The sequence below is a fragment of the Heteronotia binoei genome, chromosome 2, assembly GCF_032191835.1.
Source record: "Heteronotia binoei isolate CCM8104 ecotype False Entrance Well chromosome 2, APGP_CSIRO_Hbin_v1, whole genome shotgun sequence".
Taxonomy (NCBI): Eukaryota; Metazoa; Chordata; class Lepidosauria; order Squamata; family Gekkonidae; genus Heteronotia; species Heteronotia binoei.
The window spans coordinates 177,944,054-178,014,868 of record NC_083224.1 but is presented as its reverse complement, the minus strand read 5'-3'; the positions used below and the strand labels follow the sequence as shown (position 1 = coordinate 178,014,868).

Genomic DNA, 70,815 nt, shown 5'->3' with positions numbered 1-70,815 from the left:
AAATAAAATTATTATTATTATTATTATTATTATTATTATTATTATTATTATTATTAATATGCAAAAGAGTTCCTGCTGGGCTTTCTCAACAAAGTCCTGTGTGAAACAATGGTGACATCAGGAGTGTGGCCTGATATGCAAATAAGTTCCTGCTGGGCTTTCTCTACAAAAAAAGCCCTGCTTGCATGAATATATCATGTAAGAAGAAGAAGTCTGCAGATTTATACCCCGCCCTTCTCACTGAATCAGAGACTCAGAGCGGCTTACAATCTCCTATATCTTCTCCCCCCACAACAGACACCCTGTGATGTGGGTGGGGCTGAGAGGGCTCTCACAACAGCTGCCCTTTCAAGGACAACTATGAAAGCTATGGCTAACCCAAGGCCATTCCAGCAGCTGTAAGTGGAGCAGTGGGGAATCAAACCCGGTTCTCCCAGATAAGAGTCCTCATACTTAACCACTGCACCAAAGAGATGTGCTTCTGTTCTCTTGTTAACATTGGAGTCAGACCATCTTTGTAATTCACTTCAAGAGCATTTTCCCCTTAACTGGGAAATGCGGACAATACTGTGTAAAGCTTCCGTGCTTCCAAAGAAAATGATTCTTTTTGTACATTTAACCCAATGAAAACTGCCGCGATTATTTCTTATGAGTAAAACAGGGATTAAAATGTATTTGCATCTTCCTGTCTATTATAAATCAACATAAATTAATCGCGTTTTCATGTCCATTATAAATCAACACAAATCAGCTGCATCGCCCTGTCCAATATAAACCAACATAAATTAGTTATTCACCATAAATTAATATTAATCTATTACATAAGGGATTTTGAAGAGCAACGTTTGGACAGATCTCTTGCTGAACTTTCAGGGAAGGTGATCCAAGTACATTACGGAGTGCACTGCACAGGCTGGGTCTAAGCGTCCTCACCCTGTGCAATATGCAGGGCTTTTTGTGTAGCAGGAATCCTTTGAATAATAATAATAATAATAATAATAATAATAATAATAATAATAATAATAATAATAATAATAATAATAATAATAATAATAATAATAATAATAATAATATTTAATTTGTATCCTGCCGAAGCACACCCCTGATGTTGCCAGTTCTCCTGGAGCTAACAGTAGGCCCTGTACTAAGAGCCCTGTAAGCACTTGGATGATTGGCTACATCAGAGGTGTGTGGCCTGATGTGCAAAGGAGTTCCTGCTACAAAAAAAAAGCCCTGGTAATATGTAATGGACTGTGGGTTTCCCTGATGGGTCAAAGAGTGCCCTTCTCCGTGAACAGTTTAAGGTTGGGAAAACAGCATGGAGAGGCTGAAGCTCCTTTTCACAAACGTTGGAGTCTTGATCCAAGTTGGGTGCAGGGCACACAGGAACTGAGAACCTGCAACTCATGCCTGACTGTTACACATCACACAAGGTGGGAATCCTCCACCCAACCAGAATCAACAGGGTTGAGATTAAATCAAAAGAGTTTTCGACTAAACATTAGGAAGAACTTCCTGACAGAGAGGTTCCTCAGTGGAACAGGATTCCTCGGGAGGTGGTGAGCTCTCCTCCTTTGGAGGTTTTTAAGCAGAAGCGAGATGGCCATCTGACAGCAATGAAGATCCTATGAATTAGGCAGATCATGAAAGGGAGGGCAGGAAGGGTTGCGTCAGTGCTTAGTGGGAATGGGTAATTGCATGTATAAATGAATAAAATAAATGAATGAATAAAATAAAATAAAATAAAATAAAATGGACACTTCTGGATCAAAACATCTGGAGTGCCTGGGGTTTTTGGTTCTTTGATTGACTTCTAGATAGCTCATATTAAATGGCTCATCTTCACACAGGTTCATAGAATCATAAAGTTGGAAAAGACCTCCAGGATGATCTAGTCCAGGGGTGGCCAAACTGTGGCTTGGAAGCCACATATGGCTCTTTCACACATATTGTGTGACTCGCAAAAGCCCCCATCACCCCATCAGCCGACCTGGAGAAGCATTTGTCTTTTAAAATTACTTATCTAAGTCAAGCCAGCTGGCAGCTTGGAAAATGCATTTAAAGTTAAAGTTGCTTTCTTTCCACCTCTACCTCTCCTATTTTCCTTCCTTCCCTCCCTCCCTTGTGGCTCTCAAACATCTGATGTTCATGTCTTATGGCTCTCAAGCATCTGACATCTATTCTATGTGGCTCTTATGTTAAGCAAGTTTGGTCAGCCCTGCTCAGTGCAGGAAATTCATAACTACCTCCCCCACCCACCCACACCCCAGTGTCCCCACTCCATGCCCAGAAGATGGCGAAAAACCCCTCCAGGATCTCTGGCCAAACTGGCCTGGAGAAAATTGCTGTCTGACCCCAAAGTAGCAATCAGCATTTCCCTTGGTGTGTAAGAAAGGGCCATGAGAACTAAGCACTGATGCAACCCCTCCTGCCCTCCCCCTCATTATCTGCCTAAATTCACAGAATCAGCATTGAGATGGACATCTAGTCTCTGCTTGAAAACCTCCAAAGAAGGAGTGCCTGCCACCTCATGAGGAAGCCTATTCCACTGAGGAGCCACTTCGTCAGGAAATTCTTCCTAATGTTTAGCTGAAAACTCTTTTGATTTCATTTCAACCTGTTGATTCTGGTCTGATTGTGTGGATGCTCCAGGGGTGGGGGGGGGGGGGACTCCAGTTTGAGAGCCACAGCAGGGCAACCTGCACACACAGACATATGGAATCTGCCTCAGCTGCACCGGATACTTGACAGCCAGCCCTTTCAATAGCCCAACATGTTCTTCTCTGCAATGGGCCTTTGGAAATGTAGCAACCCAAACCAAAGTCACTGCTGCCCAGTGGCTACAGCCTCTTGGAAAACATTCAACACACCAGGGGACTATCACAAGGATTCCCTTGCTGATCACTTCATTTTTCAAGGTGAGCATTTTGCATTTGCCATGGATCAGAGCTGCATGATGGTGGAAGGAGAGGAAACAGACGCAGTAGGGTCACGTCCCTGCTGAGAGAGACCACAGTAGGAAAGAAGCAGGAGAGTTCATTGTGCAGAGACGATCCATTCTGAAAAAGGAACCTCCTGCATGACTTAGATGCTGTAGAAGAGGTACCGAAGCTTCGCTGATTTTACCGGTGTGCAGTGACCTTTGTTTGTGCAACAGTGTGGTACATACCAGTTGTTCCCTTGATAAGGGCAGGGAGGGACTTAGCTTGCAGTGAACTGAGGGGGTCAGAAAATCCCTTTTAAAAGCCAGAGGAGCCAAGGAGGAGAGTTCCTTCTGCCCCTCGCTCGATTCCCAAGCCGACCTGCGATAATGTTCCGGCTTTTCAGCCAGGCAAAGCGTTGCTTGCAAGTGAAACGGGGACTGCAGAGGTCACTTTGCTCCGTCCGCTTTCCTGCAGCCCTGCAGCAAAACAGGTAGGTCCTGGGGCTGGGGGCAACTCTGGGCAATGCAGACAACTGCAAGCGGTATCCTGAGCACATTTCCGCTCAGGACTGTTGTATGGCCATCTCCTTGGCAAGTTTGACTTGAGCATACTGCTTGAACGATGATGCATTTTGGAGTCTGGGTTAATTTAGCCGAGGTCAACAGGGTCATGTTTTCTCTAGAAACTTGGAAATGCAAAAGCTGCCATTTCCAAACCCTTTCTTTCTTTCTTTCTTTCTTTCTTTCTTTCTTTCTTTCTTTCTTTCTTTCTTTCTTTCTTTCTTTCTTTCTTTCTTTCTTTCTTTCTTTCTTTCTTTCTCTCTCTTTCTCTCTTTCTTTCTCTCTCTCTTTCTTTCTCTCTTTCTTTCTCTCTTTCTTTCTCTCTTTCTTTCTTTCTTTCTCTCTTTCTCTCTCTCTCGCCTGCCTGCCTTTCCTTCTTTCCGCTGCTGCTTTTCTTTGTTTGCTATACCTTCCAAGTCTACTACCAATTCTTGTTGCTTTCTTCAGAGTTTCTCCAGTGTGGCAAACTTGGTGCCTGCCAGGTGAGCCAGAGGGCCATATCAACACAAGGACATTGGCCCTTGAAGGCCAATTCCACCCCCTCCCCTGGCTACTCCCAGTGATGAACACCAAATCCCTGGACAGCTTTGATCACTACTAGGAAGCATTTGATTCCAAAGCTGAGCAACAGAAATATTGACAACATTTACGCCTGGCTCTTAAGATGTGTGAGAAAGATGTGTACAGGTCTCTTTCGATCAATTCTTCATAGCTAGATAAGCCCCTAAAGCTTTGCTAAAAGTTTTGTCCGACACATGCAATGAATTGATTAGAATTTCTTTCATTGAGTGACAGATCTGTGATAGGTTTAGTCCATTCCTGTAAATGTATTTGAATCGACTGATTAAATAGTCAATTAACGGTGCAATCCCAAGCCAAGTCACACCTATTAAAGTCCATTTCAGTGAACAAGCTTAGAAAGATGTAACTATTTAGGACTGCCCTACCCTAAGAGTCTTACATTGTTCTCTTCCCCTCCAGAACAAAGTTAAAGTCCAGTAACATCTTTAAGACCAACAACGTTTTATTCAGAATGTAAGCTTTTGTGGTCATGCGCACTTTGTCAGACAATGAAATGGGGTACCAGTCTGGTTTAGATACCATTTGTTGTGCTGGAAAACTGGCTATACTTTCCATTTGTTAATTGTACTGTTTTGCCATTGGATTCTAAGTTTGTCCAATTTTGCATGCTTAACCACTACCCAAAAGCTATATTAGGGCTGCCAAATCCCCAGGCCGGACAGGGATTCTCCCACCCAGGAGGTTCCCAACCCGCCAGCCCACATTGGGCTGGTGGGGGGAACCTCCCCTGACATCACTGGTGCGATGACATCACTTGCAGGTGACATCATTATGCCACTGACATTGCACGCTTTAGGCATTTCCAGGAAAACTCCATGGTTTTCCCAGACGCTCTAGCAATTTGGGAGGGAAAACTCTATAGTACAATAGGTAGCATAGGGTTTTGCCCTCCCAGATTTTTCCATACATTAACTCATTTTCCATATATAACTCTTTATACTGGTGTTCCTTTGTGAAAGAAAGGCCGTTTTCCCACTGACCTTACTCCGGAGCGACATCCCTCTTCACCGCGCAGTGTTTGCGCGGATTTCCCACCAACTGCTGTGCACAACTAGGAAGTGCCGTAGCTTTTGCGTCGCAGGTGTAAACCGCTAAAAACCAGTTTACATCTGCGACACAAAAGCCGCGGCACTTCCTGGTTGTGCGCAGCAGTTGGTGGGAAATCCGCGCAGATGCTGCGCGGTGAAGAGGGACGTCGCTCCGGAGTAAGGTCAGTGGGAAAACAGCCAAAGACACTAGGGAAGGGCTGTGGCTCAGTGGTAGAGCCTTTGTTTAGCACACAGAAGGTCCCAAGCTCAATCCCCAGCATCTCCAGTTAAGGATCAGGTATTATGTGATGTGATGTGAAAGACCTCTGCCTAAGACCCCAGAGAACTGTTCCCAGTCTCAGTAGACAATACAGACTTTTTTGTGTGTGGGGGGGGGATATTTTTTATGAACATATAAAGCTGCCTTATGCTGAATCAGACCCTCGGTCCATCAAAGTCAGTATTGTCTACTCAGACTGGCAGCAGTTCTCCAGGGTCTCAAGCTGAGGTTTTTGACGCCTATTTGCCTGGACCCTTTTTTGTTGAAGATGCCGGGGATTGAACCTGGGACCATCTGCTTGCCAAGCAGATGCTCTACCACTGAGCCACCATCCCTCCCTGTATTTGTGTGTGCGTGTGTGTATGCATGCTTCTGGCAACCCCTACTGCATTTAATGTTAAAGTTGCTTTCCTTCCACCTCTCTCTCCCCCCATCTATTTTCCTTCCTTCTCTCAAACATCTGACATTCATGTCTTGTGGCTCTCAAACATCTGATGTTTATTCTATGTGGCTCTAACATTAAGCAAGTTTGGCCACCCCTGCTGTAGTGGCAGCTGTCGCTGAAATGCTATTTTAATCTTTACAGCCAATCAGGTCTCAAATGGGCAATCAGAAGTCCTACTGGACAGGAGCCCACCCGGCCCCACCCACTTTCTGAAAACACTTGGCATCGGGAAAGGTGTGGGTGAACACCATGGTGCCCTAGGACACCATGTTGGGGATCCCTGGCGTAACCAATTCGGGACATCCTAATGAAGTGTAACTACCGGCCGAGAAACACAAGAGTTTGAAAACTCTGCAGTGGTTAACAATATGAGTCAAGTTTGGAAGAAATGCCCTTTGGCCCCAATCCGCCATCCTATCCGGTAGTGTTGACCTTGCATTGGCCTAACCAAAGGCCTCTACATTAAACATTAACCTCCATAGCCAGTCTTAGAGAGAGGATAGTCATGGTTTTAGGATTAGGCTGTAGAGTGGAAAGGACGTCAGTGAGGAAACGAGATAGCCATCCAGGCAGCTGGATCGATGATCGATCACAGATCAATCAGGGTGCCAAAAAGCTATTGCCTTGAGGGCATGAGAGAGATAGGTGGGCATTCAGACAGACAAACATGCAGAGACAGAGCTGGATTTTGATCTCGTTCAGACCTGAGCATTGTCATTCAGCAGCCTCAGGGAAGTCACTCTCTCTGTCCCATCTGTAAATGGGAATAAATGAGCTACACACAAGAGCTGCTGTCGTGAAAGTATTGGGGTCCTACACTTTCTTCCCCCTTGCCCTGCAGTCTTCCATGGTGCAGCAGCTCCCTCCAGCACTAGCAAATCAAAGCATTTTAATGCTGAAGGTCAGGATGGTTTGCTGGGAGGACAGATACCATCCAGGACTTGATGCTAGATGGACTGGCAGTCCTGTCAGAGAGAGTTTTGTGTAGTGGTTAAAAGTGGCAGACTCTAATCTGGAGAACCGGGTTTGATTCCCCACTCCTCCACATGCAGCCAGCTGGGTGACCTTGGACCAATCACCATTCTCTCAGAGCTGTTCTCTCAAGAGAAGTTCTCTGAAAAGCCCTCCCAGCCTCACCTACCTCACAGAATGTCTGATGTGGGGAGGGGAAGGGAAGGTGATTATAAGCCATTCTAAGATTCCTTATGAAGTGTGGGGTATAAATCTATCCATCCTCCTCCTCCTTCTTCTTCTGGAAAAAGTGCTGTCCTTGGATCAAATTGGCCATGGGATAGAAACTGTCTTGGTAATCCTTGATCTATTCTAGAGCAGCGTGTCTCATTTTTCCTGGATTTGTCTGTAGCATTTGGTACCATCAGCTGTGGGATCTTTTTTGGGCAGAAATGGGTCTGTAGGGCAAAATTCTGCATTGGTTTCAGGGCTTTGTGTGTGTGTGTTTGAGTGGGCAGGTTGCAGAAAACACGTATTCCTAGGGGATTTCTGTTCTACCCCATGACCCTTGACTTATAGTACTTGGCCTCAGTATTCTTTGACAGCTCCATGAAGCCACTGGGAAAGATCATCCATCCCTGATTTTTCCCATCAAAATGCAAGAAGGCAGTGGAAATCATCAACCCTGATGCACCGGGTAGTGGTAAATAAATTTAATGGAGAGCCAGTTTGGTGTAGCGGTTAAGAGTGCGGACTCTTATCTGGGAGAACTGGGTTTGATTCCCCACTCCTCCACTTGCACCTGCTGGAATGGCCTTGGGTCAGCCATAGCTCTGGCAGAGGTTGTCCTTGAAAGGGCAGCTGCTGTGAGAGCCCTCTCCAGCCCCACCCACCTCACAGGGTGTCCGTTGTGGGAGAGGAAGGTAGAGGAGATTGTGAGCCGCTCTGAGACTCTTCGGAGTGGAGGGCGGGATATAAATCCAATATCTTCATCTTCTTCTTTACCCAGGAATGAAAGAAGTGCCATGGATTGGGAGTAATGCAGATTCAGGAATTGGGATGCAACTTGCTCTTAATTGGGGGGTAGGGGTTACAGTTCTCCTGATGGGGTTGCCGACCTCCAGGGGGTTACAAATCGAGAGAAAAACGTGTTCTTAAAGTAATAGCAACAATATTAAGGAACTCTCAGAAAAATTCACAAGATATGCACTATACTCTCAAAGTAAATTGACTTGAATGCTTAATAACATTCTAATGAAAGGCACTAAAGTATTAAAGCATTACGTATGTAGACAAGTTTAACATTGTTACGACAAACACCTCAATAGGGAATATACCAATAAGAGTCAGTCACATGGGAGTCCAAAAAGAATGTACTACTCAAATGTAGCGAAGTTGACATGCAGACCTTTCCATACAGAAACGAAATAAATGTCCAGAAAATTTATTCAAAATAATTCTTGCTGAGGTGATTCAAATGTGGATTCAGACGTGAAAGAGAAGTACAATTGATAACACGTATCCTAGGTAAAATTTACATGTTTCAAACCAGCTTCCTCTGATCAATATACTTCAGTAATCTGGAACTTCAGTAATCTGGAACTGACAGAGATCAGCTCCCCTGGAGAAAACGGCCACTTTGGAAGGGGGATTCTAGGGTATTATACCTCACTTAAGTCCCTCCCCTTCCCAACCCCCAGACTCCACCTCCAAAATCTCCAGGAATTTCCCAACTGGGACCTGGCAATCTCACTCCTGAACAAAGAAGCTCACAGTCCAAGGGAACTTTTGAACACACAATTGATTACCAAACTACAAAGATCAGTTTCCTTTAGGGCTGCCAATCCCCAGGTGGTGGCAGGGGATCCCCCGGTTTGGAGACCTTCCCCCCACTTCAGGGTCATCAGAAAGTGGGGGGGAGGGAAATGTCTGCTGGACATTCCATTATTCCCAATGGAGACAGATTCCCATAGGGTATAACGGAAAATTGATCAGCGGGTATCTGGGGCTCTGGGGGGCCTGTCTTTGAGATAGAGGCACCCATTGCAGCATAGCATCTGGTGCCTCTCCTCAAAACACCTTCCAAGTTTCAAAAGGATTGGACCAGGGGGCCCAATTCTTTGAGCCCCCAAAGAAGGTACCCCTATCCTCTATTATTTCCAATGGAGAAAGGGCATTTAAAAGGTGTGCTGTCCTTTTAAATGTGATGGCCAGAACTCCCTTTGGAGTTCAATTGTGCTTGCCACAACCATGCTTCTGGCTCCACCCCCAAATCTCCTGGTTCCACACCCAATGTCCCCAGATATTTCTTGAATTGGACTTGGCACCCCTAGTTTCCTTGCAGAAAATGGGTGCTTTGGAAGGTGGACTCTGTGGCATTTTGCCCATTGAGGCCCCTCCCCTCCCCACTCCAAACCTAACCCAACCTGGAGCTGGCAACCCTAGGGGAAAGTCAGGCCCAAGTTTCCACTCTGCCAGCTGGGCGACCATGGGCCATTCACACACTCTCAGCCTAACCTACCTGTTGTGAGAATAAAACAGGGGAGAGGAGAATGACATAAGCTGCTTTAAGGGGGAAGGCAGCCTAAAAATGAAGGAAAACTTTTAATAAAATTTAAAACGAAACAAAGAACAAGACCTACCAGAGTTCATCAGGGCAGCTTGCCTCCAGCTGCAGAGATCCAAAAGTAAAGAGCCAGTCTGGTGTAGTGGTTAAGTGTGTGGACTCTTCTCTGAGAGAAATGGGTTCGATTCCCCATTCCTCCACACACACCTGCTGGAATGGCCTTGGGTCATCCATAGCTCTTGTAGGAGTTGTCCTTGAAAGGGCACCTTCTGTAAGAGCTCTCTCAGCCTCACCTACCTCACAGGGTGTCTGTTGCGGGGGGGATGGGGGTAAAGGAGATTGTGACCGCTCTGAGATTCAGAGTATAGGGTGGGATATAAATCCAATATCATCTTCTTCTAGAGCCTGGCCTGGAGCTGCTCCAGATTCTGGCTTCCTAGGAAAATAAAAAAAAACATGGAGTAGACTTCTGAATATTGCAACCCTCTTCCTCAGGTGAAGAATCTTTCTTCTCTACTTCCTTTGCAGATTCTCGACAACTTCTAACCCGGCTCCAGCCCAGGGCGTCTCCTTATGGCCCAAGGACGTGGGTATCCTTGCTCTCGAGGTGTATTTCCCTTCCCAGTATGTGGACCAGGTCGAGCTGGAGAAATACGATGGCGTCGAGGCGGGGAAATACACCATCGGCCTAGGCCAGAAGCAGATGGGGTTCTGCGCCGCCCACGAGGACATCAACTCCCTGTGCCTGACCGTGGTGCACCGTCTGGTGGAGCGAAGCCGCATTTCCTGGGACTCCATTGGCCGGCTGGAGGTGGGCACCGAGACCATCATTGACAAATCCAAAGCAGTCAAGACTGTCCTGATGCAGCTGTTTGAGGAGTCTGGGAACACAGACGTTGAGGGCATCGACACCACCAATGCCTGCTACGGAGGAACGGCTTCCCTCTTCAATGCAGCAGACTGGGTGGAATCCAGCTCCTGGGATGGTAAGGGATTCTGACCTGGGCCTGGCTTGACTGTTCAGGTGGATTTTGCCATTTCACACAGTAAAATCCAGTTGCAAAGTGCATCGAAAGTGGATTGAAAGTGCATTCCTTAGTGTGTGTGAAAGACAGTTTCTGGCTTGAGAGCTAGTTTGGTGTAGTGGTTAAGAATGCAGACTCTTATCTGGGACAACTGGGTTTGATTCCCCGCTCCTCCACATGCATCTGCTGATGTGACTTTAAGTTAGTCACAAGTTCTCTCAGAGCTGTTCTGCTAAGGAGCAGTTTCTGTCGGAGCTCTCTCAGCCTCACCTACCTCACAGGGTGTCTGTTGTGGGGGAGAAGGGAAAGGAGACTGTAAGCTGCTGAGACTCCTTCAGGTAATGAAGGGTGGGGTATAAATCCAATCTCCTTCTCTTATTCTTCTTGTGTCTCCAATAGGTACAGTTGCCAACCTCCAGGTGGGACCTGGAGATCTCTTGCTTTTATAACTGATTTCCTTACTACCAAGATCAGTCCTCCAAGAGGAGGGGTAAGAAACGTTGGCTCTCCATATGTTTTTTTTTTGCCTACAATTCCCATCAGCCCCAGCCATTGGCCATTGGCCATGCTGGCTGGGGCTGATGGGAGTTGTAGGCAAAAATCATCTGGAGAGCCAACGTTCCCTACCCCTGCCCTAGAGAAAAACACTGCTTTGGAGGATGAACTTTATGGCATCCTACTGTGCGGAAGTCCTTCCACTCCCCAAACCAACCCTCCCCAGGTTCCATCCCCCAAATCTCCTGGTATTTCTTTACCCAGATCTGGCTACCCTATCAACAGAATTGCCAACTTAGGGTTGGGAAGTTCCTTGAGATTTGGGGGGAGTGGTGCCAGTGGAGGGCGGGGTTTAGGAAGGAGGGGGACCTCAGTGGGGTATAATGCCAGAGTCCTCCCTTCAAAGCAGCCATTTTCTCCAGGGCGACTGATCTCTTTTGTCTGGAAATCAGTTGTAGTCCTGGGAGATCTCCAGCCCCCACCTAGAGGTTGGAAGAATCAAGGAGAGGGGTCACCTTGAGCTATTTTTTGAGTGCAGTGCCTGGCTAATATCTATCTGGAGACTTTTCTGTCCTGTTGGGAATTGTTAACATTTTCCGCAGTGCTTAGGAACGCACATAAGAATTTCATGTAATTGACACGGAACTTTCATGTCTTTATCAACACGTTCATTAAGAACAATCAAAGCAGGACCGGTCAAGTCGATTTCCTGCACATTTGGACTCCTTCTTACAAGAACTGATAATTTTGTATATTACTGATCACTGTTATTGTTATATTAAAAAGGTAAAGGTAGCCCCCTGTGCAAGCACCAGTTTTTGACTCTGGGATGACGTTGCTTTCACAACGTTTTCACGGCAGACTTTTTACGGGGTGGTTTGCCATTGCCTTCCCCAGTCCTCTACACCAGGGGTGGCCAACGGTAGCTCTCCAGATGTTTTTTGCCTACAACTCCCATCAGCCCCAGCCAGCATGGCCAATGGCTGGGGCTGATGGGACTTGTAGGCAAAAACGTCTGGAGAGCTGCCGTTGGCCACCCCTGCTTTACACTTTCCCCCCAGCAAGCTGGGTACTCATTTTAGCAACCTCGGAAGGATAGAAGGCTGAGTCAACCGTGAGCCGGCTACCTGAACCACTGGGATCGAACTCAGGTGGTGAGCAGAGGGCTCCGACTGCAGTACTACAGCTTTACCACTCTGCGCCACGGGGCAGTGTAGTTATTTGGTCACTATAACCTAGTGGTTGTTTTTCATATTCCCCACCTAGAGGTTGGCAACCGTAGAACCATAGAGTTGGAAGGAGCCTCCAAAGTCATCAAGTCCAACCCTCTACTCAATGCAGGAAATTCACAACTACCTACCCCCCACTCACCCATAGCCCCAGTGACCCCTGCTCCTGGAGAAAATTGCTTCCTGACCCCAAAGTAGTGATTGGGATTTCCCTGGACCTGTAAGAAAGGGCCACGAGAACTAAGCATTGATGCAACCCTTCCCGCCCTCCTTCTCCTGATCTAACTCACAGAATCAATATTGGCTGTCAGATGCCCATCTAGCCTTTGTTTGAAAGCCACCAAAGAAGGAGAAGCCACAGGGCACTGCAATTCACATAAACTCAGATATGTCCCCCGAAAGCTGCGTTGGAGGGTGGCTCTACAGCATCCTACCATGCAGAAGTCCTTCCACTCACCAAACCCCAGGCTCCCCAGGCTCCATTGCCCAAGTCTCCAGCCAAACCACCTAAGGAACTGCTCGGGGTGGCATAGTAAAAAAAAGACCTCCCCTCTTTATATCAGGGAATGGCTCAGTCCCAGCAGAGCCGGCCCTGCCACTAGACAAACTAGGTGATTGCTTAGGGCGCTGGCCTTCTGGGGGTGTTATCAGTGGGGGGGCACCACAAGTCAGCTTTGCTTAGGGTGTCAGAAAGTTTAGTGCCAGCCCAGATCCAGGTTTGAATTTCTACTCTGCCTTGGAAGCTTGCTGGTTGACCTTGAGCTAGTCCCCTACTCTCAATCTAACCTACCTTGCAGGGTTGTGGGAAAGGGAAAAAGTTTTCAGGGGTTTGGGCCCCCCCTTGTGGAGAAAAGTGAGGTAAAAATGACAATAAGGAGCTTCACTGTTCAAAGCAAATTGTAGTTTCCTGTTGGCTGCTTTCTTCTATATCTCGCTCTGATGGGGAAAAGATTAGCTCTGGTCTGAAGGGGAAGCCTCTTGGTTTGGAAACAGAGATGAAAGGAAGTCTGGGGAAACAAATGGCCTCTTTGGGGGGTTTTTAGAAAGTTCCACACATTTCAGTTTATTTATAAAAGATCAAAGCTGACATTTAAATTAAATAGGTTGCCTTTCCCCACTGTTTTTGATGCCGTATTAGCTTTGGTTTGCATTGCTTTCCAGTTCAATTAACAGAGAGCTATTGCATTGTTTTTTGCTCTCATTGAATTGCTTTTCATATTTTCATATCCACCTTGAGTTTCAGTGAGAAAGATGATGGTGGTGGTGGTGGAGGAGGAGGAAACTGGCAACAAACAGGACAGAAAATCAGGGTAGAAGCCTTCCCCCAACACACACACACTTTGGAGAAGGGTTCTAAGCTCACCCATTATATTTGAAAATCTTCCCATGGTCTGCGCCCAGGGACAATCTGCTGCTGAACTATCAAGTAAGCGCAGCTATTCCTTGGTGAGGGTCATGCTCTGTACATGCTCGGGAGATGACTTCTTCCAAGGTCTAGCCCAGGGGTAGCCAAACTGTGACTCGAAAGCCACACATGGCTCTTGCACACATATTGTGTGGCTCTCAAAGCCCCCACCACCCCATTGGCCAGCTTGGAGAAGGCATTTCTCTCTTTAAATTACTTCTCCAAGCCAGCTGACAGCTTGGAGAATGAATTTAAAGTTGCTTTCTTTCTACCCCCCTCCATTTGTTTTCCTTCCTTCCTTCCTTCCTTCCTTCCTTCCTTCCTTCCTTCCTTCCTGCAGCTCCAAAACATCTGATATTTATTCTATGTGGCTTTTTCATTAAGCAAGTTTGGACACCCCTGGTCTAGCTCTATTGTTGAAAACATATACCTTCCCTAAGCCCTGGCAACAAACCAAGCAATCAGCCTCAAGGCCAAACTGCAGCAGAGTAGCCACGTTAGCCTGTTGTAGCAAAACCAAAGAGGGATCTTTTGGTATCACCTGAAAGAATAATACATTTCTTTGAACATAAGTTTCATGGCTAGAGCCTACTTCATCAGATGCACAAAGTGGGTCAGGAAATATAACTATACACAAGGGGGAGATTATGGAGTTAAAGGGCCATGACATTCAAGAGGTAGAGTGTGTAACATTTCTACACAAAACTGAAAGGTTCAGGATAAGCACAGGGGCCATTCACCACAGACATAATGGGGTCAGGTTAAGCCCTGTTTAAGCCATTAGCATCTCTGGTTGAGCTATTTAGATGTTTATACTCTTTTTCTTATCAAGGAGGCTTACAGTATCTTTCTCAGACCACTGGTCTAATTCTGCAGGGCCGATCTTCTATGTTCTCATGTTCTGCGCATTAAGAAAATTTAGGACTTCTACATCAAGTGATTTTAAAAGGGTCTTTTTGAGATTCACAGGATCTGAATTTTTCATAACTGTTTTAAGCTTACTTTCTTCTTGCAAAAGAAACTTGGGATTCTCAGCTTGGGAGAAACCAAAATCTGAAACTTCTTACAAGGTGTTTCTGATGGGTTATACATTGTTGGAGCAGCTCAGTGTTTTGAAAAAGCACGTGAATGGCATGTAAAGGTTCAAGGAAGTATTCCTGGGAGGCTTGCTCTGGAGGGAATTTCATTTTATTCAATGCGACATACTCGGAGACAGGGCCAAGGCCAGCATGTGGGAGTAGACAAACTAGGTGACTGTCTAGGGTGCCAGCTCGCAGCTAGGGTAAGGGCAGGCGCCCCATCCCCACTCGCACCGTCCCTGAGCCTTTCTCGGCTCTGAGGGATTGGGGAATGGGGCTTCCCCTGCCCAGTGTGCTCCAAACTCAGAGCGTGCTGGGCAGGGGACACGCCGAGTGTTCTTTCTCGGCTTTAAGGGATCGAAGGAGCTCCCCCGATTCCTCAGGGCCAAGAAAGAATGGGGCTTCTCCTGCCCAGTGCGCTCCAAACTTGGAGCACGCTGGGCAGGGGATGTGCCGAGCACTCAGCACAATGATGTCACCTCTGGGTGATGTCATCACACCGCTCACACACAATAAGTTTTCTCCAGGGGGTGGGGGGCAGGCACACGTTGGGGTTCTGACTTGGGCGCCATAACGCCACATGCTGGGGCTGGGCAGGGCTTTTTTTGTAGCAGGAGCTCCTTTGCATATTAGGCCACACACCCCTGATGTAGCCAATCCTCCAAGAGAATACAAGGCTCTTTATTGTAAGCTCCAAGAGGATTGGCTACAGCAGGGGTGTGTGGCCTAATATGCAAAGGAGCTCCTGCTACAAAAAAAGTCCTGCTCCCAGGAAAGTGTTCTTAGAGTTACATTCATAGTCTATTTTATCAGTGCTTTGCATAGCAACATAGCATAAGCAACAGTCTGTGTTGCCTGACATTTGTTCCAATAGGGTTGCCAACCTCCAGGTGGCACTTGGAAAGCTCCCATGACTACAATTGCTCTCCAAATGACATAGGCCAGTTTTCCTGGGGAAAATGGCTGTTTTGGAAGGTTGTACCGGGGTGGCCAAATTGTGACTCTTTCACGCATTTGTGGCTCTTGAAGTCCCCACCTCCCCATTGGCCAGCTTGGAGAAGGCATGTCTCTCTTTAAATCACTTCTCCAAGCCAAGACAGCTGGCAGCTTGGAGAATTCATTTAAAGTTAAAGCTGGCTTTCCACCTCTCCCTCCCCCATCTATTTGCCTTCCTTCCTTCCTTCCTTCCTTCCTTCCTTCCTTCCTTCCTTCCTTCCTTCCTTCCTTCCTCCCTCCCTCCCTCCCTCCCTCCCTCCCTCCCTCTCAGACATCTGACGTTTATTCTGTGTGACTCATATGTTAAGCAAGTTTGTCCACCTTGGGGTTATACCCTGCTGAGGTTCCCTCCCCTCTCAAAACCCCACCCTCCTCAGACTCTACCACTAAAATCTTCAAGTATTTTCCAACCCAGAGCTGTCAATTTTAGTTCTAGACAGTGCTCTTTCACATTGAGACCGCAGTCCTTTGGTACTCTGGAACTCTTACCTAACTCAATCAAGTTGTTTAGAACTGGGCTTTCCAACATGTTTTACAGCAAGAACTTGATGTATGTATACATTTATTTTATTGAAAACTTTCTCCCCGACAGTTGGGACCCAAGGAGGTTACCTGATTAAAAAACAACAACATATAAATCAAACGAAGTTTACAATACCAAATTTTTAGTAATCATACTCTGAACACCGCAACTGCTGTCAAAGCATTATTATTTGGAGATGACCGATGGATAGATGCATCGACAGACTGCTAAATAGATTAGATCCAACTCGCCTTTCTGCTGACAAAAACAGGAGGCACAAGTAACTTTTGACCACCAAAAAGCTTATGCTGGAGATCAGAGCCCCACATAGACAAATGCCATAGGGGCAGCACAGGAATGGTTCAAGATAGAGTGAAAAGGCTGGCCTGATCCAACCCATTACGCATACTGCCAAACATGCTGTTTCTTTTGGAATTCATGTTTTGAAATGCAGTTAATGAGACTACCTTATAACTCTGCAGCGGCAGCCCCAGCTTACCTCGGGACCTGGCCAAGGGTTTACTGAGAACAAGTGTTGGAACAGAAGATAAACTTTTGGACTTTGAGTCCAGGGAGGACTTCATGGCACAGCCTTTGACAAGTCCTCCCCTCCCCCCACCCCTCCACCTCTCTGACTCACAGCCTTTTAGGGGGAGAAAATAACAGCCTATTTCATGCCGTTTTTGTGGGTGACAGAGCAGGGGAGAGAGAGAGAGGAGGAGGATAACAGGGAGGTGGCTATGCAGGAAGGATGAGTATGATGTAGGGATGCCAGTCTCCAGGTGGGACCCGGGGATCCTGTGGAATTACAGCTGATCTCCAGACTACAGAGATCAGTTCCCTTGGAGAACATGGATGCTTTGAGGTGGACTCTGTGATACTGAACTCAGTGAGGTCCCTGTCCTCCCTAGGCTTCATCCCCAAATCTCCAGGAGCTTCACAACCTGGGTTTTGGCAACCCTATCCCCATCTCCTGCCAGTGGCCAAGGGGGACCTGATAACTCTTTGGTATAGTGCTTAGGGGGCAACAATGGAGACAGGTAGCAGTGCATAGATTGTAAGCTTCTTGAGGCAGGGTCCTGGTTTTTTTTTGCATTAACTTGTTTGCTTGCTTATTCAGATATGGATACTCTGCTTTTCTGCCCCAGTTGGGTTACATTATCCTCCCTCCACCATTTGATCCTCTGAAGTAGGTTAGGATATGAGTGACTGGCTCTAGATCACTCAGTGAGCTTCCATAGCAGAATAAGGGTTTGAACCCTGGGTCTCCCAGGCTGTAGTCTAAGACTCTAGCCGTTACACCCCACTGGTCCTCATTAAGGAGTTCAGCAAACACAATCAATATCTTGTAAGTGCCGTAATACACTTTACCATGGTGATGCTATGGAAAATCACACAACTCACTTTCACCGGATCATGCTTTCTAATTTCTGAGTAAATGCTCAAGTCTGGTACCTTTTACCAATAGAAATCTAGATGAAAACATCAAGCTGCCTTATACTGAATCAAGATAATCAGTCCACCCAAGTCAGCATGGTCTGGTCAGACTGGCAGGGTCTAAGGCAGAGCTCTTTTCTCAAAACCTAATGCCTGGTACTTTAACTGGAGATGCTGCAGATTGAATCTGGGATCTTCTGCATGCAAAGCTGATGGACTACCACTGAGACACGGCCCTTCCTTCCTTCCTTCCTTCCTTCCTTCCTTCCTTCCTTCCTTCCTTCCTTCCTTCCTTCCTTCCTTCCTTCCTTCCTCCCTCCCTCCCTCCCTCCCTCCCTCCCTCCCTCTCATGTTCAGGCTCTGAAAATGTTTTTTCCATTCTAGGACGCTATGCCCTGGTGGTCTGTGGGGACATCGCTGTCTACGCTACTGGGAATGCCCGGCCGACAGGTGGAGCAGGAGCCGTAGCTATGCTGGTTGGCCCAGATGCCCCTCTGACTTTGGAGAGAGGTTGGTATCCAGATTCTGACTGAACAGCAGATTCTTTGCATAGCCAACCATTTTGGACCCTTTTCTCGCTGACCTGAACATGATGTTCTTCTGTGTTGGCAGAAGAAGGTGGAAGGGCAGCAGGAGATGTTGCTGCTTTGCAAATGGGAATAAATTTGGGGGATGACCATGACATGTTGGAGCAATGCAAACACAGTTTATGGTTGCTAACTCCGGGTTATGAAATTCATGGAGATAGGGTTGCCAATCTCCAGTTGGGACAACAAAGAATCACGCAGACAGTGGGACTCCAGCTGAGGGCAGGGGATCCCGCAGTTTGGAGGCCATCCCTCCACTTCAGGATTATCAGAAAGCCGTGGAGGGAAATGTCTGCTGAGCATTTCATTATTCTCCATGGAGACTGGTTCCTAGGGTATAATGGAGAATCAATCCGTGGATATCTGGGGCGGTGAGGGGGGTTGTTTTTTTTAGTTAGAGGCCCCAAATTTTTATCTTAACATCTGGTACCTCTCCTCAAAAGACTTCCCATGTTTCAAAAAGATTGGACCAGGGGATCCAATTCTATGAGCCCCCAAATAAGGTGCCCCATCCTCCATTATTTCCAATGAAGGGATTTAAAAGGAGCATGGTTCCTTTAAATGTGATGGCTAAAATTCCCTTCGAGGTTCAATCGTGCTTGTCACAGCCTTGCTCCTGGCTCCACCCCCAAAGTCCCCAGACATTTATTGAATTGACAACCCTACATGGAAATGGGGGGGGGGTGGAGCCTGGGAAGGGTAGGGTTTGGGGAAGGGACCTCAGTGGGATATAATGTCATACACACTTCCCTCCAAAACAGCACTTTTATCCAGGGGAATTGGGGTATATAGTCTGGAAATCAGATGGAATTCTGGAGATTTCCAGGTCCCACCTGGAGATTGGCAGCCCTATGCAATAGACAGCTATGCACCAAAGTTGAGACAATCCTATGACATGATGGACAGTTATAGCATAGGAGAAGTAAATACATGAATGCTTTGAATATAATCTGGAGATTAGTTCATTTGCAAAAATCTAGAAGGCAGCCTCATCAAAAAGGGTATTCTTTCAGGCTTCATAAACCCTGCTGTATTCACAGCAGTCAAATTAAATGTGCATGGATTCATACATCCAAATTTGCTGAGCCAGGAGTTCTCAAGAGGCTTGCTGGTGGGAAAATAAGTTTCCATCACTGAAATGTATCCATCTCTCACAGGTTTCCAGGAATGTGGAAGGTCTTAACAAACTAGGAAGCTCAGTTTATTTCACACAGAGTGGCAGACTTGACATCTGGGACAATGGGCTCTTTCATGTCTGAAACATTAGTATGCTGACGTTGTTTTCAGAGTCCCTGCATTGGTTTCGTGCCCAGATCTGTTCTACATCACCAGTCCCCTTGAATTAAGAAGAATATTTGTTTTCATTTTGGATATTCACTCCATCAGTTACTGGGCTTAAAATTTGTTCTACTGCTTTAAACCAACATGGCTGCTCACCTGGAATTTAAAAAAATATATAAAACAATTAACTAAGCTCCATCAAGCCGTTATTTTCCCCAGTGCTTTAATTCTACACATCTTTTTTTTTTAATTTATGAAAGTATACTTTGTGTCTCTTAAGCCTGAAAACGTCACTGGTCAAAGTGTTATTTATTATGTTCCAAGGAGTTGTAGAATCTCAGATTTAGTAATACCGAAGAACAGACCTTGACTTCACTCCAAGGTAATCTTTTGTACTTTACCTCAGGCTGGACTTCCTTCCTATTTAAATAAGAAGCTGGCAGGGACTCTGCCAAAGTCTAAGAGGTACAGATAACCTCCGTTGAGTGTTTGTTGGTAGAAAGATGGGATGTTTGCAGATATCAGTGTTTTTAAGCCTGATTAATTCTGAAGGGACTGAACTGTTGATTTATGTGGCACACTAAGAGTCTAACTACACAGTATATCATTCCTGGGTCCATCCTTCAGACTACCTTGGGCCCTGTTAAGCAGATCTATGCTGGGAGTTCCCAAATGAAACCTTGATTCTAAGGTACCTGTGGGTCAATTTAAATCATGGGCGCAACGCAATGGAAGAGGGAGTTTAAGCCAACCTGAAACAGCTGCCGTGAACACTAATTTGCCTCATTGAAAAAACCTATATGGTTAGCCACCTTACCACACATTTGCACATAGCCCATTGGTATCCCTGTCGCCCAGCAGCACATATAGGCTCCATCACTGGGGCAAACAGCAGCTCCCTAGGATAATGTCAGGTTGGGAAGACATTGCAAGAGCAGGAAGCTCTCTCCATTTCCCCTTACACCATGGTCCCAGTTTGAATTGGTCCCCATGTTCCTGAGAAGTTTTGTTCAGAAAATTCTGTTGCACATCTACTTGACAAGGCCTAGGAATGGGCCCAGGGATAATGTATCATGTAGTTGGGCATTCTAGAGATTTAGTATAGACATGTGTTTCAACAAGGGTTGCCAGCCTCCAGGTGGTGGCTGGAGATCTCCTAGAATTACAACTGATCTCCAGGCAACGAAGTTCGGTTCCTGTGGAGAAAATGGCTGCTCTGGAGGGTGGACTGTATGACATTATAACCTGCTAAGATCTTGCACATCCTCAGATATTGGACGCATGCTCAAGTCTTCAGGAATTTCCCAAGCTGGGGATGGCAACCCTAACTGCTCCCACTGTCCTTTTCTGTAGTTTGGCAGAATACTGGTTCATCCTGGGTCTTATTCTCTCTCTCACTGTTGTAAGAAAATCCGTTGCTTCTTCCTTCCAAGGGCTCAGAGGAACCCACATGGAACATGTCTATGACTTCTACAAGCCAGACTTGGCTTCGGAATATCCCATGGTGGACGGGCAGCTCTCCATCCAGTGTTATTTCCGAGCTCTGGATCGATGCTACGCCACGTACCGCAAGAAGATTGAAAGCCAGTGGCAGAAAGGTCTGTACCAGAAGATCAGTGAACCTTAAAATAACCCCTTCAGGTATCTTTCCCCAGTTCCATCCTGGTGGGGATGAGTCTCTATATAAAAAAGGTTTCAGTACCAGGAGTCATGTAGCGCAAAGCTGAGGAGGTTCCACTGATGGTTGCTGACCTCTAGGTGGCGCCTGCAGATCTCCTGCTATAACACTGAACTAGAGACAATAGAGATCAGTTCCCCTGGAGAAAATATCAGCTTTGGTGGGGTAGACTCTATGACACTGTGTCCTGCTGAGGTCCCAACCCAGAGCTGGCAAGCTTAGTTGCACCTCATGGGGATGAGCTGCTATTTAGGAAAGGCCCACTTCCTTGGGAGAACAAGAAACTGCCCCAAGCCATTTAAACCAAACCGCTGAGCGGCAAGGAACTGTTTTTCAGATTTAAACTCCTGCTTTCTGCTCTTCACGAACCTCCATGAACTGTATTAAGATTCATGAAAGCTTGTGGCAGCTTTTCAGTTCACAAACATTGCTTCGTGAACCATGAACTGGCCAAAATTTACAACGAACTTTAGTTCATCAGCCAGTTCGTGCCCATCTCTGACAGTTACACATATGCCCTTTCTTCAAACTGTCAGGGAAGATATCTGACAAGTAGAATGCAGAATGTTCATATTTCAAGGGCAAAGAGGGATGGACGTCAACGCTACCATTGAAGCAGCGGAGAGCATGAGTCTCCGTGGCCTCAGGAGAAGAGGGCAGATACATGTTGGTCCCCTCATTTAGAAACAAAGCCACATCTCTGGAGCTAGAAGAGCGCTCTCTCTTTTCCTTCACTCCTTGGACTAGGGGAAGGCAGAAGCCTAGTAAGGAAACTGGAATTCTTAGCAGATGAGTTTAGGACAACCAAGGAAAGCTGCTGGTGGGCCACAAGGAGAGAAGCCCTGACAGAATGAGCATGTGGAAGGGGAATATTTTGATATAGAGAGAACTGTGGAGTAGGGATGCAGAGGGAAATATGTGAGTTGATCTGGGCACGGCTGGTTCTGCAACTAGGCAAACTAGGTGATTGCCTAGGGCGCCAACCTTCTAGGTGTGCTGAACTGGGCACTCCCCATCTTCTCAGTGGTGTTATCAGTGCAGGGGGGTGGTGCCAGAAGTTAGCCTTGCCTAGGATGCCAGACAGTCTGGGGCTGGCCCTGAACCTGGGGCCAGTTTAGGAGCAGTAAGAAGAAAATAGTAGCAGAGAGAAGGTTACAGGTTGTGAGGGGTAGGGGCCAAAGAACTCCCTCTTCTCAGCCCAGCACAGGTCACATGCATACTTAAGGAGCCATGGCTTAGTGGCAGGCCACAGGTTCAATCCCCAACTTCTCCAGCTATAAAGACCAAGTAGTAGGTGACATGAAAAACCTCTTTCTGAGACCCTGGAGAGTCGATGTCTGTCGGAGTAGGCAATATTGACTTGGATAGACCAATGGGCAACTTGAATAAGTGTCCCTGGCTCAGTGGTAGAGCATTTACTTTGCATGCTGAAGATCCCAGGTTCAATTCCCAGCATCTCCAGCTACAAAGACCAGGTAGCATATAACATTAAAGACCTGTGTCTGAGACCCTGGAGAGCTGATACCAGTTGCAGCAGGCAATATTAACTTGGGCAGAACAATGGACAGATGAAATAAGTGTCCAGTGTTCAGGGGTAGAGCATCTACTTTGCATGCAGAAGGTCCCAGGTACAGTCCTCAGCATCTCCAGATGAAAAGACATGGTAAGAGGAGATGTGAAAGACCTCAGCCTGAGGCCATGGGGAGCCACTGGCAGTCCAAGTGGACAATCCTGACCTTGATAGACCAAGGGTTAACTCAGTATGAGGAAGCTTTGTGCGTTCATTATTTCCAGGCCCATTATAGTCTGAGCTTTCTATATCTCCTACCGGGGTGGATTTCTAGCAGGAGCTCCTTTGCATATTAGGCCACACACCCCTGATGTAGCCAATCCTCCAAGAGCTTACAAAAAAGAGCCTTGTAAGCTCTTGGAGGATTGGCTACATCAGGGGTGTGTGGCCTAATATGCAAAGGAGCTCGTGCTAGAATTCCACTCCTGTCTCCTACCACTGTCATCACCCCCTGTCCTGTTCCTGGCTGTGGTTTCTGGGGAGCTTTCCACTTTCTAACTTATGCCTTTCTCCTCTGAGGCAGCTGGTATCAACAAACGCTGCACTCTTGAAGACTTCCAGTTCATGATCTTCCACACACCCTTCTGTAAGCTGGTGCAGAAGTCCCTGGCGCGGGTTGTGCTCAACGATTTCTTGGCATCCTCCAATCCCGACATGGAAAGTGAAATCTACAAAGGCCTGCAGGACTTCAGGTTAGTGAGGCCACAGGAGTCCCACTTCTAGCCGAGCAGGCAGAAGGAGTGGAGAAATGGAGAATTATCCAGGGCTTTTTTGGTAGCAGATATTAGGTCGCACCCTCCTAATGTAGCCAATCCTCCAAGAGCTTACAGGGCTCTTCTTACAGGGCCTACTGTAAACTCCAGGATGATTGACTACATCAGGGGTGTGCGGCCTAATATGCAAAGGAGTTCCTGCTACAAAAGAAGCCCTGGAACTCTAATTCAGCAGTTTCATGCTGGAGACCCCCTTTGAAATGTTCTGCAGGGTTGGGGAATGGTGCCATAGAGCAGTGGTCTCCAACCTTTTTGGCACCAGGGACCAGTTTTGTGGAAGACAATTTTTCCACGGACTGGGGGGTGGGGGGTGGGCGATGGTTTTGGGATGATACAATTGTGCACTTTATTTCTGTTCGTTTGGTGTAGTGGTTAAGTGTGCGGACTCTTATCTGGGAGAACCGGGTTTGATTCCCCACTCCTCCACTTGCAGCTGCTGGAATGGCCTTGGGTCAGCCATAGCTCTGGCAGAGATGTCCTTGAAAGGGCAGCTTCTGTGAGAGCTCTCAGCCCCACCCACCTCACAGGGTGTCTGTTGTTGAGGAGAGGGAAGGTAAAGCCGCACTGAGATTCAGAGTGGAGGGCAGGATATCAATCCAATGTCATTGTTGTCTTATTATTATTATTACATTGTAATATATAACGAAATAATTATACAACTCAAGGCTCAGTTGCTAACAAGCCACAGACTGGTACTGGTCCACGGCCTGGGGGTTGGGCCCCTACTATAGAGCATCTGGAGGGGTGCCCCCTAGGGTTCCTGAATGTGGCTATTTTTCAAGTCAAAAGTAGTACAATTCAACAAATGAACACAAACCACCAAACCAGCTCAAAGGAATCTCCATAGGCAACACTACCTGCAGTTCTGGCTTTTCTCTCCTTTTTAGGAATGTGAAATTAGAAGACACTTACTCCAGCAAGGAAGTAGACAAAGCTTTCCAGAAGGCCAGCCAAGAGCTGTTCAAGCAGAAGACCCAGCCTTCCCTCTTCCTCTCCGCTCGCAATGGCAACATGTACACACCGTCAGTGTACGGCTGCCTGGCATCTCTCCTGGCACAGTAAGTTGCACCCTTTCCTTCCTCCAGGGATACAAGCCATGGCTGCCTTGCTCTCTCCAGCAACAGATACTTCCCACTTGAGTGGGCCCACATCCATATGGGTGACAGTACAGATGCTGCAAAATGTGAATCTTTATAGCACAATAGCTCTTGTTTCATGAGAAGTCATGGCTCTCTGCACTGCAAAACTTCATCTGATGGCCAGGGCTTTTTTTGTAGCAGGAGCTTCTTCACATATTAGGCCACACACCCCTGATGTGGTCAATCCTTCTGGAGATTACAGTAGGCCCTGCACCAAGAGCCCTGTATGCTCTTGGAGGACTGGCTACATCAGGGGTGTGTGGCCTAATATGCAAAGGAGTTCCTGCTACAAAAAAAGCCCTGCCAATGGCCAGATGTTTACTCGCTGGAATGAAGGGGGCTCAGCCAGTGGGAGAAGATGTTCCTCTTCCAAGTATTCCATTGCTGATCTAAGAGTGGCCATCCTCAAGCACAGAAGCTTCAAGGGGAGGTTATAACCAATACTCCCTCTAAACTGTGGGGTTTGTGAGCACAAATTCTACTTTGTGAGCTACTGGCATTAAAGTTGTGAGCTACTGTATAAATTAGTTTGCTCTGGGGCCATTTTGCCTGAGCTTAGATGTGAGCCAGAGGCTAAAAAACTGTGAGCTAGCTCACACCAACTCAGCTTAGAGGGAACAGTGGTGATAACATGAGATTGCTGGACTTGAGTTCATTCACAGATTCAAAACCATGAACCCCTCCCTCCCAGGCTGAATAGGGACATACGATTCTTATCTCTCTATAGAGGCTAATTTTCTGCATTTCCTTGCTGCTCTGATCAAGCTAATTAACATGCATCTTATTTATTTATTTATTTATTTCTATTTGTATCCCGTCCTCCCTGGAAACAGGCTCAGGGCAGCTAATTATACTTCTGCATCCTGAGTTCCTTCTTTGTAACACCCCTCCCACCTTTTGCTTGGGGTATAAGGGCTCAGAGATCCCCATTCCAACCAGTATCTGATGAAGGGAGCTTTGATTCTCAGAAGCTTATACCCCAAAAGTCTTGTTGATCTGTATACTGCTCCTGAACTCAAATCTAGATGCCCAATAGTGGTGTTCTTCTTCCAGCCATAGGGCAAGAGGCAATGAGCCAATTATCACCACCTTGAGAACTCGATCCTCTGTTTGGCATCCACTGTTTCTTAAGGCATATACTCACTCATTTCCTTTCCAACATTGTTTCTCTTCCTAATTTCTTGTGAGGATCACAGGATGTCATCTGAGTGAACCTTCAGCTTCTTTCGGAAGTTGGTTGGCTTCTTTGTATAGATGTGATCTTACAGGAGCACCAGCGTTCAGCTTTACAGCAGTTTGTTTCTCATCTTATTTAGTTCCAGCAAATGTGGTTCTTAGTTCAGCAACTTTGGCTTAACGGGCTCATTTGAACTCTACAGGTATTCCGCCAAGCAGCTGGCTGGTTCCAGAATTGGAGTCTTCTCCTATGGTTCTGGCTTGGCAGCCAGCATGTTCTCCCTGAAGGTGTCTGAGAATTTTGCTCCAGGTAAGTTCCCTCTTGGAACAGAGCATCTCTTTCTCTTCTTCTCAAAGCTGTTCATCTCTTGGAGTACATGGAGAGTCCTTTGGGTGCTGAGAGGGTCAAAATGGGTGCATGTTGCCCTGGAATCTGGGTGCCAACCTCCAGTTGGGGCCTGGAGATAACAGCTGATCTCCAGATAACAGAGGTCGGATCCCCTGAAGGAAGTGGCTGCTTTGGAGGGTGGAATCTTTGGCATTGCACCCCACTGAAGTCCCTCCCTTCCCCAAACCCTGCCCCAGACAGCTGCTGTTTGTCTAGGGCTGCCTGGTCCTCCCAACCACCAGTGGTGATGGGGGTAGGGTTGCCAGATCCAGGTTGGGAAGTTCCTGGAGATTTTGGAGATGGACAGGGACCTCAGTGGGACCTCAATGCCACAGAGTCCACCCTCCAAAGCATCCATTTTCTCCAGGGGGACAGATCTCTGTAGTCTGGAAATGGGCTGTAATTCTGGGAGATCCCCGGGTCCCACATGAAGGCTGGCATCCCTGTTTTGCTCCACGGGAGTGAACGTGCAGTTATCACTCATGGGAATCCTAGCATTACATCAGAAAAATTAGACTACCTGGAAAGGAAGCCAAACTGCAGTTTTTTAATGTATGATTTTTCAGTGCTGTAACATTCCTTGCTTGTGAGATACATACGACCCTCTGTCTTGTAGGCTCCCCTCTGGAAAAGTTGGTCTCCAGCCTTTCTGATCTGGGGACTCGGCTAGAATCCCGAAAATGTATTCCACCGGAGAAATTTGCCGAGATGATGAAGATCAGAGAGGAAACACATCATTTGGGTGAGCACAAGATAACAGAGGACAGATTTAATTTTTTTTGCAGTGCACGCATAAGACAGATGTTTAAGACTCGGCATACCAAAAAATCCCAAGACCATCTTCCTCCCATCTATCCCAACGTCGCTGGGCTTTGTGAGAAGAAACTTGGTGGCTTTACTAGACAAAAAGATGGGATTTGGTTGGCTTTCCCAGCACCCAAAAACCTTCATTTCCCAGCCACCGGAGCATTGGGTTACCATGGGTATCTCTCCTAGGTGTTTGCAGAACTATCACTGTCTGATTTCGTACTAACCTTGTTCTGTGGCAGGCTTCCCTTTTTCTCTGGAGCAAGCTAGCAATTTCACACAAGCTGCTCCATGCCACCATTTTTCGTCTCAGCAACTCCCGATTTGATGTGCAGCAATGTAAACCTGTTTTTTCAGGCTTACGTTGCCACGCGTCGAATTGGGGGTTGCTGCGATGAAAAATGGCAGCACAGAACAGCTTGTGCAAAATCGCTAAGCTTGTTCCGGAGGAAAAGGGAAGCCTGTTGCGGAGCAAGGTTAGTGCAAAATCAGTCACTCTTTCCCATTAGCAAAAACAGTGGCCAAAGTGTACACAGAAAGGCATGAGGATAACTATCTTCCCAGTCCTCTCCTCTACACATACACCTCTTACTCTGTCTTTCTTCAGTGGACCACACTCCCCATGGATCAAGCAGTGACCTGTTTCCAGGATCCTGGTACTTGGAACGAGTGGATGAGAAGAACCGCAGGAAGTATGCTCGGAGACCACTGTAGGAGAGGAAGAAGCTGCCATCCTGGTAGGTTAGGATCCTGGGCAGAAGAAGCCATTATGGAAAAGAAATATGAAAGGGTGGGGAAGATAGAAGGCAGTATGAAAGGGATGAAATAGACAGAAGGCAGCATGAATTTTGACAAGGTGGCCATATGTCCTCCTGACATGTCTTTCTCTCAAGAGAACCCTTCTCCAGGGACATCAAAAGCAACCTCTCTCTGTTGCTTCCTTTCAGACTGAGAAAATTTGAACACAAGCTGTAAGAAGGTCAGGGAAACATCTTTCAACTTTTAACCTAAGCGGTCCCCTTTGTTTTTAGTGTTTCAGCATTTTGTTTTCCCTCCCTTTTTCCCCAAATAGTACCGTGGTGGCTTCCTTCCTCCCTCCCTCCCTCATTTAGAGATTTTAGAGTTTGGAGTAGTGGTTAAGTGTGCGGACTCTTATCTGGGAGAACCAGGTTTGATTCCCCACTCCTCCATTGGCAGCTGCTGGAATGGCCTTGGGTCAACCTCAGCCATAGCTCTCGCAGGCTCTGACCTTGAAAGGGCATCTGCTGTAAGAGCTCTCTCAGCCCCGCCTACCTCACAGGGTGTCTGTTGTGTGTGTGGGGGGGGGGAAGGTAAAGGAGATTGTGCCCTCTCTGAGGCTCTGAGATTCAGAGTATAGGGTGGGATATAAATCCAATACCTTCTTTATTATTTTATTTATTATTTATCTTGCGGGCAAAAGAAAAGGAACAAGGCCCAGTCAGAGTGGAGGAGCTCTTCATCTTCCCCTCTTATTTGAGCTGTTTTGTATTCCTTGATGGGTGTAACCCCCCCCCTTTTTTTTTTTAATGAACCTGCTCTCTGCCACTCTGGTCTATATTGCCTGAGCTTGGCTGCAGGAGGTGATGGTGCATCTCTTGGGTGAAAACATGACTAGAAGATCTCTCTTTGTGCTGCTGTCAGTGTGATCTCTCATCCATTTGTGGGACTGGCCATGATTTCCTAAACAGTGGGATTAAAAGGCTGATAGTGTCAGGCTCCTTTCTGTGGGCCAGGAAACAGGAGAAGGCGTGGCCATTGGGTGGGCCTTGATGAGCCCTTGGGCTCTTGTAAAATTTTAAGAAAGAGTAATGAACACCACCACAAAATGGCTGCCATGGGAGGTTACCCAGTGAAAGGTAGACAGGTCCCATGCCAAGCATCATCCTGTTTTGGAACAGCTATTTTCAAAAGGGTACTCTCTGCAGACACAAAGAGGAGACCTCCTGGATTCCTCTGAGGCACCTCCTGCTCCAATAATCTGGAGGAAAGCTGTTGACATTGGAGAAGATGAATTTTGGGGAAGAAGCAAGTGAACACTGAAATACTTTATCGTAACACCCACGGCCAATGCCATGCTGGGAATTATTAGGAAGGGAATTGAAAACAAATCAGCCAGTATCATAATGCCCCTATATAAATCGATGGTGCTGTCTCATTTGGAGTACTGTGTGCAGTTCTGGTCGTCGCACCTCAAAAAGGATATTATAGCATTGGAAAAAGTCCAGAAAAGCGCAACTAGAATGATTAAAGGGCTGGAACACTTTCCCTATGAAGAAAGGTTGAAACGCTTGGGACTCTTTAGCTTGGAGAAACGTCGACTGCGGGGTGACATAATAGAGGTTTACAAGATAATGCATGGGATGGAGAAAGTAGAGAAAGAAGTACTTTTCTCCCTTTCTCACAATACAAGAACTCGTGGGCATTCGATGAAATTGCTGAGCAGTCAGGTTAAAACGGATAAAAGGAAGTACTTCTTCACCCAAAGGGTGATTAACGTGTGGAATTCACTGCCAAAGGAGGTGGTGGCGGCCACAAGCATAGCCACCTTCAAGAGGGGGTTAGATAAAAATATGGAGCAGAGGTCCATCGGTGGCTATTAGCCACAGTGTGTGTGTGTATATATATATATTTGGCCACTGTGTGACACAGAGTGTTGGACTGGATGGGCCATTGGCCTGATCTAACATGGCTTCTCTTATGTTCTTTTGTTCTTATTGTCCCTTTAAGAGAGTCCTTGGCTGAAACACCACCCCCTGCTCCAGCTGCCACCGTGTTAGGATCCCCACAGTAGTTTATAATGCCATTTTAGAGAACCTGAAAAAGGTAGGAGAGATCACTATTAGCCTTTTAATCAGACTTCCTTTCTCTTCCCTCACAGACTCTTTCATACAGAGATAAAGGCTTTACCATCAGGAAAAACAGCAAGCAAACTGTCTAAAGGGGGCTTCTGGCTCCTAGTGACATAGCAGAGTTAGGGCAACTGATTTGCTTGTCTGTACTATTGTGCTCCCTGGTTGCTTTTGGAAGAGGCATCGACTTTTTTCCCTTTATCATCATTTTGGATTACATACTTTTGCTGGATTGTGAAAGGTTTGTAGGGTACATCAAGTATGTTAACACTGATTGATAAAGTTATTGAGCAGAAGGAGTGGGAATTATTTTTGCGACAGTTCCACCCAATAGATACTGTGCCCCCCCACACCAACTCTTTGTTCACAAGTGCTTTGTTGGCTTAATCCCTTCCCATCTCATCCTTCTTTTGGCTCTTGATAGATTTTTGGTTTTGTACAGGTTGGAAGATAATAAAAGAATAAAACAGAAAGCCGTTCTGTGCAGAGCCGCAGTGTGTTTTATGTCTTTGAATGTTGGGCAAAGCCAGGGAAGAGACATGGTTGACATGAGGCAGAAGTTCTTCAGGGATCAAAGGAGTGGATTGGTTTCAGTTTCAAGGTTCTAGATTCTTATGTTTCGGTAGATGTTCTCCTCCAAAAAAGAGCTTGGAGGCAAGCAGCCCCCTCCCAGTCAGAATGCACCAGTGAAATAAGTCAAATCAGTAGGAGTGGGGCCAAGAGAAGTACACCCAGGGGTGGAATTCTAGCAGGAGCTCCTTTGCATATAAGGCCACACACCCCCTGATGTAGCCAATCCTCCAAGCGCTTACAAAAAAAGAGCCTTTAAGCTCTTGGAGGATTGGCTACATCAGGGGTGTGTGGCCTAATATGCAAATGAGCTCCTGCTAGAATTCTACCCCTGAGTATGCCCCTTGTCTCTTCAGCTTAAGCAATACCCATTTGAGGCTTGTCGTATCATACAGTAATAATACAGCTATCCATCAAGTCAATTAAAAGTAGGTAGTCCCGTCTCCTGCCCTGAAAGAAATATGCTTTAGTGTAAACGTTCCCAGCTTTTTCAAATTTGCAGGCGCTTTTGGAACTTATGTAGCAGAAATCACAATTTAATGGCTGCCATGTGGGCTGAATCCAATTATAGAATGTTGGAAAGTTCTACAAAACATTGGGAGATTTCCAAGCCCAGCATCCTCCACTGATGAAGGCAACTGTTTCAGATTGAGTGGTCCACCAAAGTGATGCCTCCTGGGTATTTTTCTGAAGCATTTCCTGTACCAGTGTGAGAGGAAAGCCAGAATTGGCTGGATGGCTTTGAGGAAAAAATTATTTGGGGAGGCACCATGTTGAAGACATGTTTCCTCAACCCCTCTGAAGTCTTTCGTATGACCATTATTTCTGCCATTAAGCAGCAATGAGATAGCTGCACTTCCCTGAATGTGAAGATCCCAGTTCTTGGGTCCTCCAGCAAGTTATCTCTTGAATTACCATCAACCAGCTCTTCTAGTCACTAGACTCAGTCATTTGGTGTAGTGGTTAAGTGTGTGGACTCTTATTTGGGAGAACCGGGTTTGATTCCCCACTCCTCCACAGGCACCTGCTGATGTGACCATGGGTCAGCCACAAGTTCTCTCAAGGCTGTTCTGCTCAACAGCAGTTCTCTCAGAGCTCTCTCAGTCCCACCTATCTCACAGGGTGTCCGTTGTGGGGAGAGGAAGGAAAAGGAGATTTGTAAGCCACCCTGAGACTCCTTCGGTAAGCAAAGGGTAGGGTATAAATCCAATCTCTTCTTCTTGTCCACATTCTTGATCTTGATTAATAGACATGCCCATTCCTTCCTACCACTTCTGTGCTGTCCCCACACTGTAAAGCCAAGACTGGTGGCTGGGGTAGCTATATCCAACCAGAGAAAAAGCAGCGGTTTTTGTGAAGTTTTGGGATGGTAGCCATGTTGGCCTTCAGTAGAAGAGCTAGTTCTGAGTCCAAGAAGCATCTAAGGGTGCTTTCATACATACTAAGTAATACGATTTCAATCAAATTGAGTGACCATTTTGCAAATGGATTTTGCAATTTCACATAGTAAAATCCAGTTGCAATGAGCATTGAAAGTGGACTGAAAGCATATTATCTAGTAAGTGTGGAAGCACTTCTAGGAGGCCAATAAGATTTTTGAAGCGTAAGAATTTGAAAGTCATATCTTATACCCCGAAAATCTTGTTGGTCACCAAGTTGCTACTGGACTTGAATGCTGCTTTTGCAAAACCACCCTCCTATGGCTTGCCTCAATGAGGACACCTGTATTTGGGAAGAAGCAAAACCCTCCATGTTGGTTTCTCACTCACTCACATGGGGCTGACCAAATGTATTTGTGGACCTTTTACAGAACAACAAGAGAAAAGCAGGCATAGAATAGACAGGCGTTTTCCTGCATTACAGGAATGAAGACATGATGGCAGAGTGATCAGTAGCATGATCAGCTCAGAAAGAAACTGAGCCTCTGAAAGTTTTTAGATCATTGCTCAAAGTATTTCACCTGAATGAAGGTGCTCATGGCAGAGAGCTTCTTTAGTCCCTTCCTACTCGAAAAAAGAGGTCCTGATGACATTCCATTCTAACTAATATTTTTCTCCTCGCACACAACACCCCACATTCTGATGAAGAAGATTTTGGATTTATATCCCACCCTATACTCTGAATTTCAGAGTGGTCACAATCTTCTCTACCTTCCCCCCCCAACAACAAATACCCTGTGAGGTAGTTAGGGCTGAGAGTGCTTTTATAGCAGCTGCCCTTTCAAGGACAGCTTCTATGAGAGCTATGGCTGACCCAAGGCCATCTCAGCAGGTGCAAGTGAAGGAGTGGGGAATCAAACCTGGTTCTCCCAGATAAGAGTCCGCGCACTTATCCACTACACCAAACTTTCTCTAAGGCACCTCCTTCCCACCTCCTCCTTCCTCTCTTTCCATATTTGGAGAACTTCCCTCTGCCACAGCCCCAACTCAATTGAGAAGCTGGACTCTCACTTCACTTGGGTTTCTCATAGCTTCTCAAGTCTAGGAAAAGCTGGAGAGCCAGCATGGTGGTTAAGAGCAGCAGACTTTAATCTAGAGAACCAAGTATAATTCCCCATTCCTCTACATGAAGCCTGCTGAGTGACCTTGGGCCAGTCACAGTTCTCTCAGAACTCTCTCTGCCCCACCTGGTGCCTGTCAGGGAAGAGGAAGGGAAGGCAATTGTAAGCCATTTTGAGACTCCTTAGAGAAAAGCAGGGGATAAAAACCTACTAATCTTTATTACCTACAATTCCTCTTTTCTTATATCTAAAGCTGTGGCAGTCCTTCATGTCCAGTAATTAGATCTTCAGACATTTTGCTGTGTTGCATTCCCAAGTCCCTTGTTAGTCCTGTTTTGTTTCGCAGATTGCATGTATTTTGCCCTGGATGTATCCCAGAACTTTTGACCTGGATCTTTGTTTAGGCTCTTCTGCATGGGGGCCCAATTCAGGAAAGGGTCTCATTCCTACCAAATATTTATCTAATATGCACCATGCACTCATCCCACAGTCATGGCAAGTAGGAAAAAGATGCAGGCCTAAGAGCCAGTTTGATGTAATGGTTAAGTGTGTGGACTCTTATCTGGGAGAACCAGATTTGATTCTCCACTCCTCCACTTGCTGGAATGGCCTTGGGTTAGCCACAGCTATGGCAGGAGTTGTCCTTGAAAGGGCAGCTGCTTGAGAGCCCTCTCAGCCCCACCCACCTCACAGGGTGTCTGTTGTGGGGGGAGAAGATAAAGGAGATTGTAAGCTGCTGAGACTCTGATTCAGAAAGAAGGGTGGGGTATAAAACTGCAGTCTTCTAATGCCCATCACAATCTACTCTTCAGGTTTAGCTGGACTATGGTATAATTCAATAAGAAGCCAGCTTTGCAATGGTGATCCATACAGACACCTTCAGCTAACACTGCCAGCTCTGTGCCACCTACACCCAAACTTTTTCAGGATAATTACTCGCTTGACTTAGTCTAGTTTCTAACTTTAGCAGCTTGGATGCAACATGATTTAAAAAAAAAAAACCTACCTCCACAGTGAAACCAGAAAGATGAAAACGCCTAAAGTTTGGTGGCATATTACCCATTCACACTTAGCCCTAGGATGTTTCCAGAAATCATTTGGGCTCAGGCAACTGAGATAACAAAGGGAGTAGTAAACTAGGAAGACCCAGGTTCAAATCCTTATTTGGCTTCCAAGCTCCATGGGTGATTGTGTGGCCCAAAAGGACAATTGCTACTACCTCTCAATCTACCACCATAGATCCGGTGTGAGGTTAAGTGCGGAAACCCTGCATGGGTGGGCCTTGAGTGCCTCAAAAAATGGTTAAGATACAACCAATGTTCCCTCTAAGCTCAGTTAGTGTAAGCTAACTCAGTTTTTTAACCTCTGGCTCACACATTTTTGTCTTCGCTCAGGAAGCACAGCCCCAGAACAAACTAATTTATGCGGTAGCCAAAATCGCTTGCGCATAACTTTTATACCAGTAGCTCATTACATAGAATTTTTGCTCACAAGATTCCACACCTTAGAGGGAGTATTGGATACAACTATGATATACAAATAAGGGACCAGGGAGCTCCACATTGTACAGTCCAGGGTCGAATTCTGGGCATGTGTAAGTCCTGCACTGGAGGTGTTCAAAGAAGCATGGCAGGGCAACTGCTCCCACCACGTCAGAATAGTACAATGTGTAGATCCCACGGCCAACACTGCAGGGCAGGCATGTGAAAATATCCCCTCTTCCTTCCCAAAATGTAATAACTTATTCTGGATAGGTTCAAAGGACACTAGACACAAAAGTGAGGGAGTTATGGGAAGATGACTACCAGCTGCTTAAATTCTGGTCGAGCTTTCTCCTTCCCTCCTGTTGCAGACACTTAAAACCTGAGCCGAGGCATAAATTTTTCACAAAAGTCAAAGGACTGCTGACCTTTGGCTCGTACCCATGGACCACCCTGGTGACCACCAGACCACGATATTTAGTGTATCTTTGGGGATTTTTGCTTCTCTTGTTTATTGTCATTGCATTTGATTTATTTCAATGGTTTGTGCATTTCAATTGTATTCGCATTCTCCATCAGCAACTCTGGTGTCCCTGCTGGAGAGAAAAGCGGGATAAGCGATTCCCCGGATATAGAAATAAATAGCTACAACTTCTGGTGATCTCTTTATTGGGATTTGGAACGTTTTACATTCAAGGACGCTTGCTGGGAACTTCCGATGGACTTTGCTTTGCCAGGGTCTCTGCCAGCGGCCTACAAAGCAACCTGAGCGACTTCTGAGACATGCTGCTTCAGCTCCTGCAGGCTCTGCAGAGCGGACGAGAGGCCCAGGACGCTCCACTCCTCTCCAGCCACGGGGCTGGAATGGTGGTAGGATAGCAGCTCCACTCTGGCCTTCCCCAACAGACCTTCAAAAGAGAGGAACACTCAGTTTGCATCTCCACAGAGATGGGTGCGACTGATCCCAGGCCTCTGTCCTTACATCAAAGGGCAGGTTGTTTGGTGTAGTGGTTAAGTGCGCGAACTCTTATCTGGGAGAACCAGGTTTGATTCCCTACTCCTCCACTTACAGCTGCTGGAATGGCCTGGGGTCAGCCATAGCTCTGGCAGAGTTGTCCTTGAAAGGGCAGCTTCTGGGAGAGCTCTCTCAGCCCCACCCACCTCACAGGGTGTCTGTTGTGGGGGGAGAAGATCTAGGAGATTTGTGAACTGCTCCGAGACTTGGAGTGGAGGGTGGGATATATATCTTCTATCTTACCCAAATTTGGGGAGAAAGATGGGCTGAGAAACCTTTTAAATAAATAAACCAAAATTGCCAAGGCTAGGAGTCAATTTGCCAACCAACAGGCCTGGGGAAGAACATGCTGGCCCTTTAAGAGAAGCTTCATGGGATGTTATTTACAGAAGATGCTGTGAACTTCCATGCCATGAAATGCTTTCACTACAGGATTCCATACATCAACCTTCTATTTAAAGGAATGAGACACTTTTCTCCAGCCCTGTTGGCAACTCTAGCTAGCAGTCTTCCAGAGGGGATCCAGACAGATTCTAACCACCTAAGGCCAAACTCCTCCCAAGAAGCAGGGCTCATTCCTTCACTTGAATCCCATGGTTCATCTTCTCTCCCAAGGATCATGTTTTTCATTGGATCCAAGTGTTAAAATGTCTTCAATCATGCCTCCCCACATGTCCCTCCTTAGGCATTTCCTACTCTTTATCCTGGGAGCCCCATTCTCAACATCCCATCCAAATCTTCAAACCACCAAACAGTGGCAGCTATAGTCACAAATCATTCTCACGGTGGTGGAAAGGGATACCAAGCCAGTCAACTTACAGCAACCCCATAGAGCAGGGGTGTCAAACATGCAGCCCAGGGGCCGAATCAGGCCTCCGGAGGACTCCTATCAGGCCCCCGAGCAACTGGCTGTCATCTGCTTCCTTCTCCCTCTCTCCTGCTTCCTTCTGCATCACAGCTTGCTTTGCAAGGCTTGCTCAATCGCACAGGAGCTACAGAGCAAAGCTATTTTCTCCATTGGCTGAGGCTCCTCCCTTGGGAAGGGAACGAGGGATAGATTGCTTTGCCAGGATCTCTCTATTTCACAGCAGCACTACTGAGACAAGCCTCTCTTCCTTCTATTGGCTGAGGGTCCCCCCCTCCTCATCCCCTGGGGAAGGAAGGAAAGAGCCAGAGCTTCCTTTGCCCAGTTCCCTGGATTCCTTGGGAGAACTACAAAGAAAGCACCTTTAAGACCAATGATTGTTAATGATTTGAGCATGTTTCAAGTTTGTTTGTTTAAATCATTATGTTTGTGTTTTTTATAAAGTTTATATCTCTGCTACCTAATCTCAAATAGGTACCCACATGGCCCAGTCCAGCCCAATATGGCCTGGCCTGACAAAGTCTCATTTATGTCAGATTCGGCCCTCATAACAAAAGAGTTTGACACCCCTGCCATAGAGTTTTGAAGGCAGGAGGCAACTGGAGGTGGCTTGCCGTTGCCTGCATCTGTGTAGCAACCCTGAACTTCCTCGGTGGGCTTTCATCCAATTTCTAACCAGAGCCAACTCTGCTTAGCTTCTAAGAACTGACAAGATCGGTCTAACCTAGGCTGTCCACATCAAGGGCAACCATTCCCATACATTCTACATAATCCCCCCCAAAAGCTAAACCCCTCATTTCTCTCTAAGCCAGGACACAAGAGAATGGTCTTTTACTGCTACCCCAGACTTCAGGCAATGTTGCATGGGTACCAAAGATGCTGTCCTAGCAGTCTCTGGAACAGGATTACCAATGGAAACAGTGCAAGGGGGTGACATTAAAACAGCAAACCCCAGGGCAGTAAGGACTCAAGTTACCAGCAGGAAATACACTTCTGAGAAAGCAGAAGGGCTTTTGTCCGCACAAAGGCTACAATCGCACATACTAAATAATGCACTTTCAATATAATTTGAAAATAAATAATACACTTTCAATTCATTTCAAAATTGTAAGTTTTAATTGTTTTATCTATGTTGTCATCTGCCCTGAACCCAGTTTCAAGAAAGGGCAGAATATAAATTAACAAAATAAACAACAAATAAACAAAGGCAGAATATAAATTAACTAAACAAACAACAAATAAACAAATATATCTATATTCAATGCATTTTCCAACTGGATTTTGCCAGTTCACACACTAAAATCCAGTTGTAAAGTACGTCGAAAGTGGATTGAAAGTGCATTGTTTAGTGTGTGGGATGGCAACCAAAGATGTCCTTTCCCCTGTTCCCGTTAGGTAAGACAGGCCTTTCCAGTCCCAATTAATTGTAGCTTAGACAGGATGCCTCTCCCTTACCAGTGATGGTTGACAATAGACTGGCGTTGGAGGCTTTGGATCTGTAGAACAGCAACGTGCCAGTGAGAGGAACGAGCTGCTTGAAGACGGCTCCGTTGAGCTCATGGAGGACCAGCATGCTGCCTTGCACTGAGCCGACCAAACTGTAGGGGGAGCCCTGGGCAGCAATCTGCAGCAGCCCGCCTTCATTACCCAGTGTCCTGTCACCGTGGGTGGCGGTGATCTGCACAGAAATGGAGAAGATAGAGTTAGATGCTTAGGAGTGTCCATCCTTCTATGGAGAAGACAGGTTCCAGGTCTTTTCAACCAGACCCAGCTTGACCATACATGGCAGTGAGCAGATCTAAGGTAGTGCAGTTGTTACAGCGTTGGGCTAAGATGCGGAAAACCCAGGTTCAAATCCTCACTCTGCCACAGCCTCTCTGGATAGCCCAATCTCATCAGATTTCAGAAGCTAAGAAGGGTTGGCCCTGGCTAGTTATTTAGATGGGTGACCTCCAAGGAATATCAGGGTCATGACACAGAGGCAGGCAATGGCAAACCACCTCTGAAAGGTATCTTGCCTAAAAACAAGTTTAGCTCACCACCTATTGATGCTTAATGCTAAAAGAGCTAGAACTCCTGACTGCCAGACAATCTTAGGCTCTCCTGGCTTTACAACACAGACTGATGATGGTCATCATCGCCATCTGGGCAGCTTTGGGCCAGTCACACATTCTCAGCTAACCCTATTTCACATGGTTGTTGTGAGGATAAAATGGAAGCAGAATTACATAAGCAGCTTTGGGTTTCCACTGGGGAAGAAAGGTAGAGTATAAATGAAGTAAATACATTAAATAAGATCTTGGTTGACATGGAAGGCAGAATGATAACAAGGTCTACAGCTGTTTTCTTGACGCAGCAGCTGTCACAACAAGGTAAAAATTCAACATGTGCAGCCCTCTCCTGCATGTCCTTGCGCCGCAGCAGCTGTACCCATTGAATTTCTGCCAACCATATGCTTGTAAAGTCTTGGCCCCGAGCTAGCATCCTCTCTCAAGCAAACAAGCAAGATAGCCCACAGAGATCTCATGGTGGGCGGACTTGCAGTTCTATGAAGGTTCCCCAGTGCACTGGACTTTAGACCCAGGAGGATGCTGTGTACCTTCAGCCCAGCCTCTTGTGCCAGGAGCGGCCCGTTCACAAGGTTCACATCCTTCTGCGCTGTTTCTTTAAGGAGCCCCGTTGCCACGGCAGGAATCAAGTAGCTGCTGGCCTTCTGCAAAGCTGGTCCTAAGGAATATGACAGAAGATGACTGAGTCACTGCAGTACCTGGAAACATTTGCTTCCCTTTCCTTGCCACACAGTCCCAAGGCTAAATCGTTGGGGTGGGCTCAGTGGTAGAGCATCTGCTTGGCAAGCAGAAGGTCCCAGGTTCAAGCCCCAGCATCTCCAGTTAAAGGGACCAGGTAGTAGGTGATGTGAAAGACCTCTGCCTGAGACCCTGGAGAGCTGCTGCCAGTCTGAGTAGACAAGACTGACCCTGATGGAGCAAAGATCTGATTCAGTATAAGGCAGCTTCATGTGCGTCCTACCATTCAATAGACCGAAGTCCCTGACTAAACTACAACCAGCCACAGATTTCTCCTGCGGCAAGACTGTGAACTGCCTTCGCTTACCATCTCCACTCCTCCACGGAGACAGGAGGCAGAAGTCCCTTAGTAGGTTTGGCAGTCTTCCCCCTTTTTTTACCGTCCCAAATCCCATGCTTTGTACAGTAGCCCGACACGCAGAAATTAACCAAGCAAAGCTCTTCCTGCTGTTTGAGACAAAGTGATGGGGAAAGATTCTTTTGCTTAATTGACGGGTGACAGTTAAGAGACAGAAGCGGGGCCAATAAAAAGGTGAGCCGCCCCAACAGAGGTAGCAGCAGAGAGTGCTGGAGGAAAGCCTCTTCTGCTCTCAAATGGAATTGGGAAACCCACAAAAGCACAAGAAGCTGCCTTATACAGAGTGAGACCTTTGGTCTAGCAAGGTCAGTTTTGTCTACTTTAACTGCTCTCCAGGATCTCAGGTTGAGATTTTTACTACCCGGGGTAGAATTCTGACAGGAGTTCCTTTGCATATTAGGCCACACCCCCTGATGTAGCCAATCCTCCAAGAGCTTACAAGGCTCTTTTTTGTAAGCTCTTGGAGGATTGGCTACATCAGGTATGTGTGTGGTCTAATATGCAAAGGAGCTCCTGCTAGAATTACAACCCTGTATACTACCTTTTAACCAGAGATGCTGTATGTCACAATATCCTCTACCACTGCCCCCATGGCTCCTTCCTTAAGCTGCCTATCAAATTTATCAAGATCAGAACTATCTGCTCTGTTTGGCAGTGGTTCCCCGGGGTCTCAGCCTGTGGTCTTTCCCATCTTTCCCAGATTCTGGGGATCTTCTGCATGCAAAGCAGATCCTCTGTCTCTCAGCAACAGGCTCTGCACAGTGCAACTGGGGCTGCGATCACACATGCTACAAAATGCAGCTTCAATGAACTTTCAAACTGGATTTCGCCAGTCCACACAGCAAATTCAAGTGGGAAAGTGCACTGAAAGTGGATTGAAACTGCATTATTTAGTATGGGTGATCGCAGCCTGGGTCTCTCCTCTGAGTTAAGTGGGTACCAAACAGCCTGTTCCTAAAGCAGCTAAGCCTAACTATGATTTAGAGCCAAATGCAGAGTCTTATGTCAAACCCTTGACCAAAGGGCCCTTGCCCATGGATGTGGCAGTCCAGAATGGGCACACTTGATATGCCCCAGCGAGCACTTTGGTCTGGAACCCAAAACAGATTGATGGTCCCCAGCATCAAAGAAGCTAGGCTTGCGTCAACAAGAGCCAAGGCCTTTTCCATTGCTGCTCCCAGCTGGTGGAATGAGTTGCCTGAGGAGGTGAGGGCCCTGCGAGAGCTCACACAGTTCCTCAGGGCTTGCAAAACGGCACTCTTCCGCCACGCCTTTTCATAATGACATCTACAGCGATGGATTGGGCCCAGAAACACCACCGGTGGCTTGCCTGGGACCTCCAGAAGTTTAAAAATCGACGAGTCTGATTACCATCACTAATATCTTGTTGTTCGGATACATTGCATTAGCACCAGATGTTTTAAATGTTTTAACATTTTATATTTAATATTGTTTATATTTACTGTTAAATGGTTGGGCATGCTATTGCGGACCCTCATATTGTTAGCCGCCCTGAGCCTGCCTTGCCGGGGAGGGCAGAATATAAATCAAACAAATAAATAAATAAGAACTCCTGGAAGATCACTAAGGAAAGGTGATCACTAAGGAAGAAGAATGCTAATCTAATGCAGGAAGAAGAAATGCTAGTCCAAAAGCCAAAGTGGAGAAAGAACAGGGAGGGCAGAATGTGAGTGCATTTGGCTGGTCAAGAAGCAAAATAAGCAGGGCTGTGTGTATTCTGTAAAAGCATAGAATGGGGTACAGGCTCAGCACCTCAAGTTCTCAAGTCTGTTATAAAGCAAGATCCTGGCCCTTATGGCTCCAACTATAGGATTTTCTCCAGCAGGGCTTCTAATTGGCTAGGCAGATAAAAAGGCACCCTGTTAAACAGAGCTTCTGCCTGGGAGTTCCTTTCTTCTGTCCTTCAGTCCTTCCTTCCTTTCCCTTCCCCCCCCTTCCTTCCTTCCTTCCTTTCTCCCTCCCTCCCTCTCTCTCTTTCTCTCTTTTTTTCTTTCCTGACATTTTTAACTTATTTTCTGACATTTTGTGGCTGGCTTCACCTCCTATGGCAGCCATTTTGTGGTTGGCCTTGCCTCCTATGGTGGCCATTTTGTGATTGTGCCTGCTACCCTGTGTCAGAATTCCAAAAAGTGCCTACAGGTTCAAACAGGTGGAGACCTCTGGTGTAGACACTTCAAGGGGGAGTGTATCAGCTGACTGGCTTTTTGACATTTCTCTTACTTATAAAAAAGCAGAATTAGTTTTTTAAAGTAAAAATATGCATGTTTCATTTACATGGTTTAAACAGGCTGCAAAACCCAGATGTTTCTTTACAGAGAATGTAGTACACTTGCAGACACAGAGGACACACTGCCCTGTAGGTAAAGGGAGATGAGAGAGCAAGGCCAGAAAAGGCAAAGAGTCTTCTATGGAAGAAGCTAAAAGGTGAAGCTATTCCTGCTTCCTTCCTGGATCTCTCATCTCACCGTGGGTAACCACCTGCACGCCTCTGTTCATTTGCTGGGTGAGCGCACACAGCATGGCACCCAGAGCTCTAGCCAACGTGATCCATGGTTTGGAATGGGGTGCATATGCGCTGCTGAGAGCTTGCCCATTCACCTGAAGAAAAGAAGAACAGGAGCATGAGATTGCATAAAGGAGGGCTGGTCTCTAACAAAGAGAGATTCCTGGATCCAGGGATTCAGTTCACAGCCTCCTTGCTGTGCGATTTCTCCATACCAAACTTCATCCTTCAAGGGAGACTCACAGTGTCACCATCTTGGGGGTGGAAAGTGCTATCGAGTCACAGGCAACGTGCAGTGACCCCACAAGATTTTCAAGGCAAGCGGTGAACAGAATTGGTTTGCCATTGTCTTCCTCTGCCTAGTGACCCTGGGCTTCCTTGGTCGTCTCCCATCCAAATGCTAACCAGGGCTGACCCTGCTTAGCTTTCAAGATCTGATGAGATCAGGCTAACCTAGGGCCATCCAGGTCATTGCTACACCATTCTAAGTCCACTGATGTCAATGGCTGTAGAAAAGTATAACAAGGGCTTTTTTTTTTTGTAGCAGGAGCTCCTTTGCATATTAGGCCACACACCCCTGATGTAGCCAATCCTCCTGGAGCTTACAGTAGGCCCTGTACTAAGAGCCCTGTAAGCTCTTGGAGGATTGGCTACATCTGGGTGTGTGTGGTCTAATATGCAAAGGAGTTCCAGCTACAAAAAAAGCCCTGGGTATAACTCTGCTCAGAACTGCGTTATAAAATTTAGGACCCATTGTTCTCAGTGCTCCCATTCTGAAATGTGACCCACCACTTCTGCTTCCGTGTCTGCCTGTTTGTCATTGCCTTAAAAAGTTAGCAGTTAAACCTGCCGAAAAGTTGGTTCTGCCAAAATCTGAACATGCTGCTGTACAAGTTTTTTGTGATAATGATGAACTGGGATGGGGGGGGGAAGGGGAAGAGAGCAGAACAACAAGGCACACAAGTCCCACCCAAAACTAATTCTATGTAATAAATAACAATACACACAACGATGCTATACACTACACATATATTAATAAAGGACATGCAAAGTAAATATGAACAGCATATGATAAGCAAAAATAAACCATATACATATTACCACTGCCAAACAAATCAATCCTGAATAATATCGAATATTACAATTAAACTTAAATACAAGATGTTCTCAATGGAATTTAATTGTTAAAAAAAAAAAACTCGTTCCAGTATCATAAACCTTTTTCAAGAGAGTAGAACAATTCACAATTTTGCAAATCCACAGTGGGAACAATGAAGAAAAGGAGTTCTCAAAGCATCGATATTAATATATGACATAACAGTAAGCAATCCAAAGGGCCAAGAACTCAACGGGTTATTTTAACGATTGAATTTCATTGAGAACGTCTTGTCTTCAAGTTTAATTGTAAAATTCTTCAATGTTATTCAACTAGTAGGAAGGACTGATTTGTTCGGAAGTGGATATACTTTTTGCCTGTCAGCTGCAATAATGTGTATATGGTGGTATTTTTGTATTTTTTATTATTATATAATAAAAGGATGGAAATAAAAGGATGGAAAACCACCGCCTTCCCAAGATTGCCCTGTATGGCGAACTCTCCACCGGCCATCGAAATAGAGGGGCACCAAAGAAGAGGTACAAGGACTCCTTGAAGAAATCCCTTAGCACCTGTCACATCAACCATCACCAGTGGTCTGACCTAGCCTCAGATCGCAAAGCATGGAGGCACACCATCCACCAGGCTGTCTCTTCCTTTGAGAACGCACGCATAGCTGGTCTTGAGGACAAAAGGAGATTGAGGAAGAATCGCACTGCTACAGCACCAACCCCAAATCAGACTTTTCCCTGCAGCCACTGTGGCCGGACCTGCCTGTCCCGCATTGGTCTTGTCAGCCACCAGCGAGCCTGCAGCAAACGTGGACTATTGCACCCTTCTTAAATCTTCGTTCGCGAAGCCAAGCCGAGAGAGAGAGATTATTATATACTGTTCATATTACTTTGCCATGTCCTTTATTAATACATGTGTATTGTTATTTATTACAAAGAATTAGATTTGGGTGGGATTTGTGCCTTCATGTCCTGCTCAAGTTTTTTGTTATCAAACCTGGCACTCTGCGATATGGCCAGGTGCCACGAGAGGCTAGTTCAGATGAACAGTGCTGTATTGGTTTTTATCTAGACCTGTCCTTAATGCATCTTGCAAACCTGTGCCTTCCAAAACCTTCATTTTGCAAAGTTAAGGTCAGCTTTACTAAACATAAATTGCTGAGATTCATGGAATCAGCAGCAGCAAAAGAACAAGGAAAAAGAAAAAGGAGGGGGAGGGGAAGGAGGATGAGGAGGAAGAGAAAAAGGAACAGAGATTACATTTGTGCAAGTCCCAAGAACTTGGCTAGATCTCAAATTGCAGAACACCATCTACCAGTCAAATATCTGACCGTGACAATTCATTCATTCATTCATCATCATCATGTTGATGCAAACTTGTTGCAAGACAGGCCCAAAACAGACAATAAAAGAACACCACTAGTGGTCACATACATCTCTCAATTCAAAACAGTTCCATGCGTCATCAGCAACCTCTACTGAAAAATGACACTTTTCACCTTTTCTTGTCCACAGACAGCCCCCCCCCCCCAATCTTAAACAACTCCTCACCCATAATAATACAAAATCTAATTTGAACATGGATACTGGTACCAGAGTTTGCAATAAACTCAGATGCCAACTTTGCTGCCACATAAAACCCAGACAACACAATCACGGGACCTAAAAACATCAACTACACCATCTCAGGCTCATTCACTTGCTCATCTTTTAACACCGTAGATACCATTAAATGTCAACAATGTCCTTCAGTTCTCTACACAGGCTAACAGGTCAAACCCTACGCCAAAGGATAAATGGACACAAATCTGACATCAAGAATTACAAATCCGAGAAACCTGTACACTTCAACCTTCCAGGATACTCAACGGGAGACCTCAAAGCAGCTGCAAAAGAATTTCAGAAACAGAATAGAATGGGAGATCGTTGAGTTACAAGTTATTACAACACTCAGATACTACTACACTCAGTCGGGACAATGGAACCCCCAGGGCTTAACAGAGGTATTAGTTCTTGCATATTGTTCTGTATGCTAATCTGCTGCTATTCAAAGGTTTTACCAATTGCCTTAATCCAATCTTAGCTCTAATTGGCTCTTCTTGGCAACACCTACCTCACACACTACCTATATGTAATGGTTGGTGACTCTGTTTCAATGTATCCGACAAAGTGTGCAATGCACACAAAAGCTTACACTAAGAATAATTTTTTTTTGGTCTTAAAAGTGCCAACAGGACTCAAGTTTGTTCTGTCAATGCTAACAGACATTGCAAGAGATGTTTTGTTCGAAGTGGAGAAACAGTAGGAGACCTACAGTTACAGAGAGAACAAGAACAAACAGGACTCTAGCAGCATCTTAAGGACTAACAACATTAAAGTGTTCACTATTTCATCTGCTATGTCTGGATCCCAAATAACACAGACCTTTTATGTAGAAGGTTTGAAAAAAAACACACAACAGGGCCAAGGGGCCACAAAATTCAGGAAGAACAGAGTAAAACGTAATTATGGGAATTTCAAACCAATTCAGAATAAAAGACAAACCATCAGTTAGACAAAGCTAGTTAATACCTCTGATGCCCTTCAGCTAGTTAACACCTCTAATGCATCTAACATAGGGGTGGTCAAGCTTGCTTAACGTAAGAGCCACAGGGAATAAACATCAGGTGTTTGAGAGTCACCAGATATGAACGTCAGAGTTTGAGAGCCGGAAGAAAGGAAGGAAAATAAGATGGGGGAGAGAGGGAGATGTGGGAAGATAGCAACTTTAACTTTAAATGCATTCTCCAAGCTGCCAGCTGACTTTGCTTGGAGAAGTGATTTAAAAAGACAAATGCCTTCACCAAGCAGGTCAATGGGAGCTTTGCAGGGCTTTTTTGGTAGGAAAAGCCCAGCAGGGACTCATTTACATATTAGGCCACACCCCATGACATCCAGCCAGCCAGAACTGTGTTCCTGCTCAAAAAAAGCCCTGGGGCTTTGAGAGCCACACAATATGTGTGAAAGAGCCACAGGGGGCCACTGAGCCACTTTTTGGCCACCCCTGCTCTAACACCTCTAATGGGTGAATAGTTAAGATAGCCACAGTTACAGTGGAGCAAAGACTCTAAAGGTTATGTAAACACTTCTGATGATTAATAATACCAGCCTAAGCAGACTTGTTCTGACCTGGATGGTCCAAGCTAGCTTGATCTCATCAGATCTTGGAAGCCGAGCAGAGTCAGCTATGGTTAGTACTTGGATGGTAGACCACCAAGGAAGACCAGGGTCGCTACGCAGAGGCAGGCAACGGCAAACCACCTCTGAACGTCTCTTCTCTTGAAAACCCTACAGGGTCGCCATAAGACAACTGTGACTTGGCAGAACTTTCCACCATTAAGAAGACTTACACCTTCGTGAGTCCACTGACTTCAGTGGCTTAGAAGGATGCATTTCTGCTTGAGATTGCCCTGTTTGAAAGGGCTTTGCAACTGATGAGTAATGCTCCGTTAACTGATTGACAGGAGTGACTTAGGAAGAGGAAGACTCACCGCACCAGTCAGGGCCTTGCCCTGGGCCAAGTCCACAATCTGCTGGGCGATCTCCCTGCCGCAGCGGTTCTGAGCCTCTCGGGTGCTGGCCCCCAGGTGGGGACAGCTGATCACATTGGGGTGGTTCACCAAGGCCTTGTCCTTGGGTGGCTCCTGGAAGAGAGAAAGCGGGTGGGGGAGAAGGAACAGCCAAGCAAGTCACACCAAGACCTACACTTTTCCTGCAAGAGGTCCTAACAACATTTCATTGGTGAGGCCACCCTGGATTTATACCCTGCCCTTCACCTCCAAGCGGCTTACAACTTCCTTCCCTTCCTCTCCCCGCAACAGACACCTTGTGACGGAGGTGGGCCTGAGAGAACTCTCCAAAAACTGCTCTTGTGAGTACAGTTCCGAGAGAACTGTGCCTGACCCAAGGTCACCCAGCAGACGCATGTGGAGGAATGGGAAATCAAAACCAGTTCTCCAGATTTGAGTCCGCCGCTCATAACCACTACACCCAACTGGCATAGGGCTGGAAGCATCAGGCCATCTTACCTCTGTGAATACATCAAGGGCTGCTCCCCCACACTGCCCAGACTGGAGAGCCCGCAGGAGAGCTCCCTCGTCCACAATGCCCCCTCGGGCACAGTTGATCACCTGGACCCCACGCCGGCACTGAGCAAATGTTGTGTCATTCAGCAGCCCTAGAGAAAAGACAACAGTGGAAGCAGAGACCACTACAGCCCCACTGCCCAAACAATATACACACATACTCCTGATCCAGTCTAGATACTGAACTCAAACCCCAGTGAGTTTTCCCCAACTTTATCCAGATTTGATTTTAGGATATTTCCATGACTATAGCATGCAAAAGGGGAACTGAACACTATCCTGAGAAAGTCGGTTTAAAAAAAACATGCTTCTAACCCTCAAGGGGCTGAAAATTTGTATTTCACACATGTGAAATAATGCAGTTTCAATCCACTTTCAATGCACTTTCCAACAGGATTTTGCCAGTTCACACAGTAAATCCAGTTAGAAAGTCCACTGGAAGTGAATTGAAAGCACTTTAGTGTGTGTGACTGTAGCCTAAGATACGCCTGATGAAATCTTCAAAGTCAGAGCAGGGTTTCTCCACATGCATGAGCTATCTACTCCACTCCCATCAGCAACTGCCTCCCTCCCCCAGGAAAGCTGCAGATTTCTCTTCCTGCCTCCCCCCCCCACATCTCACAGCTTAATTGGTGCCATATGTCTTGCTTTTTGGCAGCCTTCCAAAAGAAAAAATTCAGCCTCCTGCACCTGTTTTTTTTGGCCACTGTGTGACACAAGAGTGTGGGACTGGATGGGCCATTGGCCTGATCCAACATGGCTTCTCTTACGCTCTTATTCGTCCAACAAATCAAATGATCTCTTGCAAACCCAAGCACAGATCCCCTTACCTGTGGTGGAAGGAAGAAGCGGTGTGTGAACTGTGATGAAGTCGCACAGGGGCCAGATCTGTTCCAAAGGCAGCTGTTGAACGCCAAATGCAGCCGATTCCTCAGGAGTGATGATGGGGTCGTAGCCTATAGTCTAATGATAAGAAGAAGCACAAATTCTTGAAATATGGCTTGGATCTCTGCTCTCAAACAGGGGCTCAACAGCCCTTCAGAGAAAATTAAGTCCAGGGCAACAGAATGGGGCAACCAGTTGCATCTCCACTGACCAAGGCTGATCAGCTGAATGTTCTTCTTACCTTCATGCCAAAGGACTGCATTCGGATGGCCACTTCTCGTCCAATCCTGCCCAGTCCAAGGATGCCCAAGGTCTTCTCTTGAAGCTCCATCCCCATGAACTAGGACAGAAGAGGCACACAGCTGTGAACAGGTGTTCCTTTTTTGCCCCCACCCCCCAGTGATGGAGAAGGCGCCCGTCTCTTACTTTCTTGCGGTCCCATTTCCCTTCCTTCATCGAGGCGGCAGCCTGTGGGATTTGCCTGGAACGATCAGACACAGCCGCAAGTCAAAAGCACAGGTTATATAAACGGCTGCTCTAAAGTCTTTGCTTTTATTTAATGCATTTTTATGCTGCCTTTTGCCCCTCCCCCTCAGTGTCTTCCAGGTTAAGAGCAACTGTCTGCCTGTTGTAACTCTGGGAAGTCATGATCGGCTGCCCCTAAAAGCAACTCAGAAGCTGAATTTGGTTCACAATGCCTGACCACTGGGAAGGGCTGAGTGGTAGAGACTCTGCTTGTCTTGCCCAGAAATGGAAAAACTGCAAGGTCTTCCAGTGCTCTGGGACTGGAGGAACAGCAAGGTGCTCTGGGTTAGAAGTTCAGATGCACCTGCAGATCAAGCCAACGTGCCATGTGATTTTGAGATGCCCCATTCTTTCTCCAGAAGTCAGGCCACTTACCTGGCTAGGCTCAGGATCATACCACACGTCAGTTCTGCTGCACTGAGGCTGTTGCCAGTAGGTGTGCTGTGGAGCACAGCAGGGGGGGAGAAAGTTAGATTGCATGCCCAAAATAACACAGCCCACACCTTTCAAAAGGTTCACATCTGCCTTAAGCCAAACAAAGAAGCCCTGCCTCCTATGAGTAGTTGGAATATTAAGTACCTGAGCACTTTTGGACATGCTTAGGCACCGATTTGTAGCTCTACACCCTGACCTGGATAGCCCAACCTAGCCTGATCACATCAGAACTTGGAAGCTAAGCAGGGTCAGCCTTGGCTAGTATTTGGAAGGGCAACCTCCAAGGAATACCAGGGTTGTGACACAAAGCCAAGCAATGGCAAACCACTTCTGAAATGTCTCCTGCCTTAAAAACAAATCTAAATCACCACCACCTAGTGGGGCATAATACTAAAAGAGCTAGACATTCTGCTTGCCAGACAATCTTAGGATCTCCTGGCTATACCACAGACACTGCCTTATGATAATTATTATATATAGCGCTAAGTCCTCATGTTAAGGTTCTGCTTTACCGACAAGAGGTTATAACCACTCCTCAGGGAAGCTTTCAGCCCTACATTTCAGTGTGCCATTGTAACTTCTGCATCCAGTTAGAGCACCTAGATGAAATAGTTCTAAACAAATTCAGCTATTATAACATTTGTTGTGTGGGTGAAATGCTATCAAGTTGGTTCTCATTTATGGCAACCCTATGAATTAATGACTTCCAAAATGTTGTATCGTTAGAGCATTTAGCATTAGATATCTCCAGGATCTATCTGATAAAATCTATCAGCTTTTTAAATTCTTATAGTATGAGTAAAAGTACTGAGAGTTCTGTTCTTTGAACTAAGACCAGGAAACCAAGTGGTAAACCTTCAGAGAGTTTATATTTCATTGAAAAAGGAAATAATTATCTTTGTTAGAAAAATGAAAAAAAGATGTTAGGAAATAAAAGCATGTGAAAATTAACTCTACAGTGATGGCAAAAGCAAGTACCGAATTGACCAGATCTTCTAACATTTCTTTGTCATAGTAAATTTTAAATAAAATGGCTTTGGGGTTATTGCCTTAAAACTGCTCTTACAACATTTCCTGTAAAGCCAAACAACACAGAGAAAAAAATCTCACCTAATCTCTTTAGAGAGCTCCATCCAGAAAAAGCTGAGTTGCTTATCACATCAAAGTGTTTTTATAGCAAGACATCTTACCCTAAATCTCTGTTATCTTAAACATACTATTATTATCTAGATAAATGAGTGGTTCATAACTAATTATGAGGTAAACATCTAAGAATATGTCCTCATTGTCTTTCCTAAAGCAAGATAAGGTCAAACTTAACTCTTTAATGTCTATTAAGAGAAAACAAATCTAATATTTCTTTAACTGTTTCAATTAGCTGTCAAAGATAAAATGAAAAAAACCTTATGCAATAAGAGTTCACCAGTAGCTGAACCTCGTTTGAGCACAAGCTTCATGAAAAACATGCATGACCCGCAAAAAGAGATATAATCAAAATTCTGCTATACCATCATCACAGCCAACTCATGTCACCCCTGTAAAGTTCTACCTCATGGAGTTTTCAAGGCAAGAGGAAAGCAGAGGTGGTTTGCCATTGTCTACAGATGTAGAGTCTTCCTTGAAGGCCTCCCATCAACCCTGCTTACCGTAATTTCTGAGATCTGATGAAATCAAGCTAGTCCAGGCTATGAAGGCTGCTACACAGCATAACCAGAGACATAGAAAGCACAAGCTACTGCTCTTTCTCCCAAGCTGTGAGCATTCCTATTTGGGCAACTTGGCTATATGGGATCCTTTAAACAGGGCTTTTTTTGCAGAAAAAGCCCAGTAGGAATTCATTTGCATATTAGGCCACACCCCCATGACATCACCATTGTTTCACAAAGAGCTTTTTGGTAGGAAAAGCCCAGCTGAATTCATTTGTATATTAGGCCACACCCCCTGACGCCAAGTCAGCCGGAACTGCGTTCCTGTTCGTTCCTGCTCAAAAGAAACCCTGCCTTTAAATAAACTCCATGAATAATAGCAATTGGCACAGACCCCAGACCCAAGCCAAAGTTTGGTTCAAACTGTGGCCAGTTCGCAAACCTTGTATTGAGGTTTGGGGAAGGAGCCTTACCTGAACACTCACCAAACTTCTGCTCGGTTTGGTTCATGTGCTCAGCCCTCATCCATGAGTGCACACCATTTTCAGGCAGCAATCCCAAAATAAAAGACTCAAGGATAAGAAATTGGAGGAGTACATAGAGCCTCATGAGTGAAAATCCTGCCACTACTCTGCTAAGGGAAAGAAACTCTAAAAAGAGAGGTGCCCTGGATTCCCACGTAGTTTTTCTCCCCTTCCTCTGTGCCCCAACACCACCGCCCCAAGCTCTCCACTGATCTCTAGCACTCCACCTGGGAGGCAGAATCTTCCCTTACTTCATAACAAGGACCCCCTTCCTCGTTGCAGCGTCCACATCCACATTATCCACTCCGGTGCCAGCCCTCCCAATGACCTGCAGCTTCTCGGCAGCGTTGATGATGTCAGCAGTCACTTTTGTTGCCGAGCGGACAATAAGCCCATCGCAGTCCTGAAGAAACACAAGCAGAACGACCTAAGCCTTGGTTCAGAGATGTTAAAAGCTCACAGCTTCCAAAAGCATTGTGCCACTGCCTGAAGCTTCTCTCCTACTTCCCTCCCCAACCCGCAGAGACAGCAAGCAGCGCTACAGACAACATCGCCAGCAGGGGTGAAATTCCAGCAGGAGCTCCTTTGCTTATTAAACCACACACCCCTGATGTAGCCAATCCTCCAAGAGCTTACAAAAAAGAGCCTTGTAAGCTCTTGGAGGATTGGCTACATCAGGGGTGTGTGGCCTAATATGCAAAGGAACTCCTGCTAGAATTCCACCCCTGATCACCAGTGTTCTGGGATTTGAATTCTGCACCAAGCTGAATTTCACAACCAGTACAAATTATGCAAATGAAGTAGAACTGTGCAAAGGTTAGTTTATTTCACACAATTACACGCATTTCTGTCTTCCTACTGTTCAGGGTTGTATGCAATCGACTACAATTACAAGACCACAAGGCACATTGGTTACAGCCTGAAAAATGAGACAAGAATGAACCAGAATACAAAAACAGAACTCAGAAAACCCAGCTAACGACAGATGCCAGCAATCGCTCATGAGCTTGTTTTGTGCAAAATGTTAGCAATGAGGGGGGCTTTGAGCCCATTACAGAAACAGAAGGTCCCAAAGAACATGCAGAAAATCCCAGGTTCAATCCACAGCAGCTCCAGTTAAAAGGAGCAGGCACAGGTGATGTGAAAGACTGTGGAAAGCTACTGTCCAACAGAAAATACAGACCTTGGCAGATCTATCAGTCTGATTTAGTATAAGGCGGGTTTATGTTTTCAACAGAGGTAGTCACCTAAAAGGAATGTGTTCCAGCTGTCCCCATACAGAGGGACTGTACAGCCAGAATGGCCTGTTCAGTAGACCCATGTCATTGCATGGGGAAAGGCCATCCTTCAGTTATGTGGGTCCATGAGGTAAACCAACACTCTGAACTGGATCTGGAAGCCAACAGGAAGTCAGTGGCATTCCTGTAAATTTGGCTGTATATGTATGCATCATCCAATGCTAACCAGTGGACAAACAGGTATACTTTCCACCAACTGAAGCTCCTGTGTTGTTTTCAAGGGCAGCCCCAGATTGAGTACATTATGGTAGTCCAGCCTGGAAGCAAGTTAGCATTATTTTGAAGGGAGGACAATATACATGCCAGATGCCAATGAAAAAGACTTGCTTGACAACGCTACCAGATTGTTTCTCTAGTAGGAGATGGGGTCCAAGAACATACACAGGCTCTTCATATGCACAGAGGGAGTCCCCATCATTATATCGGTTTTACTGCAGGGGTAGCCAACGGTAGCTCTCCAGATGTTTTTTGCCTACAACTCCCATCAGCCTCAGCCATTGGCCATGCTGGCTGGGGCTGATGGGAGTTGTAGGCAAAAAACATCTGGAGAGCTACCGTTGGTCACCCGTTTTACTGTATGCTTGTTTTAGAAAAACATCTATTTAGCCTTTCTATTTATAAAAAAATTAATCTCAAGTGGCTAACTAGATAGGACAATACTTTAATTAAAAAAAAAACATTGGAAATACTCAGTTCATAAGAGAACAGAGGCAAAAATGTGTAGCACAGTTGAAAGTAATTAATAAAATTGACAGCAGATTGTTCTTCAGTAGCATCACTTCTTTTCTGTCCAGATTCACTTCTATATTGTTCTTCATTATCCACTTGACCATCAAGCGGTTCCTCAGTGGGAGGGGGTGGGCTCTCCTCCTTTGGAGGTTTTTAAGCTGTGAACTTAGGCAGATCATAAGAGGGAAGAAAGGGCTGCATCAGTGCTTGGTTCTTGTGGCCCGTTCTTACATACCCAGTGATTGCTGCTTTGGGATCAGGAAGCAGTTTTCTCCAGCCTGGTTTAGCCAGGGTTCCTGGAGGTTTTTGTTGTTGTTTTTGCCATCTTCTGGGAATGAAGCAGGAGTCATTGGGGGTATGAGGGGAGGTATTTGTGAATTTCCTGCATTGTGCAGAGGGTAGGACTAGAGGTCCCTCACCATTGGGGAGGGATGGTGCCTCAGTGGTACAGCATCTGCTTGGTAAGCAGATGATCCCAGGTTCAATCCCTGGCATCTCCAACTAAAAAGGGTCCAGGGCAAATAGATGTGAAAAACCTCACCCTGAGATCCTGGAGAGCCGCTGCCAGTCTGAGTAGACAATACTGACTTTGATGGACTGAGCGTCTGATTCAGTATAAGGCAGCTTCATATGTTCAACTCTATAACTATTTTCTAGAAACCAGTTGGCCGCAACCAGTTTTCAGCTGGCACAAGAGAAAGGAGTAGTGATCTCAGCTGATTCCCCCTTCTCTCTGAAGCCTTCTGTCCTGTATGGCTTTTTGACACAAGAATCGCCCGATCAGCCTTTTGCAGGGGTCAAGGGGGGGGTGTCTTCCTGAACAGCAAGCAAAAAAGGAACAGTACAGTCAAAAAGGACTGCTGGGGGAAAATAAAAACAGGGAATGAAGTCCTTCTGCTGGTGAGATCTAATCGCTGATTCAAGACAGAGAAAGCCACTCCCAGGTGCTCAGTTAATGAAAAATAGAGCCACATTATCAGTATTTGGACGACACCTGACTCTGAAGCTCCATACAGTCTTATTCAGCATTCTTATACAGGTAGTAGCAGACCTTGCAATACACCCAGCACAGTGAGTCTTAAGGAGACGACTCAGCATCTTTGATGGAAACTCGTTGCACCTCGCTGGGGAAAACCCCTGAAAAGATCAAAGTGCTTCGAACATATTTTATTCTTGTCTGGCTATCAAGGAGACCGGCATGACATCCACAACCTGCTCCCAACAGAAACCCTTACTCAGCCACTGCTCTGAGATCACAGTCAAGATCACGATGGCTAGAATCTTATCTAGGCATAAAGTTCATCAAGATGTAGATTTTGGAAGATGATGATTGAAGAATACAGCCTGAAGTCTGCTCTAAAATACCCCGAAGAGGACTGCCTGGCCCCACTGATGGACCTGCTGATGGCACCTAGGTATTTTTGGCCACTGTGTGACACAGAGTGTTGGACTGGATGAGTCATTGGCCTGATCCAACATGGCTTCTCTTATGTCTTTGGTGATTCCCCAGAGACTTAATCTATTGTGAAATGCAGTAGTTCATCAAAGGCATCTTGCACTGCTAATCCGTGAGCCATGCTGGTTTCCTACGATCTTTGAGGTTCACTTCAAATTTTTGCTTTTGTCCCTTCAAGCTTTCACAAGGACCACAAGAACTTTCAAATCTCTCAGGAGCACCTTCTCCAGGAGACCCCAGATTCATGACACCAATGCTGTCAAACTTCCTCCCCTTGAAGTCTCACAAATCTCAGCCTCAAAAGTTTTATGAGCAATTATTCCAGATATTTTCCAGTTGGGGCTGATGTTGTCCATTTTGGCCACTGGGCTCTCTCTGCAAATGTTAGGAAGTGGAATGGTATGGCATAGCCTGATATCAGATCTTGGAAGCTGAGCAGGGTTGCTACTTGGATGGGAACCACCAAGGAAGACTCTGCAGCAGAAGGCTACAGACATGACAGATTTTGCAATAGGCTTGTTCCGGGTGGAGAGCCCTTTTGCTCCCAGGGCTTCTCTCCATTTTTGCACAAGTTGCCTCGGAGCTGCAAGTTGATGTGCTGCTATTCCACAGCAAGCGAGATCCTCTGATAAGTGGTTTTTGCTTGCTGCGGAAAAGCGGCACGCCAACTAGCAGCTCTGTGGCAGCTTTTGCGCAAACGGGGAGAAGCCCTGGGGCAAAAGGGCTCTCCACCCGGAACAAGCCCTAGTGCAAAATTGGTCCATCTCTGCTTCTCAATGGCTTTGAAAGTCCCTTGGCCAGTTGCGATTTGATAGCACAGATCACACAAAAGTGTACATCATTATGCAAGTCTGTATACAAAACACACATAAGAACATAAGAGAAGCCATGTTGGATCAGGCCAATGGCCCATCCAGTCCAACACTCTGTGTCACTCAGTGGCAAAAACATATATATATATATATATATACACACACACACACACACACATATATATACACACACTGTGGCTAATAGCCACTGATGGACCTCTGCTCCATATTTTTATCTAACCCCCCTTGAAGCTGGCTATGCTTATAGCTGCCGCCACCTCCTGTGGCAGTGAATTCCACATGTTAATCACCCTTTGGGTGAAGAAGTACCATACTTCCTTTTATCCATTTTAACCTGACTGCTCAGCAATTTCATCGAATGCCCACGAGTTCTTGTATTGTGAGAAAGGGAGAAAAGTACCTCTTTCTCTACTTTCTCCATCCCATGCATAATCTTGTAAACCTCTATCATGTCACCCCGCAGTCGACATTTCTACAAGCTAAAGACCCCCAAGTGTTTTAACCTTTCTTCATAGGGAAAGTGTTCCAACCCTTTAATCATTCTAGTTGCCCTTTTCTGGACTTTCTCCAATGCTATAATATCCTTTTTGAGGTGCAGTGACCAGAACTGCACACAGTATTCCAAATGAGACCGCACCATCGATTTATACAGGGGCATTATGATACTGGCTGATTTGTTTTCAATTCCCTTCCTAATAATTCCCAGCATGGCATTGGCCTTTTTTATTGCAATCACACACCGTCTTGACATTTTCAGTGAGTTATCTACCACGACCCCAAGATCTCTCTCTTGGTCAGTCTCTGCCAGTTCACACCCCATCAACTTGTATTTGCAGCTGGGATTCTTGGCCCCAATGTGCATTACTTTGCACTTGGCCACACTGAACCGCATCTGCCACACATGCAAAGGTATCGCTGTTCAGCCTCTGCAGTGAGGTTTCAGACCAGTCACTCATTTTAAGAGAATGTGCTTTCACAGAGTAATCTTATCCTTCTTCTCACAATCACAAAGAAGCTGAAGCCGGACTGCGGGAGAAATGTGTAATCAGCTGGGCCTGAGGGGCAAGAACGAGGAATGCTGATACATCAAGGCAGAGATTTTGGATCCTTTCACTCTTCAAGGCTTGTTTTTAATCCCTCCCAGAGGTATGATCTACAGCCAGGCAGGTGGAGGCAAGTGCCTTCTCCCGCTTCCCAAGCAAATGATCTGGGTCCCCTGTCCCAACAAGCAGAGTCGGAGGGCAGGAACAGGCAGCGATTCTTTAAGCCAATCCAAATCCTGCCAGAAATTATCCAAGCCCCATTTTACACAGAAAAGGAAAAACCTATGGAGGGTAAAGCTCTGCTAACCGCACATCAACACATCCAGAAGGAAAGCACAGAAGTTGCAATGAACACATCCCCAATCAATGTACAGCATGCACTTGACTTTTCTTTATATGTGCATGGAATAATTCTCATGTTAACACTCCACACGGGTACAGCTGAATGTGTGATTTCGCTCCTGCATAGACCCAGCTACAGCTTCTGTTTGCCAAGTGAATGCTGGTTCTGTCTTAGAAAGAGGTCTGCAAGTACTTGCAAGATGCATCGATGTTACACTGTCACAGGTGAACTGGACTGGCAAATAAGTGTGAAAAGCAACCACAGCAATCTCCATTGAAGAGAAAGCACAGAATGCAGGAACAGAAGAGAAGCCTAGACTCTGTGTGTGACTATTACAAAAGGTGGAAGTCTCAGACCTGACCTGTGTCTTTCCTAATGTGCGAATGGGTCTGGACACCCACATCGCTGGAGTAGATGGGGGAGAGGTGTTGTGTGTGAGGCAGCTGACACTAGAAACCCCATTCAGTGAAAAGACAAGCTAAACACAACAAAAATTGGGTCAAGGCTTCCCCCCTTCATCTCCAGCATAGCTAGATATCCCTGTTCTGGGGGGTGGGGAGGTTTACTCACATTGCTTGGAATGAAGCCTGAAGGAAGTCCCTAAGGAGGGCCAACTTCCAGGTGAGGCCTGGAGACCTCTCAGAATTGCAAACCATTTCCAGGCTACAATGATCAGTTCTCCTAGAAAAAATGGCACCTTTGAAGGGTGAACTCTACGGCAAAGTCAGTTTGATGCAGCGGTTATATGCACAAACTCGTATCTGGGAGAATCAGGTTTGATTCCCCACTCCTCCTCATGTACCTGCTGGTGCGACCTTGAGTCAGTCACGAGTTCTCGCAGAGCTGTTCTCACAAGAGCAGTTCTGAAAAGAGCTCTCTCAGCCCCAGGGAGTTTGTTGTGGGGAAGGAGATTGTAAACTGCTCCGAGACTCCTACAGCCTGTTAACAGGTAGGGAAGGGTAGAAATCCAATCTTTGTGTTCTTTATTATACCTTCCCGAGGTCCCTCCCCCCCACAACCCTTTCCCAAATCTCCAAGAGTTTTCCAACCCAAAGTTAGCAACACTCTGCCCCCCCCTCCAGTATTTTGCCAAGCTAGAGAGTTTCCCCAGCCAAGCCTTCCCCTTCTTTGAAACCACTGGCTATCCAGCTGTTGCTGCGTCTTTGAGAAGAAACCCCTCGGCAGTCCCGTCCCACACATAGGAGAGGAGCCCGCTCTTGGCAGGCAAGGAGATGCTCCCCCCTTCCCCACCGCCCGCCCGCCCGCTCCCTCCCTCGCCCGGCGGCTCACTCGGATCTCGGCCAGCAGCTGCTCCTTGCTGAGGCCGGCTTTCTCCAGGACGCTGATGCCGGCCGCCTGCAGAATGCGGGCGCAAGCCGGATCCAGGCTGTCGCTGATCAGCACTTTGCGCACCGTGGCCATCGTCGGCGGAGAGAAGAGAGGCGATGAAGAAAGTAAAGAAAAAGGAGCGAGAGCTTCGGCGTCTCCGGGGCCCGGGCGAGAGAGAGGCTGCCGCGCCTCGCCCTCCCCTTTCATTGGTTCGTCGCGCAGCCCCGCCCCCTCCTCTCCGCCCCCTGCCCCGGGATTCTCACGCCGCCCTCCGCCCGTCTTGGCCCGCCGGGCTCCTCTGCACGTGGCGCCGGGTGGCTCTGGGCGCCGCCTCGGGAGAGCGCGCTTGCAACCAGTAGGCGGCTGATCCCGAAAGGTGACTTGCTTGGAATCCCCTTCAGACGTTGCTGACTTCCCTCGCCATCCTCTGCACTCGTGTACATGTTTTGCAACAGATAGGAGAGGGCTTCTGGAAAACCTGCGGCGGCTTCCCCCTGCCAGAAATCCTGCGTGTTCCTGATTCCCGGTCCAAGTAAGGGGTTCGGAATCCCCACGTTCCAAGTGGCTTGTTTGCGGACCAAACTTCGCATCGCGCTAAAGGTTGCCAAGTCTAATTCCAGAAATAGCTGAGGATTTTGGGGGTGGAGCCAGGAGACTTTGGGGGTGGAGCCAGGAGCAAGATTGTGACAAGCACAATTGAACTGTAAAGGGAGTTCTGGCCACCACATTTAAAGGGACCGCAAGCCTTCCCTCCCTTGGAAATCATGAAGGATAGGGGCACCTTCTTTGGGGGCTCATAGAATTGGACTCCCTGGTGCAATCCTTTTGAAACTTGGAGGGTATTTTGGGGGGAGGCACTGGATGCTATGCTGCAAATTTGGTGCCTCTACCTCAAAAAACAGCCCTCAGATACCCATTGATCAATTCTCCATTATACACTGTGGGAATCAGTCTCCATAGGCAATAACGGAGCGCCCAACAGGCATTCTCCCTCCCATCCTCCCCGCTTTCTGAGGACCCTGAAGGGGGAGGGGGATGGCCTCCAAACCGGAGGATCCCCTGCCCCCACCTGGGGATTGGCAGCCTTACTTTGCGCCGCCAGGTTTTTTGTTGTTGTTGTTCGCCCCTTCTGCCGACTCTTCTTGTCTGTGTGTGTGGGCCCTGCTTTTCCTAAGCGTGCCACGTGGAGAAAGTGCTCCAGAGGGTGGGGGGGGGCGAACGTGGGGAGCTACTGACGCCGACCCCAAATCGAAACCAAACAAGAGAGGCGCCTTAAAGCGCAACAGAACTGTATCCCGACGTAGCGTTACTGCGCTCACGTCATCACCCGCATCAAGTGGTCTGTGCGCATTATGGAAAGGCAATTAAAATTAAAACAAACTACTACTCCAACTCAAGCGTTCGGAAGCCTCGGTAAGAAATGAGGCGCTTGGCCAGAATCAATGCCACGTCTTTTCTGGCCAGCAGAGGAAACCCATCACATGCTTCCTGGGGCTGAACTTGCAGGAGTTAGAGCTTCTCACATTAACTCTTTAAAAAATGTTCGTCTTCTTCCATAAGGTGACCTTTGCATTATTTATGTGGAAATTGCTTAACGTTCAGCTAAACCAACCTTTCAGGGAACAAGCCAGACCCCTTATTTGTTTCATCAAACAATAAAATGGGAAATCCGTTTTTATACACCTATTTACATAAGGGGGAGGGGTTGTGACTTTAATTTATGCAGATTCTATCACCATTAAAATTCCCCATGCTGCACCATAACAACCATTCATGTCTGGTTCAATTTTTTTCCCTCAGGATTTAGCGGTTTCCATTTTTGCAGCTGGATTCAGCAAAGTTATTAATTCCTTGTGAATGTTTGAAGTGTGTGTGTGTATGTTTTTGAGAGAGAGATTGTCATCTGGCAATAAGTGGCATCTAATATGTATCGGTTGATTGTTTCACTCATGTATTAACAGCATTCGGAAAGCTGGTATAGACCGCCCTTTCGTCTATACCTCATTTTCAAAATCTTGTCCTAAACCTTTGTGTGAATATACATGAATTTGTGGATTTTTTTCATCCAAGCATTTGACACAGTCTAGAGATCATTCCTTTTTGTTTATACTCACTTTTGAGCTACCCATAGTTCAAAGACTTTTGTCCAAACAGTTATTCATTTTGAGTTCACTAATTAAACTTGGAATTTGTACATAATGGAACCAGCCATTCCTGTTTAATTTGTCCTTAGCTGCTTGCTTGGGCAGGACCTTTGTTCCTTTTCTGTTATATCACAGAATCTACTGATAGTATTTTCTTGCTATAACTCAAAGAAAGGGCTGTAGAATCCCTGATGACCTTAAGACATGCCGGTGTCCCCTGGCTCCCTAGCCAGTTTGGCATAGTGGTTAAGAGCAGTGAACTCTAATCTGGAGAACCGGGTTTGATTCCCCGTTCCTCTTCCACATGAAGGCTGCTCGGTGACCTTGAGCCAGACACAGCTCTCTCAGAGCTCTCTCAGCCCCACCTGCCTCATAGGGTGTCTGTTGAGGGGAGAGGAAGAGAAGGTGATTGAAGCTGCTCCAAGATTCCTTCATGTAGCAAAGGCAGGGTGTAAAACCAACTCCTCCTCCTTCTTCTTCCCGACATAATTGGAGCAAAGCATTGTGCTTTAAACTTATGCACATTATGTATATCTCATCTTTCACCCCAATGGGGACCCAAAGTGGCTCTCATCATTCGCCTCTCCTCCCTTTTATCCTCACAACAACCTTTTGAGGTAGGTTATGCAGAGAGGGTGGGACTGGCCAAGTCCCCCCCCACACACACACACACAATCTTCCTTGGCACTAGTGGGGATTTGAACCAGGATTTCCTAGATCCTAATCTGACACTTTAACCACTACACCAGGGGTGTCAAACGTACAGTCCAAGGGCTGAATCAGGCCCCCCAAGCAACTGGCTCTTGTCTGTTTCCATCTCCATCTCAACTTGCTTTGCAAGGCTTGCTCAATCACACAGGAGCTACAAAGCAAAACCTCTATTTTCTCCATTAATTGAGACTCCTCCCTATCCTGGCCCCCTGGGGAAGGAAGGAAAGAGCCAGAGCTTCCTTTGCCCAGTTCCCTGGATCCCATGGGAGAAATACAAAGAAAACGCCTTTAAGACCCAAAAGCGCTAATGTTTTAAGCATAAGTTTTTTTAAAAAAAAATTTTTAGTTGTGTTTGGGTCCTTTAAAAAGTTTATATCTCTGCTACCTAATCTGAAATAGGTACACACATGGTCCGGCACAGCCCAACAAGGTCTCATTTATGTTAGATCCGGCCCTCATAACAAATGAGTTTGACATCCCCGCACTACATTATGTAGGCTCTCACCTCTTTCAGATCAAAGCAATACCAACTTGTCCGACTCCTTGGCTATAACCAGGGAAGGCTGTGGGGTGGGGTCCACCCATTTCAGTAGAAGTGGGTACATATAAAAACATTTAGTCTGCATCTTTTTTTTACCTGGCAAATAGAAGAATATGTTATCTTTTTGCTGCATGTATAGTATTAAGGAAGGAGCCCCATGTTGCGGAGTAGTAAAGCTGCAGTACTGCAGTCCACACAACCTGAGTTCAATCCCAGTGGAAGCTGAGTTCAGGAAGCTGGCTCAAGGCTGACTCCATCCTTCCAAAGTCGGTAAAAATGAGTACCCAGCTTGCTGGGGGTAAAGTGTAGATGACTGGGGAAGGCAGTGGCAAACCACCCTGTAAAACACCCCATTGGCCAATAACAACTCAGTGGGTGCGGTCACACTTACCATTAAATCCATCTTTAACGCGTCTCTATTATAATCCATTGCACAAATTCCCCAATCAGACAGCAGTCGTGTTCCCATGCTTTCCCGTGCTGATCCTGTCACTGGTCGATCAGAGCACTCTACCGGACTTCTTTTCAAGAGACGGCGATCAGCGTTAGCGCAGGCGCAGTGATGCCCGCTATCGCTGTTTGGTTTCGTAGACTCAGCATTTCTGCGCATGCGCGTTCGTTAAGAAGAAGTATCACAGGTGTGCTACTCCGTTTGCACTACTTTTTTGGAATGAGATGCTTCACATGCTGAAAAAAGTGCAGGATTTCTAAGCAGCTCACATCCATAGTTAATGTAGTTAACATTTATTTTCGAAATTGAGTTTTATTTCCGTAAATAAGCTATTTATCGAGCCAACTCTTGTTCGATCATTCAATTGCGCAATGATATCCCTTGTGGCGGGAAGCGCTGGTGCGCTTCTGACGAGTCGCCACCAATGGCGCGTTCAAACGCAGAAAATCCACTCAGGGAACATTGTAAGCATTCTGCTCCGGATTTAAAGCAGTATCAAAGTAATCCGCAATCAAGGCACATCAGCACGGAACTTCCACAAGCTAACCACCATTGGCAGATGCTGACGTATGGACAACCACTGAAAATCCGACATGCTTCCGGACTCCACTCATGCCGGTAACGGGATATAATGAACGTCTGACCGCACCCAGTGCTTACCTTTTTATAGTATTAAGGGGAGGGGAGGAAGCCATTTTCCTCTACCAATTATTCTTTTTAAACACCCACTGTCAAAACATCCTTTTCCACAGAGCAGCCATCTTCTCAGAACCTTGGTTGCCTCCTACAGTATTTTTTTTCTCTCTCTTTCTACTGGTGTTGTATATTACAAAAATGGGTATGCTGCCATAGGTAGATAAAGCCAAAATCTAGTGGCATTTTTAACGATTAACAACTTGTCGTTCAATATGAGCTTCTGATTTTTTGTGAGTCACTGTGACTCACAAAAGCTGAAAATAAATGCTGTTAGTCCTTAAGGTGCCACAGGACTTTTGTATTATTTTTGTTGCAACAAACTAACGGCTACCTATATGCAAGTGGTATAGCCCTGGTTTCCTTTGCTGGAGTCTTTTTTTGGGGTGGGGGGAGGGGGTGGTTTGCCTTATACAGGGATTAAGGGCAGGGCTTTTTTGTAGTAGGAACTCCTTTACACATTAGGCCACACACTCTTGATGCAGCCAATCTTCCTGGAGTTTACAGTAGGTCCTGTACTAAGAGCCCTGTAAGCTCTTGGAGGATTGGCTACATCAGGGGGTGTGACCTAATATGCAAAAGAATTCCTGCTACAAAAAAAGCGCCCTGATTAAGGGAATCCTCCAATAAGCCAAAAGCGTGTCTTGGAGCACGATCCTGTATGTCACTGCTGAATAATAATTAATAATAATTATCCTATGTCATTGCCTGTAGTTTAGTCAGGAGATCCTAAGATTGTCTGGCAGCTGGAAGTTCTAGCTCTTTAGCATTACACACCACTAGGTGGCGAGCTAGAGTTGTTTTTTTTTTAGGCAAGAGACAATTCAGAGGTGGTTAACTGTTTCCTGCTACTTGGAGGTCACCCTTCCAATTCCTAGCCATGGCCTATCCTGCTTAGCTTCCAAGATCTGATGAGATCGGGCTATCCTGAGCTATCCAAGTCTGTCATTGCAGAGTGCATGCTAGAAAAAGGAGAGCCCAGAGTCTGAAAGAAACATTCAGATTTGTGTCTCTTGAGGAGGTTACCTCCTTTCTCTAACTGGCCCCTGGTGCAGTATTCAGGGGAAAGGAAACCATACAGCTGACCCACACGTGATAGAGTTGAAGCTGGTACATGCCAGTTACTTAATGTCCATTAACTCTTTCATAACATGAAAAAAAATCCGAGTTTATGCCTCTTACAGACTGTTCTGAGCACTGGAAATGGAACAGGTAGCAAATTTTGCTTCAGCACAGCTGTACAGAAGAGGTTTGCAAAGCAAACAGCCCCTCTGATGTTTGATAAGAAATGCACACAACCTGTTGGTCACAGCTCCTGGGCACCATGTGACTCCTTTTGTGAAATCAAGGCCAGGTATCAGTTTTCCAGTCATGAAATTCTACACCCATCACTCTCCTGAGGCCATTTTGGTGGGTGGAGATGCCATGGAGAGCAAAGTCCTCTTTAGTGCGTAAGGCTATCGTTCTTCTCGGTGCAGGAAGGTAAATGCAAAAAAAAAAGTTATTAGAAAAGGGCCCCCTCCAGAACAAGGTACATGAGAACTTGAAGTGGGCCCTTTGTGCCCATTTGTATTATCTGCTTTAATGTGTGCTTTTTCAGTATGGCTCTTTGCACCCAAGGAAGTAGATGGAGACTGTAAATATATTTCTGTCTGGGACATCTCCCTGCTCCAGGCAACCTGCATATATTGCACAGTCTCTACTCAGATTCTGTCCCAAATTCAGAAGCTGCTGGAAAAAGCAAAAAAAGTTAAGTCAGAGGCACCAGGGGGAAAACTGCCCTCCTTTATAACAGGGAGGGGGGGGCAAAATGTGACTCTTTCAAACACATTGTGTGGCTCTCAAGGCCCCCTCCGCCCCATCAGCCAGCTTGGAGAGGGCATTTCCCTCTATAAATCACTTCTCCAAGCCAAGCCAGCCCCAGCGGCTTGGAGAACACATTTAAAGTTAAAGTTGCTTTCTTTCTACCTCTCCCTCCCTTTTTCCATCTATCTTCCTGCCTGCCTGCCTTCCTAGGGATGCCAGGTCTGTGTTGGAAGATACCCTGAAACTTTGGGGTGGATCCAGGAGAGGGAGGGATTTGGGGAAGGGAGGGGCCTCAGCATGGTACAGTGTCATAGAGTCCCCCCTCCAAAACAGCCATTTTCTCCAGGGGAGCTGATCTCTGCCAGGTGGAGATCAGTTGTGAAAGCAGATCTTCAGGCCCCACCAAATTGTCTTTTTGAATGAATGACTCGTGTGTTCCAAATAACTTAAGCAAGGGTGAGTATCACATGCTGGTTAAGATTTACATACATTGAATTATTGTTATTGTTATCAGACAGTGTAACATTGAAACTTTTTTTTAGTTCCAAGATAAGCAACCTGACTGGGAGAGGACCTCTTCATGGAAACATGCTAATGATTATCCTGGAAGAGCATGTTGCCATTGCTTGTTAATCTTTCATGTAACGTGTATTAGACCTGTGGAACATTGATGCTTCAGTTGTTGAACTACATTTAACCTACGTCTTTGGCACAGAAGAATAACTTTTACAAAGAGTATACTTTTTTTTCACAATGCTAGGAGTTTAAATGGACATATTATTGGGCTGCATAGCGAATTATCAGTTTATTCTGTGGATATAAACATTGTGATTGAATGTCATATCATACATTGTATAAAAAGAACTCAGTGCCTGCCTTATGCCTTGCTCTGATGATGAGCAGAAAAAAGAAAGGCATGATAAAGGGGAAAAGGTATAATAAAGGAAGCGAGATGTACGTTCAGGATCTCTTACCCCTATTTGGAGAAGGAATTAGGTCTTAAGTGCCACACCTGCAGTCTCCTTTTTCAAATTTGTCCTATTTACGTAGCTTTTAAAAATCTTTTTCTTGGTTTTTCTTATAGCAGTGAACGCTTTCCTTTAGTCTCATCCCTCATCCCAGAAGACATTAAGTGTGAGAATTTTCTCAGGAATTTGGTTTGGTCTGGAAAAGGGAGAAAAGGCAGTATGGCATATAGCCCGATCTTGTCAGACGTCAGAAGCTAAGCAGGATCAGTAAAACAAATGAAGCTGTCATATACTGAATCAGACCTGGGTCCATCCAGGTGAGTATTGTCTACTCAGACTGGCAGCGGCTCTCCAGGGTCCCAGATGGAGGTCTTTCACATCACCTGCTACTTGGTCCTTTTAACGGGAAATGGTGGGGATTGAACCTGTGACCTTCTGCATGCCAAGCAGGTGCTTTACCACTGAGCCACATCTCTCCCCAGCATTCATGACATTGCCTTATACTGAATCAGACCTGGGTCCATCCAGGTGGGTATTGTCTACTCAGACTGGCAGCGGCTCTCCAGGGTCCCAGATGGAGGTCTTTCACATCACCTCCTACCTTGTCCTTTTAATTGGAGTTGTCAGGGATTGAACCTGAGATCTTCTGCTTGCCAAGCAAATGCTCTACCACTGAGCCATGGTCCCTCCCTGAATCCCAGCCACCACCAGCAGTGTCATAGGGGCTGGCGGGGGGGGGGGGAGAGTCCTAATGACTGACAGAGTGGCCGCAAGCCAGATGCTGTTTCTGCTGGTGGGCCTCATGCATCTCTCAGGTCAGGGGAAGCCAAGAGAGAAGAGCCAAAGACAGAAGGGGGCAAACTATTCCAAAGAAGATAGATCCCAGTAGGCAGCCATGTTGGTCTGAAGCAATAGAAGAAAGCAGTAGACAAGTGCACCTTTAAGACCAACTAAGTTTTATTTAGAATGTAAGCTTTCGTATGCTCTTAAGCAGGCTTCATCAGACACAATGGGAATGGCAAGCAGCGACACTTAATATAAGTGGGCAGTGTGGAATCATGGGAATGTTTTTAGCAGATTAAAAGAATTACAAATAGGCTTACATTCTAAATAAAACTTAGTTGGTCTTAAAGGTGCATTTGTCTACTGCTTTGTTCTATTCCAAAGAAGAGTTGGGTGCATAGTATCCAGGTCTGCCCTCTGATGGAGGCCTCAGGCCACTCTGGAAAGGAGGAACTCTGGGATACCTTACATGACTTTGCAGAACATGGTATCCTTTATGGGGAACTCAAAGAATACACTCATGTATCTAAAGTGATGCATGAACCACACAGGGCCAGTTGCCCACTAGAATTCCTGATGACGACGACGACGATGATGATGATGATGATGAGAGGAGAAGGAGAAAGGAAGAAGAAGAAGAATTATACTTTGTCCTTCACTTGGAGTCTCAGAGTGGCTTACAATCTCCTTCCCTTCCTCTCCCCACAGCAGACACCCTGTGAGGCAGGTGGGACTCAGAGAGCTCTGAGAGAACTGCTCTTGAGAGAACAGTGATTGGCCTAAAGTCACCCAGCTGGCTGCATGTGATGGAATGGGGAAACAAACCCAGTTCTCCCAGATTAGAGTCCACCGCTTTTAACTACTACAGTAAACTGGCTCTCTTACACTCAGGAGGTCTCCTGGAGGGTGGCTGCGTATGCAGTTAATAGAGAAACACAAATTGCTTTGTGAGGGCAGCCCAAAGACATTTCCCATTACCTGGGTGAAGAGAAGGGGGCATTTCTATTACAGAGAACACCTGCTGTTGCTACAGATGGATTCAGTGACATCATAAGCAGGAGAAAGTCCAAGGTAGCTGCAAATAGACAAGAGAACAGATTGCAGAACCCTGTTTCAAACGGGACTGGCTAGAACGTGGCTTCGTTTCTACAAGCGCACACACCGGAGGGTTCAGTGACCTGTCAGATTGTCGAAGGGCTTGTTCTTTCCCATGCCTTTGCTAGAGCTTCCACGCAAAAATCAGTAAAATAATGAACTACTAGAAACCTCTCATGTGCGAGCGCTATTAAAGGAATGGGAGCAGCCCAAGAGAATAGGGAATTGGCTAGTCTGATCTTGTCAGACCTCAGAAGCTAAGCTTGGGTGGGAGACACCCAAGGAGTTCCAGGGCTGCTGTGCAGTGGCAGGCAATGGCAAACTATGGACATCTCTTGCCTTGCAAACCCTATGCGTTTGCTATATGTCAGCTGCTACTCTACGGCATTTTTCACCGTAGGGTTGCCAAGTCCAATTCAAGAAATATCTGGGAACTTTGGGGGTGGAGCCAGGAGATACTAGGGGTGGAGCCAGGAGCAAATTTGTGACAAGCATAATTGAACTCCAAAGGGAGTTCTGGTCATCATATTTAAAGGGACCGTATTTCTTTTAAATGCCTTCCCTCCACTGGAAATAATTAAGGATAGGGGCACCGTCTTTGGAGACTCATAGAATTGGACCCATTGGTCCAATCTTTTTGAAACTTGGAAAACGTTTTGAGGAGAGACACCAGATGCTGTGCTGAAAATTTGGTGCCTTTGCCTAAAAAAAAAAGCCCCTCTGGAGTCCCAGATACCCATGGATCAATTCTCCATTATACCCTATAGGAATCAATCTCCTTAGGGAATTATGGAGTGCCCAGCAGACGTTTCCCTCCCCCCACCCCACTTTCTGATGACCCTGAAGTGGAGGCAGGGCCTCCAAACCGGGGGATCCCCTGCCCCCAACTGTGGATTGGCAACCCTATTCCACCAGCAGCATTTCTTTTAAGCTTATGGTATCGGGATGAGAACATATTTGGGAGCAAATTCCAGGTACAGTAAAACTTCTGTTGGGACTAGAAAAGGTTAATCACCCAGCATGCATGCTTTCAAATCACACAGAACTCTTCCTCAGACTTGGAAAAGCAGCAGAATAAAGTTTAAATCCAGTGGCAACTTTACGACCAACAAAGTTTTATTCAAGGTATGAACATGCACATGAAAGCTTATACCTTGAATAAAACTTCGTTGGCCGTAAAGGTGCCGGCTGGACTCAAACTTTATTTCCACGATCTGCTACTCTCCAGGGCTAGTTTGTTGTAAAGTGATCAGAAAACTCATAACTTTGAGGGCTTTTGTTGTTCTGATTGTCATCTGACAAAGAGCTGGAAATAAGCAGACCCGTTCTGGAGAAGATAGTTGTATCTGCTGAAGTTAATGTGGATTAGATGTGAGTTCTGGAGAGTGAGTGCAAAATGTTAATAAATAACAGATCTGGATTAGGACCAAGTCCAGAGAGAGACGTCTCTCTCTCTCACACTCGTGCTCTCTCAGGACTTGCCTCCAAGTTCCAATTAGTTATCTGATCAGGACAAATGGTTCCCGTTCTGAGGCTGGAGTTGTAACATCTGGTTTCCCCCCTTGCCCCTTCGGGTTACCAGGTGTAAAGAAGTGTGAGCCCTTGGGCATGATCAAAAACTCAGATGCTCTATAACAGGGGTGGCCAAACTTGCTTAATGTAAGAGCCACATAGAATAAACATCATGTGTTTCAGAGCCACCAGACAAGAACATCAGGTATTTGAGAGCCACAAGAAGGGAGGGAAGGAAGGAAGGAAAATGGAGGGGGAGGAGGAAAGAAAACAACTTTAAATGCATTATCCAAGCTACCAGCCAACAGGGCTTTGAGAGCCACACAATATGTGTGAAAGAGTCACATGTGGCTCCTGAGCCACAGTTTGGCCACCCCTGCTCTATAAGCTTTTATGAGTTAAAGCTCATTGCATCAGGTATCTGACAAAGGGTGCTTTGACATGTAAAAGCTTATACCTTGGAAAACTTTTGTTGGTTTTTAAGGTGCTACCAGTCTTGAATTTTGTTCTCCTACTGCAGACTAATACAGTTACTGAGCCAAAACAAACTGAAGTGACATTTAGATTGAGGTGATGATGGTATATGGCCCAATGGAGATTTTCTGCTATTTTTGGCTGAAGGAGCAGCTTCATAGCCGGGGGGGGGGAGGGGTTCTTGGGCCTAGCTTTGGCCAAATGGAAGCCCTGGCCAGGAGTGTTTCCAAATCTCTTATTAGAAAATGATGATTTAGCAACGATCATCCGTGCTCTTTTGACCTCATGAGTGAATTGCTACATGGGCTGCCCTTGAAATAAATGTCAAACTCCAGTGGATACAAAATCCAGTAACTTCTCTTCCTTACAGTGATTGACCAGAGGGAAAGTAAAGAAAGTCATTCCCATTGGTTGCCAAATTCAAGACCAGACCTGAAATATTGAACATCAGGGCTTTTTCTGTAGCAGGAACCCCTTAGCATATTAGACCACACATCCCTGATGTAGCTAATCCTCCAAGAGCTTACAGGGCTGTTAGTACGGGGTCTACTGTAAGCTCTTAGAGGACTGGCTACATCAAGGGTGTGTGGACTAATATGCAAAGGAGTTCCTGCTACAAAAAAAAGCCCTGCTGAACATCCAAAGTTCCTTTACCACAGTCAGACCCCCCGATCTATCATCAGGATCGTCTCCTCTGATTGGCAGCGGTTCTTCAGGATCTCAGAAAGAGGTCTTTCTCACCACTTACTACATGACAATTTTAACTGCGTTTGATCCTGGGACCATCTATATCGCAAGCAGATGTTCCGCCACTGAACCATTGCCTCTTTCAGGCATTGAGACATAGAGGTGGAATGGATCCTACAAGGATGGTCCACCAAGAACTATGTGGATGGAGGTCTACATCTTGCTGTTCCTGTGGAAACTGACGTCACAATGTAAACGGGACCACGGAGGAGAGACTAAGTCACAACAGAAAGAAAAAACAATCTGTGTAAAATGTAATTTTAACTTCTTGTGAATAATAAGTATCAAAATACAAAACGAATAATATCAGTACATATCACCGAGTTAAAACCTCATACATTACTCAATGCTCCTACTGTCCTTATGTGGCTGAAAGCTACTAAATAACATTCAGTCCAGTGTTAAAAGTAGGTGGTCCAATGGAGAACAGGTCTGCTTTGCAAGCTGTTTCGGATCTCAGATCCTTCTTCCATTCTTATAAGTGTTGTACAATTCCCCAGGTCCAGTAGTGCCAAAAGTATTCCTAGCTTTCTCTAATTAGCACGCATAATAGTGGGAACGCCATAGTAAGTACTATTCTGCATTGCTGATAAGGATAGTACTTACTATGGCGTTCCCACTATTATGCATGCTAATTAGAGAAAGCTAGGAATACTTTTGGCACTTCTGGACCTGGGAAATTGTGCAACACTTATAAGA

General features: G+C 46.1%; 2 protein-coding genes across 3 annotated transcripts; one reads left to right on the top strand and one right to left on the bottom strand.

Moving 5' to 3' along the window:
• The first annotated feature begins 3,215 nt into the window (after window positions 1–3,215).
• HMGCS2 (3-hydroxy-3-methylglutaryl-CoA synthase 2) lies at window positions 3,216–30,267 on the top strand. Of its 2 annotated transcripts, none has more exons than XM_060232570.1 (10): window positions 3,216–3,414; window positions 9,865–10,322; window positions 17,910–18,035; window positions 20,827–20,991; window positions 23,165–23,333; window positions 24,302–24,472; window positions 25,933–26,039; window positions 26,734–26,859; window positions 27,532–27,661; window positions 29,824–30,267. In XM_060232570.1, exons 1-9 carry the CDS (start codon window positions 3,311–3,313, stop codon window positions 27,636–27,638), a joined length of 1,533 nt encoding a protein of 510 aa, XP_060088553.1. In that variant the 5' UTR covers window positions 3,216–3,310; the 3' UTR covers window positions 27,639–27,661; window positions 29,824–30,267. The 2 variants fall into 2 exon arrangements, with proteins under 2 accessions (XP_060088553.1, XP_060088554.1); XM_060232571.1 differs by having other exon boundaries at window positions 3,224–3,414; window positions 27,532–27,665.
• Window positions 30,268–34,997: 4,730 nt separating this feature from the next.
• PHGDH (phosphoglycerate dehydrogenase) lies at window positions 34,998–58,411 on the bottom strand. The gene is made up of 12 exons (XM_060232569.1): window positions 58,153–58,411; window positions 51,412–51,563; window positions 48,931–48,996; window positions 48,457–48,511; window positions 48,272–48,370; window positions 47,976–48,108; window positions 47,089–47,237; window positions 46,552–46,704; window positions 41,877–42,009; window positions 38,825–38,952; window positions 37,681–37,903; window positions 34,998–35,253 (listed from the first exon to the last, which is right to left on the bottom strand). Exons 1-12 carry the CDS (start codon window positions 58,396–58,398, stop codon window positions 35,099–35,101), a joined length of 1,692 nt encoding a protein of 563 aa, XP_060088552.1. The 5' UTR covers window positions 58,399–58,411; the 3' UTR covers window positions 34,998–35,098.
• Window positions 58,412–70,815: the final 12,404 nt, after the last annotated feature.

What these genes read in the sequence shown, in the direction of transcription:
- HMGCS2 (XM_060232570.1), top strand. Translation starts at nt 3,311, where the DNA reads ATGTTCCGGCTTTTCAGCCAGGCAAAGCGTTGCTTGCAAGTGAAACGG. An exon ending in GCAGCCCTGCAGCAAAACAG is followed by an intron (nt 3,415 to 9,864) that starts GTAGGTCCTGGG and finishes CTTCCTTTGCAG; the next exon opens with ATTCTCGACAACTTCTAACC. An exon ending in AGAGGAAACACATCATTTGG is followed by an intron (nt 26,860 to 27,531) that starts GTGAGCACAAGA and finishes GTCTTTCTTCAG; the next exon opens with TGGACCACACTCCCCATGGA.
- PHGDH (XM_060232569.1), bottom strand. Translation starts at nt 58,398, where the DNA reads ATGAAAGGGGAGGGCGAGGCGCGGCAGCCTCTCTCTCGCCCGGGCCCC. An exon ending in GGAAATGGGACCGCAAGAAA is followed by an intron (nt 48,371 to 48,456) that starts GTAAGAGACGGG and finishes CTTCTGTCCTAG; the next exon opens with TTCATGGGGATGGAGCTTCA. An exon ending in TCTATTGTCAACCATCACTG is followed by an intron (nt 35,254 to 37,680) that starts GTAAGGGAGAGG and finishes TCTCTTTTGAAG; the next exon opens with GTCTGTTGGGGAAGGCCAGA.